At 38.5% G+C, this 60,948-nt stretch overlaps 6 protein-coding genes across 10 annotated transcripts in view; 3 read left to right on the forward strand and 3 right to left on the reverse strand.

Annotated features, from left to right (window-relative positions):
- rab6a (RAB6A, member RAS oncogene family) overlaps positions 1 to 8,892 on the reverse strand; it is a 9,361-nt gene extending 469 nt beyond the window's left edge. The window contains exons 1-9 of one of the 5 annotated variants that reach the window (XM_079862109.1): positions 8,832 to 8,892; positions 8,617 to 8,747; positions 7,283 to 7,341; positions 7,089 to 7,142; positions 4,134 to 4,239; positions 2,630 to 2,741; positions 2,199 to 2,292; positions 1,099 to 1,165; positions 1 to 941 (exon numbers count right to left, since the gene is read on the reverse strand). The exon at positions 1 to 941 is cut by the window's left edge and continues 469 nt beyond it. In XM_079862109.1, coding sequence (XP_079718235.1) covers positions 877 to 941; positions 1,099 to 1,165; positions 2,199 to 2,292; positions 2,630 to 2,741; positions 4,134 to 4,239; positions 7,089 to 7,142; positions 7,283 to 7,341; positions 8,617 to 8,686 — 627 coding nt within the window. In that variant the 5' untranslated portion in view covers positions 8,687 to 8,747; positions 8,832 to 8,892 and the 3' untranslated portion in view covers positions 1 to 876. The other 4 variants (XM_079862106.1, XM_079862107.1, XM_079862108.1 and 1 more) reach the window with 4 other exon arrangements.
- A 771-nt stretch (positions 8,893 to 9,663) lies between these two features.
- On the forward strand, positions 9,664 to 12,080 carry mrpl48 (mitochondrial ribosomal protein L48). The gene is made up of 8 exons (XM_079861693.1): positions 9,664 to 9,800; positions 10,000 to 10,052; positions 10,131 to 10,162; positions 10,936 to 11,018; positions 11,100 to 11,269; positions 11,459 to 11,561; positions 11,680 to 11,769; positions 11,900 to 12,080. Exons 1-8 carry the CDS (start codon positions 9,780 to 9,782, stop codon positions 11,975 to 11,977), a joined length of 630 nt encoding a protein of 209 aa, XP_079717819.1. The 5' UTR covers positions 9,664 to 9,779; the 3' UTR covers positions 11,978 to 12,080.
- An 11,728-nt stretch (positions 12,081 to 23,808) lies between these two features.
- On the forward strand, positions 23,809 to 26,394 carry dnajb13 (DnaJ heat shock protein family (Hsp40) member B13). The gene is made up of 8 exons (XM_079861945.1): positions 23,809 to 24,087; positions 24,236 to 24,339; positions 24,838 to 24,999; positions 25,156 to 25,313; positions 25,387 to 25,500; positions 25,592 to 25,705; positions 25,951 to 26,027; positions 26,138 to 26,394. The coding sequence occupies exons 1-8, from the start codon at positions 24,020 to 24,022 to the stop codon at positions 26,307 to 26,309; spliced, it is 969 nt and encodes a 322-aa protein (XP_079718071.1). The 5' UTR covers positions 23,809 to 24,019; the 3' UTR covers positions 26,310 to 26,394.
- A 25-nt stretch (positions 26,395 to 26,419) lies between these two features.
- Positions 26,420 to 29,654, reverse strand: ucp2 (uncoupling protein 2). The gene is made up of 8 exons (XM_079861946.1): positions 29,511 to 29,654; positions 29,250 to 29,384; positions 28,613 to 28,846; positions 28,042 to 28,255; positions 27,721 to 27,915; positions 26,997 to 27,098; positions 26,736 to 26,916; positions 26,420 to 26,652 (listed from the first exon to the last, which is right to left on the reverse strand). The coding sequence occupies exons 3-8, from the start codon at positions 28,736 to 28,738 to the stop codon at positions 26,538 to 26,540; spliced, it is 933 nt and encodes a 310-aa protein (XP_079718072.1). The 5' UTR covers positions 28,739 to 28,846; positions 29,250 to 29,384; positions 29,511 to 29,654; the 3' UTR covers positions 26,420 to 26,537.
- Positions 29,655 to 31,076: 1,422 nt separating this feature from the next.
- ucp3 (uncoupling protein 3) lies at positions 31,077 to 34,474 on the reverse strand. Its single transcript, XM_079860332.1, has 8 exons — positions 34,106 to 34,474; positions 33,805 to 33,934; positions 33,513 to 33,706; positions 32,947 to 33,154; positions 32,672 to 32,869; positions 31,902 to 32,003; positions 31,645 to 31,825; positions 31,077 to 31,562 (listed from the first exon to the last, which is right to left on the reverse strand). Exons 3-8 carry the CDS (start codon positions 33,636 to 33,638, stop codon positions 31,448 to 31,450), a joined length of 930 nt encoding a protein of 309 aa, XP_079716458.1. The 5' UTR covers positions 33,639 to 33,706; positions 33,805 to 33,934; positions 34,106 to 34,474; the 3' UTR covers positions 31,077 to 31,447.
- A 6,002-nt stretch (positions 34,475 to 40,476) lies between these two features.
- Positions 40,477 to 56,887, forward strand: rsf1b.1 (remodeling and spacing factor 1b, tandem duplicate 1). The gene is made up of 16 exons (XM_079860333.1): positions 40,477 to 40,861; positions 42,279 to 42,370; positions 42,599 to 42,691; positions 42,834 to 43,039; positions 43,227 to 43,372; positions 46,375 to 48,980; positions 50,560 to 50,835; positions 50,920 to 51,024; positions 51,110 to 51,189; positions 51,394 to 51,448; positions 53,197 to 53,306; positions 53,427 to 53,494; positions 53,615 to 53,822; positions 53,903 to 54,138; positions 54,537 to 54,716; positions 56,078 to 56,887. The coding sequence occupies exons 1-16, from the start codon at positions 40,531 to 40,533 to the stop codon at positions 56,608 to 56,610; spliced, it is 5,325 nt and encodes a 1,774-aa protein (XP_079716459.1). The 5' UTR covers positions 40,477 to 40,530; the 3' UTR covers positions 56,611 to 56,887.
- Positions 56,888 to 60,948: the final 4,061 nt, after the last annotated feature.

The raw sequence follows: 60,948 nt of genomic DNA on the forward strand, positions 1-60,948 counted from the left end.
CTAGCGTGTCATTATTAAAATAAATCAAACTTTACAATGCTAATAAAAAAAAACAAAAAAAAAACAGTAGAAGCTCAATAAAACAAACCATTGAAGGCAACGGCTGCATATGATCTGTTAAATCGGATCTGATACTTCCCTTAATATACATATTTCTTTACAATAACTGTATCTCTCTTTGACTAAGCTATTGGCTTTCTAATGCTCAAAATAAGATGGAAGAAAACCAAATAAAATGACATCTAAGCAGAAAAAAGCGCAATGCTTGAGGAGCAACAGAGCTAAAGCAGCACTTGTTCCTCACAAAACTCCAAAAACATTTGTTTTTACACTTTCCTTTCTTCCTTCTGAAGAAGAGACATCAACAGCGTCACAGACTCAACACGCTGTAGCCACATATGATGAAACCTAGACACTCTGTAAACCTTTCGTCCATCTCTGCACCGCTAACGACATTTAGAGAATCATCGCACATTCAAATCTGGATATCCTTCTCCTAATAGTTTTTTCATTTATTTATCTTGTTTTGCTCCTATTCATGTCGTGATTACAGTAATATAAGTGTTATTTCACATAAAACGAAACATGGACAAAAAAACAACACTTTATAAAGCGTTTTGAAAGTGAAAAAAAAAAAAAAAAAAACACACCACAAAAGGTGTACGATTAACGGAAACAATTAATAGAAAAGCAACATCATACACAACCACGTTGTGCTTTCCAAGTCATTTGAGTGGGTGAGTGGTGACGAGGGTGATGGGTAGTGTTCTACTTCCTCCGCTTCTGCAGAATATCCAGAGAGACGCTGTGAGTGCAACTAAGAGCGTTTGAAAGAACGACAATAAGAGACACGGCACAGAAATGACGACTGAAGCCTCAGCATGAACATCCGCCTTCGTTGACCGGCTGCTCTGGCGGCTTTTCCAATTTTATGTCGATCACTGAAGGAAAAGGGAGTTAAGGAAAAACATGATGCTTTTGTGGTGTGTTTTGTGCGGATTTACACAGCAACACTTATTCAGATGGACAATAAAGTACTAAAGCGACTGCAAATGTGAAAAGCCCGATCACATAAATATGCATATTTGTGTAGGATACTGTCCTCTCTGCTCTTGTCTTGTGTGCTCTCCATACCAGGAAGAGCCGCTGCTACACGCCGGAAAAGCTGGAAGAGACAAGCACAACACTGGGATCAGGAAAAACAGGGTGTGTTTGAGATGGTTTGCATTCAGAAAAGTTGGATATTTAAAGGGTTAGTTCACCCAAAAATGAAAATTCTGTCAGTAATTACTCACCCTCATGTTGTTCCAACCCCGTAAGACCTTCGTTCATCTTCGGAACACAAATTAAGATATTTTTGATGAAATCTGAGAGCTGGATCACTCCTCCATAGGCTTCTAAGTGATTGAAACTTGCTGGCCCGGAAAAGTTATTAAAGAGGTCGTTAATATAGTCCAAGTGTCTCCAGTGGCTCAATCTTAAGTTTATTAAGCGACGAGAATACTTTTTGTGCGCAAAAACAAACAAAAATAACGACTTTATTCTACTATTCATTTCCTTCTCTCTGAGCCTCGAGTTAGTTTACGTAGTGTTTTTGCGTAGCGCGTCTGCAGTCACCACGTAGGCTCACTATTGGTCGACGCTTGTCATGTGTGTGATGCGTGATGACGTACAACACAGACGCGCTACTCAAAAACACTACGAGGCCCAGAGAGAAGGAAATGAATAGTAGAATAAAGTCGTTATTTTTGTTTGTTTTTGCGCACAAAAAGTATTCTCGCCGCTTGATAAACTTAAGATTAAGCCACTGTAGTCACTTGGACTATATTAACGATCTCTTTAATAACTTTTCTGGGCCAGCAAGTTTCGGTCACCTAGCAGCCTATGGAGGAGTGATCAGCTCTCAGATTTCATCAAAAATATCTTAATTTGTGTTCTGAAGATGAACGAAGGTCTTACGGGGTTGGAACAACATGAGGGTGAGTAATTACTGACAGAATTTTAATTTTTGGGTGAACTAACCCTTTAATCATCTGGATGCTTCTGAAGACACTGCTATGAGAGAAATGTACAGTAATGCTCTTTTTGAATAATCATGCAAATATCATTTAATAAAGTTTGTGATTCAGAGTTTGATTCTCAATCATTAAAGCACGTATTTCTACTTTTGATTCAAGTCCGATCTCAGTCACACTCACCTGTTTGACGTTGTATCCGGCTTTAGCACTAGTTTCAATAAACATTACATTCAGTTCTTTGGCTTTCCTTTCTCCTTCCTCGATAGAAACTTGCCTGAAATGAGCACAAAAACACATGGAATCATAACTATTTGCCCATAGATTTCTTTAATACTTGATAAAACAGCCAGACTGACTAATCGACAGATATTTAGCCAAAATTAAGCATTAAGTTTTAGTTTGTGCAAATGTTTTTGAAAGTCACTTATCCTCACCAAGGCTGCATTTATTATGATCCTTCAGAAATCATTCTAATAGGCTGGTTTGTTTATTTATTTATAACAATATCAGTTGGAAACTGTTAGGCTGCTTAATATATTTGCGCAAACTCAAATAAAATTTTACAAACTACATCATAATGTTCCTAAAAGGTTGCAACCATTTAAACGAACCGTTTATCTGCAAGATCTGTTTTGTTTCCCACCAGCATGATTATGACATCACTTCCCCTTTCTGTTCGGACATCATCGATCCATTTGGTGGTCTGCTGGAACGAGTTGACATCTGTCGAGGGGATTTCAGAGACACTGGGTTAATACTTAAGATGAGCCTTAAGGGGTCTATAGAGGGAATCACAGGATCACAGACAGGGAGAGACAAAACTCGCAGGTAGGTAGAAAAAAACACAAGGATAAAATAAGAGGAAAGAAAGAAAGGAAGTTCTAAAGCTGGAAGCGACTCTGTGCTCATGAATGCGTCACAGGAACTCGGTCTGCAGAAAAAAAAAGACAAATCATCTTTCATCTACATTTTAGTCTGTAAAATGAATTAATGCATATTTTATTTTTTTTGAAATAATTAAAATTATTTTATTATATGAACAAAAAATATATATATAAATATATCCTGCGAATATAAAAATTTACTGTAGTAAATAAAAATGTATCATTCTTTTATGTGAATGTTATTCGTAGGAACTTAATTTTAGCCTGTTATCCTTTAATTGCAAAGATATGCATGTAGTCCAAAACAAAGGTTTCTACCCAGTTTTAAGCACTTAATTGCAATTGCAAAGCAAAAAACAAGTTACAAATGTGACCCTGGATCACAAAACCAGTCACAAGTCGCACGGGTATATTTGTGGCAATAGCCAACAATACATTGTATGGGTCAAAATTATCCAATTTTCTTTTATACTAAAAATCATTAGGATATTAAGTAAAGATCATGTTCCATGAAGATATTTTGTTAATTTCCTACCGTAAATATATAAAACATTTATTTTTGTGTGTGAATGCAGCACAATCGCGAACATAAATGGACAACTTTAAAGGCATTTTCTCAATGTTTCGATTTTTTTGCACCCTCAGATTCCAGATTTTCAAATTGTTGTATCACGACCAAATATTGTCCTAGCCAAACAAACCATACATCAATGGACAGCTTATTTATTCAACTTTCAGGTGATGTATAAATCTCAATTAAAAAAAATTGACCCATGTGACTGGTTTTGTGATCCAGGGTCACAAATAAGAAAGAAGACAAAAAGAATGAAATCACAGAAAACTCAAAGGATGTGAAACAAAACAAAAGAAGAGACTGCGTTGAGATGACAGACATCTTTCCTCTTCCTTAAGTTCTCCTGCCGAGGATCCACACTCACTTGTGATGTCAAAGACTACCACGGCAACCGTAGAGTCCCGGATGTAGCTGGGAATCAGACTGCGGAAGCGCTCCTGTCCTGCTGTGTCCCACAGCTGCAGCCGCACCTGACCAAATATTTTAGCACCAGAGTTCCAGCAGAGAGAGAGAGAGAGAGAGAGAGAGAGAGAGAGAGAGAGAGAGAGAGAGAGAGAGAGAGAGAGAGAGAGAGAGAGAGAGAGAGTGGGGGAGAAAGGGGAAGAGGAAGAGGTAAGAGGAGGGGAACTGGACGTGGAGCGGGTCTCAGATACCTACTTGTGATGTCGTAAACTACAACAGCAGCAGCAGAGTCTCTGATGTAACTGGGAATGAGGCTACGGAAACGCTCCTGTCCTGCTGTGTCCCAAAGCTGCAGCCTGATCTGTGTGAATGGAGAAAAAAAAACAAAAGAAAAAGAGGGGAATATAGGAAAAAAAGAGGGGAAATTAAAAGTTCAAAGGGGGGAAAAAGGTAAAAAAAAAAAAAAAAAAAAGGCGTGGAATGAAATGTAAGAAATAAGAAAAAGCAAAGTGGATCGAAAAGATTTCTCAAGCTCAGGGTTAGGGAACGGCTTAAGGTCTTTAGATGGACTCACGGTAGTAGATTTGTAGGGCCCTATGATTTACACAATGCGAAAACCAGTAAAACCAGTTATAAAAATAGAATTTACTGTATATCGTGGAATGTCATGGAATTTGGCAGGCTTTGGATGAATATACCCTTGTGGTCAGAATTAATGGCACCCCTGGTAAATATGATCAAAAATGTCTGTTAAAAATAAATCTGCATTGTTTATCCCTTTGATCTGCCATTCAAAAAAATTGGCAAAAATCTAAACTTTCATTTAAGTAAAAGAAAATGGGGGGGCTAAATGGCTAAAATCCCCATTTTGACCATCAGGGCAATAATTAAGAAGTTATAATCAACTAAAGATGTTACGAATCTGCCAGGAAGAGGACGTGTGTCTATATTGTCTTAATGCACGGTGAGGAGGAAAGTTTGAGTGGCCAAAGACTCTTCAAGGATCACAGATGAAGCACTGCAGAGATTAGTTGAGTCTTGGAGGTCAGAAAGCCTAAAAAATATATCAAACAACCCCTACATCGCCACATGTTGTTTGGGAGGGTTTCAATAAAAATCCTCCTCGCTCATCCAAAAACAAACTCCAGCATATTCAGTGGTCAGACACGACTGAGAACAAACGGCACAGGGTTCTGTGGTAAGATGAAACAAACAAAAAAGGGCTTTTTGGCAGCAAACCCACCAGATGTGTTTGGTGCAAACAGGGATGAAGAGTACCCCTTGCCCTCAGTTAAATATACTGCTGGATCTTATATGTTGTGGGTCTATTTTCTGCTGGTGGTCCTGGACATCTTGTTCAGATACATGGTATTATGGATTTAAATAGCAAATACCAACAGATAAAAAAATCAAAACCTGACTGTCTCTGCTAGAAATCTTATAATGGGCCGTGGTTGGATCTTCCATCAGGACAACGGTCCAAAACAAACATCAAAATCAACACAAAAATGGGTAACTGAACACAAAATGAAGCTTCAGCCATGACCGTCCCAGTTCCCTGAACTGAACCCTATAGAAAATGAGTGGGTTGAACTGAAGAGAAGAAGCACCAACATGGATCTGGGAATCTGAAGGATCTGGAGAGATTCTGTATGGAGGAATGGTCTCTGATCTCTTGTCAGTTATTCTCCAAACTCATCAGGCATAATAGGAGAAGACTCAGAGCAGTTATCTTGGCAAAAGGAGCTTGCAAGAAGTATTTAATAAAAGGGTGCCAATATTTGTGGCCAACGTGTTTTGAAGAAAAACATTTATTTCATAATGTGATTTCCCCCGCACTTTCAATTCTTTTACTTCAATATAAGGGTAGATTTTTGCAACAAAAAAAAAAAAAAAAGTCCGAAAGATCAGAAGGATAAACAATGCAGATTTATTTTTTACAGCCATTTTTTATCATATTTACCAGTGGTGCCATTAATTCTGACCACAACTGTGTCAAAAGTAGTGCTGTCAAATTACTATATGGACTAGTGTCAGTGAATAACCGCATAAAGACTAATAATAATAACAACAAAATGATTAATTTAAAACTTAAATTAACACAATTATTAAACATTTTTAAAAGATTAAATAAATTGTTAATCTTTTATGACTTCATTTGATTACCAATGTTTTTGATAATAAATTTGTATTAAATCATAAATACAGAAAACACAAAACATAATTTGTTAAAAAATGTTGTTATATTTTTGTAAATTCAATTGATATATACATGCTTTTTGATTAACACAATTTAATTAAACCATTAAAATAGAATTTAGAAAACTCAAATCTATTTGAACTAAGTACTACTTTTAATTGTTGCTGAATTCAAGCTTCAATGATTTTAATTAATTAGACATGCTTTTTGATTACATTTCATTTATCCAATAAATCAAGAGTCCAGAAAAATTAAAATTGAGGATGAAAAAAAAAAGAACGGAATCTAAAAATGTAAAAATTAAGTTGAAATTAATCATTAAATGGAATTAAATGGCCCTAGGGTTATGGTATGGGTTATGTTATCAGGACTGCAGATCTTCAGAGTGAAACATTCCCACTCAAATCCAATCAAGAAGAACTATTCTTCACAGAAAGAAACATACAAATGTGAACAAATTACTAGAGAGAGAGAGCAAGAGAGAGAAAGGGGCTGAAGCAATAGACACACCAGGTGGAGAGAAGCACTGGATTTTCTCATGGTGCTGTATATTGGGCTCTTACAGACAACATCTCACTAAAAGTTCGAATCAACATTCAACAAAGCAAATAAAAATATTAGGGCTGCACAATATGGAGAGAAAAATCTGAGTTGTAGACATTAAAATATCATAATAAGAATTTCCATAAAGAAAGAAAATGAACAATTTTACAATATGGATCTTACAACACTAAAAAGAAATTGCAATTACATTAAAATCATTATATCAACTACAATAAATTCACCTGCAATGTTTTCAAAAACGACACACTGTACAGCAATAAAGCCAATATAAGCTATAAAAAAATCCAATCAAATCCCTCAGTCATTAATCAAAAGTACCCCATACGTTTGTGTCATTTAAACACTGGTAAAATCATTTTACAGCATTTATATTTTCATGCATTTCATTCCTTCAAATCATTGAAAGTGACGTGCATTTATTGGTAGAAAAAAAAAAATGTACTTACTGTTCTGTCCTCAAGATACATTGTTTTTGACAAGAAATCGATTCCTATTGTCGCCTGAAAATGAAAAGCAACAAAACAAAACTAAGGAAAAGGACACTTATCCATGCAAGTCATCAGAAACAACCAAAATAGAAACCAAACAAATCAGAACACTGTTTAAACTTAGCCAATGAGTCAGAAAAAGATTCACTTACCTGGTAGGTATTATCAAAACTGTCATACATAAATCTGGTAATCAGTGATGTCTTTCCCACTGCAAAAGCAAATGAAAAATGAAATGGTTACTATCAAAACATTACATATCTCTGAACAAAAGCTGGCATAAAGATCACAACTTCACAAAGGGCATTTATGCATCACTTTCAAAGCCAATACATTTTCCTTGAATGCAGAAGGAAAAGATCCAATCAATTACACAATTAAATCTATTTCATGTGTGTCCATCTATCAGGTGACACTGACATGCTAACATTAGATTTCACAAAGTCATTCCAAAAGCATAACTTAAAAAAAAAAACTTCATTAAAGTGCATGAACGCATAAACATGTGCACATACATTTCTGATTCAGGTCAGATGAAACATGCAGGGCAATTGCAATATATTAATCTAAAAACAGTGAATGAAATGAACACATGCATAGATAGCCATGCATGTCTATGTAAATATATGCAAATAGTTTGAACATTTGCTATGTTTATTTTCCTACTAAATCTTTTAGAAATCCAAGAAAAGGCCAAACTGTCGTACACAGGTATAGTCTTACTAATGCTTACAAAATAATGTCACATGACCCTTGTTTATGCTTTATACTGATTTGCACATAATTTGCAAAGCACCAGGCCTGGCCTGCTGTTGAATTCTGGGAGCAGTGATTTATTTGTATTTTTTTTGGAGATTGACAGACCACTTGTGTCAAGGCCAGATATTTCAGAAAGAGGAATGGATCTTCATACTGAGACTTTAGGCAGTGCTGGTGTTTAATATATTATGAACACATGCAAGTTATCCTAAGCTTAGAAATATGGGTGTTCAATAACTAGAAGATTCAGAAAATCCCATCATGTCAGCAAAACATGATATTCTCATGTTTACACGGGAGACAGACAAAAATATACTGAGAAATGAATATGAAATGCAGGTCCAGACAAGACAGCCGAATTTAATGATGGCATCTCATGAATGTTGTATGTTTTATTTGGCGGTGATGAAATTTCCTAAGACTTTAACCCTCAAAACCAAACCCTCACAAAACTGTTGATATTAAAAGATTAACTTACAAGAAAAACCCGTTTTGGCTGATGTGATTAAGTTACATTTGAAGCAATCACTATCATACATGTTGTTCTTTGACATCTTTTACTGGATTTGTGAGCATATAACAAGGTATAACTAAGACAAATTTCAGCACTCATACATGTATTTATACATTTTCCATTTAGATATCTATCTAGCATCCAAACTCAAAAACACACACATAAAGAAAGACAGACAGGACCAGAGTATGATCGGTTCGGTTCGGAACTCACCGCTCTGTTCTCCCAGAAACACTAGCTTGAATTTGCGAAGCGGGTTCCCGAAATCTCCTGCTGCAGACATGCTGCCGGTTCCGCTGGGTCTACTGTGGGTTTTAATGTGTTGCTATAACTTTCAGATTGCTCTAAACAAGAAAATAAAGCGGTTATTCGGTTCAGTTTGAGACTCTCAGCCGCCTATTCAGGCCCCGTTCTGCGCCGCAACCTACCATGATACTCACAGAGACGTGATTGACAGCTGAGCTCAGCCTATAGAGTTAGAGAGAATACAATAGCATGCGTCACAGGGTTCTGTCAAATTGATGATGACATAGTAGTATAATAAATTAGGTCAAGTATTCAAATCTCAATATCAATATCATTTAATATATAATGTAGATCATTTGAGTATTGCATTTCCTGCGACGTCTTTTCATAATTAAATATAAATTAAGCAGGCTTCATTCGCATCAATATTCAAATATGAACAATTATGTTTAAACGTTTTTTTTTTTTACTAGTGGAAAATGTAATAGTGATTGAGCAAACGAGCGGTATCCGGAATGTTGTCTGTAGAAACAAGGCGGGACTCCAAACAAGTTAGATTGAGCTCTGCAAGCAAGCGCCACCGGCGCCACGTCACATTCCCCCTGCATCATCGCATTCCGTTAACCCTTGAACTGTGAACAGGGAGACTCTTCCAGAATTAAATATTCTAATACTTTATACAATGATATTTAAATGGAGGTATATTACAGTAATGCTTACTTTCTGTGCCAGTGGTTATTTATGATTATTTCAATAGGTAGTGTAGAACAGTTTTGTGAATGCTGTCTTTCAAAGTAATATTTTTTTTATATTTATTATTTTCAAATTAATATTTTATAATGTTTTCTAAGCCTAATGATAACTTCTGAATGCTAAACTAAATAAATCAGGCTGATGTTAACCTTTCATTTGCATGTGACCATAGACCCAGCATCAAACTGAAAACTAGTCCCATGTGTGAGGCTTTTGCTCCAGCAGGGGCAGCAATGTGCCGAACGAGCGTAAAGTCATCCTGCTGGAATCCGTGAAGAAGATCGGGCGCAGTACATGCGCTTACCTGATTGATATTTTACGCGTTTGACTGCTTGTTTCAAAACGTTATTACTGGATTAATATATCAACGTGAAACAATGAACAATTTCCTGAATAAGGTGTACTATTTAGAGAATGGCATCTTAATTGTCAGTTTGTTGCAGTAATGTATGTATGTATGTTGTTGACATGCCAAGGTCGTAGAGGAAAAGCAGAACTGAGTTCTATACATTTACATGAATGATTTCAGTATTTTCCAAACATAATTTTTTATTGAAACATATGTTTCATAATGTTTGTGTCATTCTTTTGCATCAGGTTTTTCTTCTTCAGAACACACGGGCGCTGGTGTGTGCAGCATCATCGGTCCAGTAAGCGACACACACACACACTATATATTAGTGGTATATTATTAAAACTGATCATTGACTTTTCTCTTAATGTCACAGAAGTCAAGTGTTAACTACACAGATGCCTTTGGGTAAGAGCAATAAATCTGTTGTTCTCTGTTTAATTTTCATTTATGTATGTATGTTTGATGCAGTCATGGATAAAAATATTTTATTTATAAGTAAAGAATAAAATGAATAATTAAAACAATGAATGGTTAAATAAATGTGTAAGTAATAATCAGCTTTTAGTAGTAAAGACAAAGTAACAATAAACCAGTCTGAGATTTTATATATGTTCAGATCAGATAAGGAATGGGTACACATTAATCATGTCAAAAATATCCTTTCTAAGAATCAGCTCTGGCCTCGTGGTATTACATTCTGCAAGAGTAACTAACTAAACATTGTGGTTTTAACACTCTAAAAGCTGAAAGAGGCAAATAAGCATTTTCATCATGACTAGTCCTTATGATAATACTCGCTGTACTTTAATTCCAAGTAAGAAAACGAACTCATGCTACATTTGATATAAGACAGGATTTCAGACTTTGCAGACGGAAGGGGATAAAATAGCATGTCTCAACTTTTGGAGAAGTGGCAACAAAATTTAGACGTACGTACATTTTCAGAGCGGAGTTGAACTCAATTTCTGAATAGAATAGATAAATATGAGTATATGACATGAAAAGATATAATGGATAATTTAGATTCATAAATTGATTGATAAGTGGAAAATATTTTTGAAAAGAGTAATCATAGACCATAAAAAGTAATCATAAGCATTCTTTTTTTTTTATTACACACCAGTGTTCAAATATAATTGTTAACTGATAGTAATCAAATGTTTTTTTTGTCTAACCAGGTGTTTTGCTGACTAACAGACAGTATAGATCAATGCCCACACATGGTATCGGAAGATACAGACATCTTCTTCCAAAAGCATCGGTAAGACCTAGTTTTGTACATCATCAGTATAAAAAGTTTTCACTGCCAGTTAATAGAATATGCTAAATTATTTTCATTCAGCCAAAGAAGAAGAAGGACAAAATTCAGGCAAAGCAGATCAAAGCAGCGACAGCCACGGAGTTTGGCGTGCTTAATGTGTGTGTTTCCGGTTATGACATGACTCTAGTGGAACATTATTCCCAGTACATCCACAATCTCTGCAGTCACTTGGACATCAAAGTCGATGAATGGTGGGAAAGAGAGAGATATTTTATTATATATTATACTGTTATGTTTAAAAATCACTTTGCACACAAACCAAGACATAGGCTATTCTCAAAATCATGTTGTTTTTAATATAAAATGTGTCACGATTAACAATACATCATTTAACATTCTGTGAACAGTGAAAATAATTCTCTCTTATTTGTGTTTTAAAGCTTTGCCCTGCCTACGAAAAGCACAGAGGTCATGGTGATGCAGGAGCAAGGCACAAAGATGTATGTAGATGGAGTCCTGAAAACCCATGAGCGTGTTGTTCAGGTAGAGTGAATGCAACATGTGATTGGTTGTATGAATAAATTATCTACTTTTATGATCGCATGTAATTATGATAGGTGTCCTGTAGCCTATAACTGATTTATTGGTGATGTGCATTTAGATCAGTGAAATGAAGGCAACACTTTTTCCCATTCTTGCGGAAGTTCTTCTGAAGAACCAGCCTGAGGGAGTGCAACTCTGTGTAAAGCAGGTTAGAAAATTACACTTCATAATCATTGACATTGATACTGCTCTTATATTAATATGTCTGGCTGCATTTATGAAACTATTATTATCAACTGTTATGGGCTTCATTTGTGTTTTTTTCTTTTTTTTTTCAGCACAGCGAAGCAGATTATCAAGCCCGGTTCAAAACAAGACCTGAGCTTGAGGGGCTTATTGCAAAAATTAATAATTAATATATTATTTAAAAATGTTTTTCAAATGAAATAGTGTGTTTTTCCATGACAGACATTTTCTACCTGGTGTGTGCTGTGATGAATAAATTATCTCATGATTGTTTTCCATATAGTCATTTTTGTCTTGCCCTGTCTTTAAAAGTTGATGTGAATGCACTGGAGTATGAGGAGAGTTGAAATTCATCCTCAATGTGACTGCTGTAATGTTGTTGACAGTATCATCATATTTTTAATTTCTGGGATTAAATAATTCAGCAGCTGTTTAATGAAAAGACGGCATTACCACTGATCTATACAATGACATAAACTGACATACATTAGTGGATTGAAAGAGCCAGGCATTAAAGGACGACTCCTTGTTGAAACGGGCAAGAAAAATGCATTCCTTGGCTTCCTAGTGGCAATAAAAAGTTTTAAACACTTATATGACATGTATGTGAGACCACCGACATCGCAGTTACAATATCTGCTGACCTACAAATTTAGCCAGGACCACCTTGAGCTGTTTTTTGCTGCCATTCGCTCAGCTAATGGATGCAACAACAATCCCACAGCGAGGCAGTTCAAGTCTAGCCTGGTAATAACAGACTCTGCTACTTCGCTTTGCTTCGTAGAGAGACTCTGGAAGGGCATAATTGAAAAGTGTTTTCTTTACTGCCTGGGGGCGCTAGTCTGAAGCTTAAAATCATTGGTTACCCGTAAGCCAATCACATAACGTTTGGTTATGGCGTGTGTTATGCGCATGCTCAGCGGCATCTAACTTCCACTGTAAACACATGTATGATGCGAAAACAAAACCATCGAGCGAAATACCGGAGTGAATATGGCTGTGAACGACTTTTGCAGATTATGTGAAGTAAATCTACGCATCCACGGTACAATCAGCGTCTACGTCACGTCTACCTCAGCCCGCCCTCTGTTCGTTGATTGGCCCGGCTGTTTTCAGGCCGGAGGAAAACTGAGAGATAGGTCGCTATCTCAGACTGAGTACAGGAGCGAAATGAAATAGAGCGGAAGTACGAAGTCTGACGAAGTCAGGCTAGTTCAAGTCAGCATTCAAAAGAATGGTAGTGAGACATGCCATCAAAGCCAGTGGCAACTGCTCTCCACTGGACAGCACAGTGGTACTGGAGGCAACACCTTCTGATAGGTTTTCATTTCGGCAAAGGCGACATGCAACCTGAAGCAGAAGAGAACACAGAAACAAATTTCACTGCAAGCCTTCCCAGTCTGTCCATGTTTAAAGAGGCTGTGATCGGATACATAGCTGGCTTCGCAGTCAGAACAGCTACAAAGAAGATTCACTGCCCTACCTGTCTATCAGGACTCAGTGTAGAGAGCTCTTTCCAAGATGAGTTTGGACACACCCTCATCGACATGAAGTCCCGAGGTGGACTTATCAGACAGTGTCCTAAAAATCTGCAAAACAGCTGAGAGGTGTATTCAACAGCACTTACTCACAAGGCACATCTCAGAGTTGGACAGCAAATTTAAAACCAGGCTTATCCACACAGGTTCTGGAACTCCATGGTGGCTCTGCATTTAAGGCACTTGAGGCACACGTTCAACCTAGAACCATACAACAATCATATTTTCCTTCTCATTAAGTAGGCTACATTGCAGACAGCTACACCAACATCAGGCTCCACTCCTTTGCACAGGAAACATCTGCTGCAACACACTGCAAACGGCTGCGCAAAACTCTGGGCAAGCTTGTTCTGCACAAAAATCAATAAGATAAAGAACCGTTTCAATTGCATGAATTCACTTTAGATTAAAAACAATTAAACCTCTAATTTTAAACTTTGACCATGTCTCTCTCTCTCTCTTTTTCTATTTTAAATATAATTATATCCATTTAAAATAATCTATTTTTAAAAGGTTAAAAATAATTTTTTGCATCAAATATCAATACAATAGAAAGCACTGCAGTTTTACAACCAGTCTACTGTAATGTTAGGAAAAGTATCTGGATTGCCATTGTTTTTCCTGATAGAGCTGGTGTCATGCCATCATTTTAATAACGATATATTATTACGACGACTTATTTGTTAGGCTGCCTCGTTTTAATAAATCGTGGACACGTTGAACTAATTCCCTCCCTCATTTTGATTTAATGAATTACAACGTGGCCACAATATAGTAAAACGAGGGAACAAATTAGTAAAACGTGCTGAGGTATTATTAATTCGTGGCCACGAAACAATATTCACCTGAATATCCACCAAATCGCAAAAATATAACTTTAGCATTCACTACTTAATCAATAGTATCAAACTGTTTTTCTTGTCTGTGAAGATAGCTCTTCAGTGACGGCCGACTTGTGTTCTCGTACAGCCTTTTATCCCTTTTGCAAAGAAATTGCCGTTTTAGTCTTTTATTAAATAGGTCTATTATATTTTAACGCGTTTTTTAACGAGGAGTTAAGCAGCTTCTTCTTCAGTCAAAGGGAAAATAACTAAACAAAAAACTCTTTATTAAGCTTCATACCCAGTATCAAACCATTTTAAATAAGCAGGAACAATTTCCGACTTTAAACAAATACCCATTTAAATGCTTAGGGTGTTTGCGTTGTAAAAATGTACAGGGAAACTTTAGATTTTAAAACGGTGTCTCTTTAGGCAATGTTTTCTCAGTCAAATCATAAAATTTCCTATTGATTCAATAGAACGCGTGAGCTCACTAGGGAATACCAATATGGCGGCGCGGTGGCTTCACTGTTTATGACGTCATGAGCTAGATCAGGCATTACCATAGACTGTAAAAAAATATGGACGTAGTGTCCGTGACGTCACCCGTAGATTTCTGAAGACCGTTTTTGAAGCCTAAAGTGGGCGGAGCCGGCCGTCGCCATCTTGGCCTCGCGTCACTCCCGGATAACAGAAAATGGGCAAAGAGGCGGGGCGTGAGTGGAGCTCAGGAGCCTGGCTATCTGAAATCACGCCCGCCTAGCTCGACGTGATCGAGTTAGCTCATATACTGTCTCTGGTTAGCTCAGGCTGGGGAGGTAATGCTATAACGTTATGCTACTTACAGTACCAAGTCTGCGACTGCACAGGGCCTCGCGCTAAAGTGACAGTTGATGATGTAAAGCCAATTAAAAGTTCCTATTTTTGCCCTTCGAAATATTATAATAGTTAAAAGACATGGCTACAAGTGAGACTGTGTATCGTGATTCTGTACTATTCTGCTAGTTGAAAATGTATTATGCAGTAACTTAATATTACTCTTGAGTGTGTGTGTGTGACAGTGATTTGTGCATACATGTCAGTCACTCTTCCGTCAGTGTAGTACCTCTGAAGAAGAAGTACAAAAAGATTAAAGAAGAATAAAGAAGAAAATAAAAGAGAGCGCTGCAGTGATTGCTTCTTTAACAGTATATTGATTCTGAATGGAGCGTATCACGGGCGCGCGCCACATACCGAAGTGTGCGATGACGTCATCACGCTGGTATGCCAAATGAAAATAATTAAATGGATTAATGCACATAACGCTCTTACTCATTTCGTTTACCTAAAGCACAAATAAGCATTTAAACAATATTAGTAATATTAAGAAAATAACATTGAACAATTCTATAATGCATTTGAAGAAATTAATGAACATAAACATCTGAAGAAATTAATAACCATAAAAATCACTATATCACACTCTCCCCCACAGGATAAGATGTCGTCCCGACATCTACCAATGCCCTTATAACTTTCTATTTCTATTCATACCCATGACATATAACATCTTTTTTTTTTCACATCATGTTTTCTCTATAATGACACTTTAAGTTCACATTTGCCCACAGTCCTTGTCAACCGATTATTTTTTTTTAAAATGTAATAGATCATACCCCATCTCAAAATAAATTCAAGTTCAGGGATTTCATCCAGTGTCCAAAAGGAGAAAAAAAAACACAAAAGTCCATTTCAGCGCACAAAAATACTTTAAAGTCTGTGCAAAAATGTTTCAAAAACTTTTTTCAAAGTGTTCACTCAATGTTTTTATAGGCCTTGCAAAACAGTCCATGTCCCTGTGGCCTAGAAACAGTCCCGTTTATGTGTACGTGCATATGTGTGCAACAGTTCTTTGTTTTTCAAAAGTTCTTTCACAGTCCATATGAACAATTAGTGTGTGTACTAGTCAGTAAGAACAATTAGTGTGTGTTCTCAATTTCTGTTTCAGTTTCAGTTCAAGTTTAATACACAGATGGTGGTCCCGGGTAGGGAAACGCCGTTGGCACCCAAGGCGTAAATGTAGGTGTCCACATGTTAGGAAAGTGTGGATCATACCCAAAACCAGTTGCTTGCACTTTGTAACAGGTAGGTGTCCCTAAACTATCATAGGTGAACTTCTTTGGTGGACGTCGTTGCCTCCCTGAGTACTGGTATCCTCTTTGCACCTCAACAGGTCTGTCACTTGACTCAATTTTCTCTGGTTCTTTCGCAGGTAAATTTTCATGTGCACTTGCTGGCTCATTTTCAATTTGTCTTCCAAGCAGTTCAAATCTGTTCTCTTTCACAGGTACATGAGCAGGTGTGGGAACATCTTGTTCCGCGTCAGCTGTAGGTAACAGTTCTAGTTCAAGCTGATTCAGTGGAGAACTATCTGATGCACTCTGATGAGCAGGTAACTCAGGAGGTGAAAACTGTATTAGCGCTTCCTCTTGTCTCTGATCATTACCACTAGGCTGCTTTCTCAACTGGCAAGGCTCAACTGGTGTATAATACTCAGAGTCACTTTCACTTTCCAACTCACTTTCTTCCATTCGGTTTACAGGTATGCTGGAGTTCCCCTGTGGCTGTCTCCGCTGTGATTTGGGTTTCGGCGTTGGATCGACTTCAAGAGGTAAGTAATCGCATGGCATCAGCAAGTTTCTGTGTAATACTCGTGACCTCCCTTTTCCTCGTTCAGGTTTTATCTCATAAATCGGCACATCCTCAGCAACTCGGCGTACAACCACATGAACTTGCTCTTCCCAATAGTTCCGAAGTTTACCTGGTCCTCCCCTCGGAGTCAGATTTCTTACAAGGACTCGACTTCCTGAATCAAGGTCTGTGTATCTCACTTTTTGATCATAATTTCTTTTATTACGCTCGCTTGCCTTTTTTGCATGTTCTCTAGCGATCTCTTGTGCTTCTTGCATCCCTTGTTTCCAAGTCTCCAGGTACTCACTTTTGTTTGTGGGCAGGCTGTCTGCATTAAGCCCGAAGAGAACATCAATGGGCAGTCTCGGGGAACGACCAAACAAGAGGTGAAACGGGGAGAAACCAGTCACTTCACTTTTTGTGCAATTGTAGGCATAGATCAACTTGTTCAATGAGTCTTTCCAACTTGATTTCTGTTTTTCAGTGAGAGTTTTCAACATTTGCAACAACGTCCGATTAAATCTCTCAACTTGCCCATTTCCTTGGGGGTGGTAGGGAGTAGTTCTTGATCCAGTGATCCCACTATACTTTTGCAATTGCCCAAACAGCTGATTTTCAAATTCTCCCCCCTGATCATGGTGTATCCTCAACGGGAACCCAAACTTGAGAGCGAAATCATTAAAGAGTCTGTCTGCCACAGTCTTGCCAGATTTTGACGTTGTTGCATATGCCTGTGCGAATCGTGTGAAATGATCGACGATGACAAGGATATATTCATATCCTCCTCTGCATTTTTCTAAGTGAAGGAAGTCCACTGACACAAGTTCAAATGGGCAAGTCGTCGTGATTGATTTAAGGGGTGCTCTTATTTCTCTGCACGGTTTCTTTTGCTTAATACAGGAGCAGGTCCTCAACACATAATGCTCAATGTCACGCTGCATGTGGGGCCAAAAGAAGCGTTCTCTCATTAAACTTGTGGTCCGATCGACGCCTTGATGTCCCATTTTGTCATGCAATTCCTCCAGTGCAATTTTCCTGTATCCCGTTGGCAATACAAGCTGAGTTCTCTGTGCTGTTTTTCTTTGCAGAATGCCATCCTCATCCAGCATCAACTTATCCCACCCTCTCATCAAACTTTTCGCTGCTGAACCCGCAGACCTCCACTGCTTAGAAGAAGGCTTTACTCCTGACTGTAAGTAACGAATTACCAACTCTATTTCGTTGTCTTCCCTCTGAGCTCTTCTGATCTCTTCTTTTGACAGGGGTCCTGCTGATGTTGTACTGGTCTCTGCACATGTTGGTGAACTCTGGCAAGCTATAGCAAAGGACCATGGTATCCCTGATTCAGACTGAACTTCCACCGCCTGTATCATGGCTCCTATTGAATCTGATGAGAGCTCCTCTGTGTATTCTGGGACATTTTTTTCCGAGAGTGTTGTCAACCTGGATAATGCGTCAGCATCAATGCTTTCCTTTCCAGGCCGATACCGGATAGTGAAGTGGAAATCAGCAAGCTCTGCGACCCATCGGCATCCCGTTGCGTTCAACTTGGCGGACGTCAAAACGTAGGTGAGGGGATTATTGTCACTGTACGCTGTAAATGTGGGCGCATAGTAAAGATAATCTCTGAATTTTTCAGTGATAGCCCATTTGAGAGCCAAGAACTCCAATTTACCACTGTGCAAATGGTAATTCTGTTCTGCTGTTGTTAATGTCCTCGATCCATAAGCAATCACTCTTAATTTCTCTTCCTGGTGTTGATACAGGACAGCTCCCAGTCCCTGATTTGACGCATCGGTGTGCAGTACAAACGGCTTTGTAAAGTCTGGGAACCCCAGCACAGGCGGCTTAACTAGACAATCAATAAGGTTTTCGAGTGTTTCCTGATGTTGCTCCGTCCATTCAACCAACTGACTTGATGGAACCACATGACTCTTGAGGTAAGTCCCTCTTTTCCCTTTACCTTTTGTTTGTACCTTGTTATTGTCACTTTTCAGCAGGCCATACAGGGGGCAAGCAATCCTCGAGAAGTCTTTAATGTAAGGCCGGTAGTAACTTAACAATCCTAAAACCTTCCTCAATTCTCCAACTGTGGTGGGTCTCTTTTCCTTCAGGGCTGTCACTGCTACAGTATCTGCTGGATCCATCCTGCTCCCTTCTTTTGAAACTATCCTTCCCAAGTTGCGGACCTCATCTTTGAACAACTCACATTTCTTTGGCTTCAATTTCACCCCATGCGACCGCAGCCGCTGTAAGACTTTTCTTACCGCCTCAACGTGCTCATCAAAGGATTTAGTGAAGACTAAGATGTCGTCGAGGTAAGGTACACAAATGTCATCTCGTAGTCCTTCCAGGCATCCTTCCATGAACTGCTGGAATGCAGCAGGAGCATTCATGAGCCCGAAGGGAATACGGACCCATTCAAATAACCCCCACGGTGTACAAAAGGCCGTCAACGGTCTACTTTCTGGTGCCATAAAACCTTGATGGTACGCCTTTCCTTGGTCCAGTAAAGAGAAACACCTATTTCCTCCCAAGCCATCCAGTATGTCCTGTACTCTGGGAATCGGTTGACGGTCAGGCACTGTTTTCCGGTTGAGGTCCCTGTAATCAATACACAACCTCAGGCTGCCATCTTTTTTTCTGACACACACAATTGGAGATGAATAAGGCGAATGAGATTTTTCAATCCACCCCTGGGCGATCAAATCATGAAGATAGTCTTTCATTTCTTGGTACAACGGTTTTGGAACAGACGTATACATTCGCACAACAGGTGTCTGATCTGTTAAACTGATGCTCAATTGTAGGTCTTTGACACACCCGATGTCCTCATCTGATTTTGAGAAGGAATCACATTCCTCTCGCAGCATTTGTCTGACTTTCTGTTGCTGCTCCAGAGACAAATAACTGTTAGACAGGATGACACTGTTGTTGGTAACACTGACTTTATTGTTTGTACTGTCCCAAGCTCAGTCTTTCCTACCAGAAGGATATCGTGTTCGGTCACATTCTGGACACTGATTTGGATCACAGGTCGGCTCCCCTTTTTCAGAGTCAAGAGTGTTTCAATGGGTTCCAGTCCATCAGGGTACTGTAGATTGACAGATGGTTCAAACAACATGACACTATCCTGCTTCATACATGGCGCTTTTACTTGACACTTGACCTGCATGATAGCATGTTTTGGCACAGTCACATGGTCTCTTGTCGTCTTAACTAAATACTCACTTGACCTTTCAGCTGTCACAAGGTTAATGAATGTTTGGACTTTACTTCTCCTCAAACTCGGAAAGGCACATCTAACAGTCTTATTCAACAGTCCTTTGCTCACATCACACTGCCCACTCGCTTCACTCTGTTTCATGACCTGCTCAATTACATTGTAACCAATGATTGGCTTGGACAACTGCTGGCCTCTTAAGACGAGTACAGGGATGACTAATTCTTTCATTTTGTTTGCAGGGGGAGCCAAGTTGAACGTGATTTCTACCCATCCTTCATAGGGCATGATGGAACCATTGGCTGCGACAAGATTCAAGTTGTCTGTGGCCTCTGTCGCTTCGGAAACTTCTCGTATTTTTACTCCAGGTATGTACTGATCCTTCCACTGTCGATCTACAATGCACACTTGGGATCCTGTGTCCCACAATGCCTCTGTTTTGTGTCCATTCAGATAACATGTCACTAAGCACTGCTTACCAACCAGGGAAGTCACAGGCGAATGTTTGTTGACTTGACACTCAGAAATTAGATTGCACTCATAAGGGATGATCTCTGGCTCCAATCCCACTCTTTCCACTTGCTGCTTTGGATACGAAGGGGACAATTTCACTTGATGGGTCACTCCCTGTCCCGCGGTGGTAACCCGTCCTCGTTTAACTGAACTCTACGCTGTGTTCGGGTACCTCTCTCTTTGCAGCCCGCCAGGAAATGTTCATTGCTGCCACAGCGGTAACAATGGGTGCACAGTTCCATCGATCTCGCTTGCTGACAATGAAAACACTGTCTTGGCCTCGAGGGGCGTGACTGTCGGTACGGCTGGAAATACTGTGATTGTGGTGTTGCGACGTATGACTGTGACTCTGCGTGAAACTGCTGTGGATTGAACCCTTGAGCTGCATACTGAGATGAACGAGTTGGTTGGAAATACTGCACTGGCATTGGACTCATCTGCCGTTGATATGGTTGTGGTGTGAAATGAGAAACTTGAAATGGGTACTGCTGTTGTTGCTCACCTCCGTTTTGACTCTGCCTCCAGGCCTGGCTCCGCGGCACCTGATTCTCCTCTGAGATGGATTGATGGACTGTTCTTAAAGTTGAGACATTGTTGACAGTGCAGCATTGTTGCGGCAGAGGTGAGGGTTGCTGCATCGATTCCTTGATCTGCTTAACTTCTTCACTTAAACTTTTCAACTGTAACATCAAATCAGATTTTGGCTGCTTTTGTTTGCTTTTTAAATGCAGAGTTGGTTCACTTAACTGAGTAACATTCACAGTGGCGCTGCGTTCACTTTTCCATTTACTCTGTCTCTCAGCCTCGTGGGAGCATGCAACATTCACCTTTTCCAGCAGTGTCTCGTCTGTGACTGTGGTGTCTGTCAGGTACGGTTGGAGATCACTCTGGATACGGTCGTTTTGTAGACCTGTTAACACAGTGTGAAGAAACATATTCTGCACAAGTGCTGGGTCGTATTTCAACCCCGACTCGTCTTCTTGTGACGCAAAGAGAATTTTCTGCCTCAAGTCAAGCACACGTATGAGGAAACTATGGGGTGTTTCTTTTGCACGTTGTGATTCTGCAGTAAGTTGCTTGTACAATTCAGTGGCATTTTTCTCTTGGTAATGGGACCGAAGAATTCGTCTCAACATTGGTAAGGTCAAATCAGTTTTCCCTTCTAAGTAGCTACGTAATTGAAGGCCTGGTGTAATGGCTCGAATAACTGAATCAACAATCTCGTGTTCTGGGTAGCCCTTATTTAGTCCGCTTTCAATTTGACGTGCCAAACTCGAAAAGGTTAATCTGTCTCTTTGGCCAGGCTCTCCGATAAAACCAGAAATCTTAAACTCCCTGTGCCACACAGCCGGTATCATTTGTCCCTGAGGGAGCAGCGAAGAGTTAACTGCTACACTGTCTGCTGATGCTGGCCTCAGCCTTGTGCTCTGTGAAACGGTTGGATGTGTTTGTACAGCAGGAAGCAGATCAGTTGTGTGCTTAATTTCTCCTGGTTGTCTTTGTACCTCATTTTCTCTTTCCTCTACCTGTCCCGGCTCTGGGCTTGGTTCACTCACGTTTACATCAGTTAACATTATTTCGCTCAATTTATCATTTATGCTTAACAGTTCAGCCATGCCTCCATCCTCAAGTTCCTCCAACTCACTTCGTAGCAGATGATTACTGAGAAGACTAACGAGAGAAAGGCGTGTGACATTTGCTTCTAAATGAATTTCAAGGAACTGACTCAGTTCAATTAATTTTCCTCTTGGCAATGTACACAGTCTCTCACCGATTTCTTCCTGAATACTTTGCAAGTCATCCATTGCTGCCGTGTTTCGCAGTGTTTCACAGTGTCGTACGTGAACTTTGACTTATCTGATTTAACTCAGCTGCCTCTGTACCTCCAGTGCATGCTCCGTTCAATCAGTTCTGACTTGTCACTTTACTCAACTGATATACATCTGGGTAGTTAAAGGATGAATGTCGCTAGGCGGTTCCCTGCCGATCGAGGTGGATAAACCGTCTGACATCTATCCCAGCGGTGCCTCCAAAATTGTAGTACCTCTGAAGAAGAAGTACAAAAAGATTAAAGAAGAATAAAGAAGAAAATAAAAGAGAGCGCTGCAGTGATTGCTTCTTTAACAGTATATTGATTCTGAATGGAGCGTATCACGGGCGCGCGCCACATACCGAAGTGTGCGATGACGTCATCACGCTGGTATGCCAAATGAAAATAATTAAATGGATTAATGCACATAACGCTCTTACTCATTTCGTTTACCTAAAGCACAAATAAGCATTTAAACAATATTAGTAATATTAAGAAAATAACATTGAACAATTCTATAATGCATTTGAAGAAATTAATGAACATAAACATCTGAAGAAATTAATAACCATAAAAATCACTATATCACATCAGCGCGGCATCGCTCGTCAAGTTCGTAGAGAGCTTATTCAGTACATTTTAAATTCTGATTTTGGCCGCCTCTCAAATGGGTTAAATCATAGATATACTGCCTATGAAGATCAAGTAAATGCTCTAGTCTAGAAAATCCGCGCTCATTCAAGGATGTGCATTTATAGCATGGACGGAGAAAGCGCCGACGCCTGCATGATTTCATCTGACGGTACATAAGCATATTATAATCTATCTGTTCCGTGAGAGCAGAACGAACGAGCCTTTATTGACGTTTTTAAATCTGAAAACTTCAAAAAGCAACGAAATTGTCAGACATCTATTCACAGAGGAAAACAACTGAAATACAGCGCTGGTTGTTCTCTCGAACGATACTCGACGACAACGACCGAATCCTAAGCCGTGGGCGAAGTAATGGGTGTATTAAATTGTATGAAATAATCCCGAAAAAAAGCACAAACACTGCAGAGATGGCAAGTTCAGCAGCTAAAATTTGCTGAGGTGAAGTGACGGCTAACAGCAGACAAACGGCTAGCATTGACGTCAGCGGCAATCCACCTGTCACTCAAGTGGCCATGCCACACCCTTAATTATGCAGAACTCTAAATATTAATCAACTAAACGGATGAGTTATAAAAAAATTCACCCCCCTCACAGTTGTCATGAAGGGCAAACTTAGCTGTATAGACCAAAGCCACATACAGACACCAGGCTGTAAATACGTTTTTTTCTGCTGTAAAATTTGGCATTTTAACATGGGGGAGATACAGATTTGACTCCCTTTTGACAACAGCCTCAAGCGGCTAGTCAATGAATTGCAGTTTAACTCACTTCCGTGTTGGTTTCAAGAGAGAGACGGGGAGGTTGCCGCTTGGGCATTGCATTACCTAGAATTCCGTTCTCTGTTTCCATAACAACCTCCTTTGACAACAGTAAACTAACGTTCATTCCTACTGACTAAATCCCGGTTTGCATTTGTGCCCTGATACGTTTAAAGTGTAAATATTAGAAACGTACATTAGGAAAGTTAGATAAACAGTTGGGCGATGGGCAGAGACTATTACGCTCTTTTGGAGATAAACCGCAACGCCACTGATGCTGACATAAAGAAGGCGTAAGTTACGTTTTGTTTAATTTCTAAGTAGTTTTGTTAATATATATAAATTCAATTAAAAGCAGATAAACTAGTCAATAATGTGGTTTACGTTCATCTTGAGGAATCATTTGCTAGCAGCAGATTGTTTTTATTCCGGTATAATCAGGTATCGGCGGCTCGCGCTGAAGCATCATCCGCGCAGCAGCAGCCACGCGCGCGACGCCGAGCGCTTCACTGTGCTCGCGGAGGCGTTTGACGTGCTGAGCGACCGTGAGTTCACTAGACAAACTCATATACATCCACAAAATACAAAAAACACCTTGCAACAGCACTTGAATATTCGACATAACGTTATTAAACGTTTTTTATATTATATTACTATTTTGCGACGTGTTTCCCAGCTGTATTTTAAGTTTTTGGTTCCCAGAAAGTTCTGGCAGGCTAGTTTATATTTATAAGAATACAACCTAAAAATAACCTTTAGAGAACGTCGTGTATCACATAAAAACGTAAATGTTTGTTTGTTATTTAAAAAAGAAAAAAGAAAAAACGTTCATACAACGTTAAGCTTTGGCTCCCAAACATAACCAAAATGGAACCATACACTAACGTGTGGGGCATGTTCTGCTTTTGCTGTGCTGTACACTACTTCATATTACTATGCTCCTGCCACTGTATTGTGTAAGGAAAACAGCACATAGTACACAGTTCAGGCCTCAATTTGTTGTTTCCTGGTAAGTTGGTGATGGCTTTTCTCATGCAATGCAGCTCGTAAAAAGGCCACTTATGATAAGTTTGGAGAGGAGGGTTTAAAAGGAGGAATCCCATCTGAGCTGGGAGCGAATGGCGCCTGGTCATCAGGATACGTCTACCATGGAAATGCAGATGAAACATTCCGACAGTTTTTCGGAGGAGATAATCCTTTTGCAGGTAATTTTTATAGTATGATTTTATTTTATTTTATTTTTTGTATGGTTTTAATTGACATTTTAAAAGACAAGCTCGTTCAATCTATGTTCATAATGCCATGGTGTTTTGAAGAACCCAAGCTTTGATTAGTAATATCTGCTAACTCATTCTCCGTAGATTTCTTCACTGGTGATGGCAGTGAGGTCAACACAGCTTTTCAGAGCTTGCGTGGGCAAAAAGAAAAGTTACAGGATCCACCAATAGAGAGAGACCTTTATCTTGCATTGGAGGACCTTTATTATGGATGCACTAAAAAAATTAAGATATCCCGTAGGGTAAGTTCTGCAGACAAGGGTAAGGATAAAATCATATGGACTCATGAGAAATTAATTTCATAAATTGATACAGGTCATGAATGAGGATGGACACACATCCAGCATAAGAGACAAAATTTTAACCTTCACTGTAAAAGCAGGATGGAACGAAGGGACACAGATCACGTTTCCAAAAGAGGGAGACCAGGCATGACAGAACACATTTTTATCACAATTTTGTTTTGTCGTGGTTGTAAATAAATCTTGGTCATAACAGAATTGAATCTTTTTCTCCACAGGGACCAAACAACATCCCAGCAGATATTGTGTTCATCATACGCCAAAAGCATCACCCACGCTTTGTCCGCCAAAATGATTATCTGTACTACACAGCAAATATTTCTCTTGAGAAGGTGAGAATGTTTTAGCATATTTCAGCAGATTTAAATATACATGTTTTCACACTCTAATAGATCATGTCCAGAGAGGCGTTCCATCTTTTCCGTCTAGTTTTCATGCTGAATATGTGATGGGGTCTCAATTGGACCAACATGTTAAAAATGAATAGTTCCACTCTAAATGTAAAATTTTTAAATTGAATTGTCAGTTTAAGTTTCGTAAATCCAACTTTGTCTTTGAATATATGGTAACTCTACAGGCTTTGACTGGTTTCTCAGTAGAAGTTGAGACACTAGATGGCAGGCTTCTCAACATCCCCATTAATGACATTGTGCAGTGAGTAAAACATTGATCTTTTTTTAACAAGCACATTTATACGTTAGTCGGCAGAACTTCTGAACAAAGTTCATATTTAAGAGTTTCATTTTAATTTCTTTGCACTACAGCCCTCAGTACACCAACGTCGTGACCGGGGAGGGAATGCCACTAGCCAACAACCCATCCAAGAGAGGCGACCTGATCATTCGCTTCGTTACACATTTCCCAGAGAAGCTCTCGGCTGAAAAGAAACAGCTTCTAAAACGAGCCCTTTCCTCAAAACTAATCCAGACTTCTTAAAGTCCATTCAGTCATTAGAAATGTTGATTCTGAGGATTAAACACAAAGAGATTTAAACAGGTGTTTTTTTAATAGCCTAATTTTATTTCACAGATTCTGAAAGACAGAAGAACCATGTAAAAGCCAAAGATCAAGTTTAATAGACATGTAAACAATTCACACAGAAAATCTAAAGTCAAGAGAAAGTTAGAACCACATCAGCAAAGCTCAACTAAGCATTCTATGCTCTTAAAGAGGAGTGACCCAGTTATGGCGAGCTGCCATCAGGGCCCGTTTCAGCTGTTCATAGGTGACAAACATAACCACGTTCCAGGAGCCCAGCCTCAGAAACGATGGCATGAATCTAAAAAGAAAACAAACAGATGTCAATTATACATTCATCCTCCAATCATTACAGTAAAGCTGTAGTTGGTCAAGAAAACCGACCCCTTGTAAAAAGCCTTTGGTCCCTCTTTAGCGAACATGGCTACAGCACAGTTGAGGGCGCTGCTGTACTGGCCCTGGGCGGAGTTCATGTATCTTGTCTTCACAACATCAACAGGAGAAGCAATAACTGTGGTGCAGAAACCAGCTCCAAATGCAGATGTGAAGTGGCAGGGAAGATCATCTGTGAAGAAGAGCAGCTATAAATGTTTCTGTTTTAGTCTTACTCAAGTTTGCAATACTTTTTTTGCAGCCTCATCTTACCAGTCATCAGCATTGATTTTATAAGTGCATCTTTGATGAGGTCATAGGTCACCAGCTCAGTGCAGTTTACAATGGCATTGCGGGTGATGTTTGGGCCAGTTCCTTTAAAAGGATAGAAAGGGTAGTATAAATTAGAAGGGAGAGAATAAGTTAACAACAACAACAAATGTATAACAATAAATTACACAATATATTTAATGCACTTTAGGTACATATATTTTGTTCATTACTTACAAAAAAAAATTGAAGTTATAAACGCAACTAATAAACTTAGTTATTTTATTACATACTATTAGTAGTAATTAAAAAAAAAACTGCATTAAAATAATTTGTATATTTAAAAAGTATTATTAGTAGTGGTAATAGTATAATAAAATTAAAATATTTTTAGAAGTATTATGAAATAAATGTAATTAATGAAATAATGTTTATTAAATTTAACAAATAAAAATTTAGTTATATTATTAATAAAATAAGTTACTTTATTTACATTAGTAAAATAAACTATGCATTAAAATAAATGTTGTAGTAATAAATTTAAATGTATAATTTTTTTAAAAACTTAAATGTTTATTAATTACACTTAATACGAATGTAGTTGTAACTACTTTTGTTAAATTTATATAAAAAGAATTAATAAACATTTAAAAATGTATAACAAGTTGTATATATGCATGTATAAAAAAAAAAACACAACATTGACATAATTGGGCCCCACGCTCACCTTTCCACAAACCACGAAACCCTTCTTCCTTTGCAATGGTCCGATATGCATCCATCGTGCCTTGGTAACGTTTATTGGCCCCGGCGCTGATCTGAGCCTGAAACCGTACCTTCACCACATCTGTGGGTTGGGCCAAAGCCACTGCCATGGCTCCAGTCGTACAGCCGGCCATCAACCTACTGCCAATCCCGACGTCTAATAAAGGAAAATGCATTGAAATGGGGTTAATATGAGAGGTCTTGCATTAAAAAAAAAAAAAAAAATTATAATAATTTCCTATTATCTCTGCATACAAGTGTAGAGCACATGGAATGAACTTACGATCTGAGCCTTTGGTGTAGAACTGCTTGACTGAATCATAGAGGCCAATGCGTACAGAGGCAAAGCTCATCTGACGCTGCAGTCCCGCAACCAACCCGTTGTAGAGACTTCGTGGCCCCTCAACACGCACCATGGTGCTGATCGTGCCAAACACTCCACGATATTGCACCGGACCATGGCCTGTGTTCGCAGGACCTTTGGTCTCCCCTTGAATCTGTACAGAACAAAAGGTGGATGGAGAAACTTTACAGAATCACAGGGGAGGGAAGCAGCATCTTCAGGTTAAAAAGGGTCCACAGTGATCCTGGGGCAGCAAGGACAATCATCAAGGCCTGGACCTGCTTACGTTGCTAGTGTAAAAAGAGTCAAAAGAAATATAGAGCTGACATCAGTATGGGTGTGACTTTAAACAATCCAACTGAAAGAAAAGATTAGTTTGTTTTTGTTGCTGCAAATTGACCTGGATTGAGTCATCACACGTGTCTGTTGTCTCCAGACTCAACCGCTGACTCAACCTGTCACTCAAGCAAAGTTTTGTCATTTAAACAAGTTCCACACAACAAAGACTCACCTGAAGTCTAACTTTTGCTGTGTCCAATGGAAACGTGAAAAGGTCTGCAATGCAGGCTGCGGTTCCCGCACCAATAAACTTTACAGTGGCTGTAGGAGGCACATCACCAGCTCTGAATCCAACCATGTTTAATTGAAGTCAGAATCACGGGAAGTCAGGAATGTAAAAGATGAAATGGAATGTGTTGTTGAAAACCAATGAAGTGAACACAAGATAGGTGGACTCCACCCTAACCTGGATAAGGAAGACACATAATATTATTCACTCTTTGTAAAGCTTATGGCATTCATGGAATGTTTTTTTTAATAAGGGTTATTATGCAAACTTAAGCCATTTTTAATTAGCTTAGTTTTAGATATTTTTAAGCCATTTGGAGTGGGACAACACATGTACTCGGTCAACAGACAAAAACAGGAACATCATGTTCTTTCTGACATGCTAATCTATAAGCTGACGTCATCATCCTGTTTGCATCTGCGTGGGGGTTTTGTTGACTTTCTATCACACAAAGGAACTTCAACAAAGGAATTGCAGATACGCACAAAGTGCGAGATTATATAATGGTTACGCGATATTAAATCAACGATATCAACTATATTGGTTAAAACAAAAGAATAAACGCTTTTGGGAAACTTACCGGTTTGGATGAGAACTTCAAGATTCTCTAAAAGCATCTCTTTGGTTGAAATTACTTTCAACTTGAATTTTGTTGCCGTGTTCTTCCATAAAGAAACGTTTATCCCCCGTACAAATAAAAAACATACTCCAAAGTCTGAAAGACAAAAACTCCGTATTACATAACGTTACAGCTCAGCATCACTTCAAATAAACAGAAAATACTTTAGCTAGTAGAGGAGAAAGTCTGTTCGTAGTATGTATGTAAGTTCAAAATACTCACCTTGAACAAAAATGTATAAAGTATCTATGAATAAAAGTGTTTAATGAAGAAGAAGAAAAAAATAACCTCCTTCGGAAAGTTAACAGTTAAAAACCACAGGTGCTCTGCTCTGCTCCGAACGCGGTAGCGACCCTTTTTAACTCCTTCGAGGAAGCCACGTGACACATGTGACGCGTCATTCGGCGCATAGTAGTTAACGCCTCTTCTGGTTTTACTGATAAACACCTATTTCCAACGCTCATCTTTCATTGTTTTCGATGTAGGTTATTAAACCAGAAACCTATGTGTTATTTGAAGAAGTTTATCAGCATACGAAATATGAACAATGTTTTAAATGCCAGGTAAATTCTGCTAAACGTTCACTTAAAAAAAACACGACGGACAGGCGTCACGCTACTTTTAAATACACCGGGGTTTGTTGTCACAAGGGCTTTATCTCAGTAACTGAGCCGTCGAGTCAAAATACCAGTATGCAGTTGTGCATTTGCTCTAGTTTAAATGTGTTGAATGTTAGTTTAATAGATGTTGGTGTTTCATCGTAATTGTTTTGTGTTTCGGAATTGTAAACTTGGTCCAGTGACAACATGGCAATATTTTAAAGTATGCTTATACACATGAAATTGACTTGCAAAAACAAATATATCCTGAGAAATATTCCTTAAGAATTAAAGTGTGACAACTAGCCCCAGACTCCCCATGTGAATGAAACGCTGAGTCATTCTGAATCATTATGCGATGTAGTTATACATATGTTTTTCATAAAAGTGGGCTTTCAGTTCTCCCTTTTTTCAAGACACATCCCCTGGATTTGCTTTTTCACATTGGTATTATTTGGTATTAAGTTAATTTTTATGAATTATCAGTTTCATGTAAATAATTCATCTTAATATCCTCATAGCCTATAACCAAAAGCATCTTAACTACATACTTTATTACATACTGAACTCCCTCTCACCATTATAGAAGAAAATGCTGCTGGTTAAGTTTCATGGAGGTATGTTATTGTGGAACTATGTTGGAGAAAGTTCAACTTCATGCAAAACAAAATAATTATGTTCACCTGAGACATGGGTTAAAACCTGCAGTGACACGTGCTTCATGAACTGCACACTGTTGCTTATTATTGTGTGACCATCAGGCCTGATCTCAGGTCAATTCAAGGGTCACATTCAGAGAGTCTTCAGAGAGCATCAGGCATCTCTTCTGTCACACGTCCTTGTCTTCCTTTTTTGTCACCCACTTCACAGATTTGCATTTGTCTTCTGATTGTTAATTGGGCAAATGCACTTCCTCTTTCCCTCAAGTGAACTTCACAGCTCCGTTCTAATGAAGATTTTGTTTGTCTGTCTTTTATAGGTCAGCACGAGAGCTCGGAAAAGCAGTTTGAAGACACTTTCTGATCCTTTGTCATGTGAAAGCCATTTGTGATGTGCTCTCTGTTGATTTGATCATTGAACCTGATTAAATGACTTGGGTTCAGAGTCAAATGCATGTGATCTAAATGAGTTGCATGTTCATGGTTTGATACTTAAAACAGTTTAGACCTTTTATCAAAAGAAATAGGTATATCATAAAAAAAACCTTTATTTTCCAATAATGTACAGTTTACAGTTTATAGTATAAATATTCATTCAGTTATTAAAGCTATGGACCCGTTTTCATGACATTTTAAAAGCGCATACATAAACAGTGAACTCTAATGCAAATACCACCTCTCTCAGTGTACCATGACACTGAAACTAAGACAAAATATGCACATTCTGCTTTATCAGCCCTGCATCTCATGATATTTGGTGACTCATCTCTTTCATTTTTGATGAGCTTGACCTTTGGCCTTTAAAAGTTGCAGCATTTTTTCAGTGATAAGACTTAACCGTGAATCCCTCTGTTCTCTGCTCTCTCTTCAATCAAAATCAGAAGATACTGACAATGTCCATTCAGAAAGGTGACTCCCATGAGTGCTGCATTTTAGTCATACATCTCTTGATTTGCTCGTAGGAGACGAACATCACAATGTTCCAGGATCCCAGGCGCAGGAAGGAGGGCACGAAGCTGTTGGGGAAGATGAAGATGTCACATTCATGGTACTGAAAATAAGAATGTGTGCATTGGTTTACAGCATGATTTTTCTTACCCCTTATAGAAAGCTTTTGGTCCCTCTTTGGTTAGCATAGTGAGGGCACAGTTAAGTGCACTGCGGTACTGGCCTGTAGATGAGTTCATGAAGCGGGTCTTTACCACATCTACTGGAGACGCCACAATCGTGGTGCAGAAGCCAGCGCCGAATGCAGCAGTAAAGTGGCACGGTAGGTTATCTAAACAGGGCACACATGTTAGACAACAAGTACAGAAAAATAACCATAATGAAAGCATATTCGTATGGTAGCATACCTGTCATGAGGTCGTATTGTAATATGAGTTCCTTGATGATGTCATAAGTAACCAGCTCTGAGCAGTTCACGATCGCGTTCCTTGTGATGTTTGGCATGCAGCCTAAAATAGAGAAAAACATGCATGTTTATCTCCACTAGAACACATCCACTTAGAATGGCATGTGAAAGCTGAAGTTAAAGGGAGAGTGCATTGAAAAATTACAATTGTGTCATAATTTACTCACCCTTATGTCGTTTCAAGCCTGTATGACTTTATTTCTTCTGCAGGACCAAAAAGAAGATATTTTGTCTCAGTGTATTTTTATCCATACAATGAAATTCAGTGGCGCCCAATGTTTTATACAGTGCAATTTTAGTATTATTTTAGTATTTATTAATATTTTGAATTGGCTTTTATTTTTTTACATTTTCAGATTTCATTTTGATTTAGTATGTGCTTTTGTCAATTGTATTACTTTTTAAATTTAATTAGCTTTAATTTATTTTTATTTCAGTTTTAGCTTTTGTAATTTTTAGTACTTTTTAAGTGTAAGTTTTTCATCTAATATTTATATTTTATTTTATTTCACTTACAGATTTTTATTAGTATTTTTAGCTATAGGTAACAATAACAACACTGGCTTGGACCCCATAAACTTACATTGTGTGGAGAAAAACAATGGAAGCATTCTTCAGAATATCTTCTTTGTTCCCAATAAATTCAAACAGGTTTGGAATGAAACGAGGGTGAGTAAATGATGATAGGATTTTTTGGGGTCTTTTGCTCACCTTTCCATAGCCCTCGAATACCCTCATCGCGGGCGATAGTCCGATATGCATCCATTGTGCCGTTGTATCTTTTTAATCCATCAGACTGACGCACTTGAGCCTGAAAACGCACTTTTACGACATCTGTGGGCTGTGCAAAAGTGACAGCCATGGCCCCGGTGGTGCAGCCAGCCAGCAGGCGAGTCACTATGCTCGCATCTGAGAAGAAAAGAGCAGAGTGTTAGTCTGTCTATAATCATTTCTGTCTCTATTTAAACAAACAGTCTGATACTCACTCTCAGATCCTCTGGAGTAGAATTGCTTCATTGAGTCGTAAAGGCCGATACGAACAGATGCGAAGCTCATCTGACGTTGGAGTCCTGCCACCAGGCCGTTGTACAGACTCCTTGCGCCCTCTGTGCGCACCATAGTGGTGATGGTGCCAAATACTCCACGGTATTTCACCACGGCTGATCCTGATGTAGCTATAGACTCTCCCTGGATCTGAAATAAGATGTACTGATGAAAGCCATGACAGATGGATCAAAATGCTTTTTTTTTTTGTTATTTGATTGTTACTGCAACTCTTACCCCCAGTTTCACAGACTAAAATGCATGTTTGAGCTGTTTTAACTGAAAGCAACTGGCATATCTTAAAATATGTCAGTCCCATTGTTTTGTCTCAAGATTCACATCAGTAATGTTTTTTTCTAAGGCATGTTTATAAAAGCTACTTAACTGTTTAAATTACCTAATTGATCTAAGTTCTAATTCTGGCTTAATCTAAGCCCTGTTTATGAAACCGGGCCTTAATGTATAAAAAATGATATACTTTATGCAATGCTTTTTAATAAGTCCTCACCTGAAGTCTCACTTTTGCTGTGTCCAGGGGGAAAGTGATCAGGTCAGCAAAACATGCTGCCGTACCGGCTCCAAAAAACTTCACAGTGGCAGTTGGTGGCAGATCGGTAGGTTTTATTCCAACCATTTTTCTGTGCTTCTGATAGCAGCAAGAGAATGTTACTCTTTTTTACAGAACTACTTGTGTTTCCCTACCTGAGGGAGAATAAGAAGCAGACCAAAAGTAGTTAAGATTCATCACCTCAAATGAATGTTGATTCAGATTAAGAATTCTAAATAAACATTTAATTTACCTCAGCTGATTCACGATCAAGTTTCTTCCAAAAGGATAACTCTCTTGCCTTTTGTTTTAAATGTTTCAACACATTTGGCCATAAAAAATTGTGGCTCAATGTCCCAAAGCAGCATTCCAGCAGCACAAAACTACAGAGAAACATTTAGGATCAATACCCATCATATGTTGATTGGTTGTTATAGAAAAAGCCTGACTGTAAACTCAATATCTCTCATTACTTCAGCTCTGGGTACCCAGAAACATATAAATTAGCATACAATATTGTGTGAAATATAAGAAAATACAGTGTGCTCACCAACCTTGCGGTAATATGAAATTGTTAGTCCAAATTGTACTGACAGAAAGCAGAATAATTATTTCCATCTGGGGGTTAATCCATCGAGTGTGTTTTCCACCTGAGTATGATGGAAACGGTCTGTCAAACTCTGAATTTATAGGCGCATGTGCCGGTTGCAGCCAGTCCCATGTATTCCTTTCATCACACGACTCTAATTTTAACTTTGTGTGGTGGGACAGTGTACACTTGTTTACTAGTTAGTAGTTTACCGATAGGGTTGTTGTCTGTTCTCCATACTAAAGGTACACACATATCAGTAAAAAAAGACATATTGTCTTTTTTTGTTCAGTGCCCGTGAAAAACAAAAAGATATATGTGTGTGTGTGTGTGTGTGTGTGTCTGTGTGTATGTGTATATATTTATGTATCAAATTATATAAATTGCACGTAATATTATTCAATTTTGAGAATTGCAGATTGTTATTAATTTTATTATAATTTTATATATATTTTTATTTTTATAAATAACACAAGCAAAATATCATTTTGGAAATATTTTCTTGTGCATGTCCATTTAAAATGATTCATTTATTTTTTATTGTTTTTAATTGTTTATTGTTTTCTACAAAGATAGATGACATGGGCCTCAGTCATGTGTTGCTGTACCATCGCTTTGTCACCTTTCCCCCACTTCCCAAAACACCTCTGGGGGAATTTTTGCACTGTAATCTGAGTGCGATCTCATTGGCTGCTGAGATTGCCATGGTTCATCCTATCAGAGAGGGGCTTGTCAATTTGACTTAAGCACTTAGGGATAATTTTCATTTCTGCTCTTTACAGAAAAGGGATCAGTGTTTCAAGTAATGTTGCCATCAGTTTATTAAAAACACAATGGTTTTTCCATCCATTTTTTCTTTGCTGGATAAAGAGAGAGCAGCGCCTTTACGTAAATATGCCTGACACCCGTGCCAGAGGAAAACAATATGTACCATGATGCTGCTCCGCCCCAAACTTGTTAAAGTTGTATAAGCTGTTCGGGGAACGCCACTCTATACAGCCAATCTGTGCATGTCTCTGGGAGGGAGTGAATGTGTGCATCTGCTAACAGTAAATCAGGAACCTCTGTAGTCTGGATGAATGCAGCCATTTTAAGGACATTACACTGAAAAAAACTTTATCATATGTTCATAGATTTTATATATTTATATAATACTGTGATCTAAGAGGAATAAGTTAGCAAAAGACTACCCTAAAAAAATATTTTGAAACTGAGCTTAAAATAGTCTATGATTACATGATAATAATTTATTATCATTTGGCTGCTATGTAAATGGAGTGACGTGACAGTGGCATTATCATGTTTCAGTAAATGCTGGGAAATATTTGCTGTCTTGACCTGCCGTCTGAAAGCTGCAGTAGGTGGAAGATCGGAGGAAAGATAAAGGCAAAACATCCATCACAACCCTGTTTGTTTGAGTGCATGAGATCAGGACATTCAAAGTGCTGCGTTATGATATTTGAAAATGAAATCTGAACTGCCACAACCTGCTGCTGTTTGCTACCAGCATTCCCAGGAATGTGTGACAAATGAGCTCAATGGGTTTGCATCACTGGCTAAGACACATGTGATTTGCATCTTTGTAAACCTTGATCACTGGCTAAACAACCTTGTTATATTCTTACCTTCTGTATTTTCAAGATTTGTTTGTGTGTGTGGTTTTCTACTCTTGAGTCACTTGCACCCTTTTCTGCATTGTTTGGTCTGTAATCTGATGCCCTATCTCTGCTGTCTGCATCCAGCTAGAACCAGTTTCTTCAACGTACCCTGTGATCTTTCAGCTTCTGAAAGAGGTAAACAAACCCCTGTGTCCTACCAGACACTCAGAACGCCCACTACTGAAAGCAGATACATCCTCGACTGACGCAGACGCAGACATGAATTCATGCCTACCATAGACAGCTGCCACCGAGACCTGCCTTGAGTATAAATACATATTTCCTCTGAAAGGAACAGGCACATCTATATATATCCTCCCGGCATTAAAACAAAAGTCAGTAGGTCACACTATGGAAACACAAGTATCTCGTCAAAACTCCATGTTTGGTCATTTATCAGTGGCCCACAAAAAGTATTTGGACTCTTAAAATGTCTTAATGGTAGATAAAATATCAAATCAAGTTGCATCAAGCTAGATCTTTTCTACTAATTGAATTTGCAATGACTTTAACCATCGATTTCCAACATTTGACAACCATAAAATATCCAAATACATTTATTTTCTTGATTTTGAACTGTGTATTTATTGTTTCATGCACAAGCAATTAAATTGTTTTTTCTTTAAATGGCACTTGGTTTTGCTATTGAATGCAAAGGCATTCATAACATTTTAAGCATGCTAATCACAAGGACAAAGCTTTAGACAGTTAACACAATTAAGATTTAATGCACAGGAAAATTTCAGGTATGTTTTTACATTACAGGAATTTTAATTTTGTAGCTCTAGTGATTTTCTTGACCTCCTGAAGGTCCTAAAAGGTGCATTTATAATCCTGAAGCATGTGTGTGCACATTAACGTCACTGCTGACTTCACTGCTGGATTGTTTTCTTTTCCTCGCGTCATTCTTAATATGGCTGTCCCATCATGTCACATCATATCACCTGTCCCATCATGCCACATCATTCTCTGCATGCTATTGCTGTGTCAGCTGGCAGAGTACATGGAAATCCATGGCACTCTAGTCATTTGTGCCCTCTTCTTTATACATAACTAATTTACTATATAAAACTATATATATATTATAATATATTATAACTATATAATATATAATTTATAAAATTACTTCCACAGAGAATTGCAACAATTCAGTACAATGTAGCTGCTGTCCAAAAGACATTGCTGAATTGTTTGTTGTTCTACTTGTCCACATAGTTTCATTTTGCGTTTTTACCTTATTTTCAGCAAAAATCAATCATGAGATGGTTTAAAATCACAGATAATTTCATATCAGTACATGTATCTTTCTTAATGAGTGAAATACAAGGAAATATTTATATTTGCAGTAAATGATCAGTATTAATTATAAGTGTCATTCAAATATGAATAACAAAACAAATGTGTATTTCTCTAAGTCCAAGTTCCTGCAAGTGTGTGCTGGTGTGGGTAACACTTTACAATAAGGTTCCATTTGTCAACATTAGTAAGCTTCCTTATCACCCAATCCAATTGGTTGTTTGGGATGGCAAGGAACATTTTGCATGTGTCAAAGGAATGAAGAAAAAGAATGACCAGGGATGAAGAGAAATTAGCAATTGCCTGGAGTTTTGAATGGGAGATCTGGCTTATCTGGTCTAAAAAATAGACAGATAAAAATAATATCATTTTTTCATGTTTCATGCATATGCAATGAAAAAAAGAATACTAAAGTTTTTAAACAACAGAAGGAGATATGACCATGTTTCACTGGACATTCAAAGCAACCAAAATGTTACAGGATTATAATTTTCAGATTGCTTGCCTATCATAAACTTTCCTAATACGCCCTGTCATGACTTTCAGCAGATTTTATGATGTGGTAATTCACCTAAATAGCTGCAATTTTAGTCAGTCCACAATTCTTGATAAAAAAAGACTGTACATCTGCTTTTATTATTTAAATGACTTACAAACCTACATGTCAAGCTCATAAACTTATGTAATACTGGCTCTAAATGGCACACAGCATCTGGAATGATTTTGGCTCCAGCCAATAGGCTTTTTTAAACACACTCTGCCCTCCTCATTATCCAAACTTCATTGAAAGGAAAAAGACCACCTCAGTACACAACACATAAATAGGTCCACTTTAATAGCTGGTGCTTTTTTCTTAGAACTTCACAATCTGAATATATACAGTACAGCTCCTTTATGAATGCACAATATATGCATGAAATTATCACTAGCATATTCAGACACAAGGGGTCAGTGTGTTTCTACTCTGAAGACACTATTTCTACCAACCTGATCTCATGAGAAAACAACTTTATTTATCAGAGCGATTTCGTATAAATTTATACAATGTGACTCTTATGGAAATGTATAATTTTTTAGGAAAATAGCATGAAGCACTCCTAAACCTAACCATCAATGGGGCACTGAACAAAAAGTGTGTGCACTAAATGAAACTCCCCAGGACTGAATGTACTCTACACACATACACTTTCTGTCCTCCTGTCTGATTACATTAATTATGGCCTCAAATTGTACTGACCATAAATATACATATATTCTCAAATAAAATACTAAGCCAAAAGAAAATTGGAGTGATGATTCACACAAACTTTGTGCTTGCTGAGAGTTTACCAGTAAAAGTACTTTGCCTATCTTCTTTATACTTGAACTAGACGTGACAAGAGTTCCGGACTAGAAAAGTATGGATGTTACGTCCATTAATGTTGCCTCAATGGGGAGTTTTCACTGGCCCAAAGGGACTGTTATTTTTTTCATTTCAAGATGGGAGAAACCTGGAGGATTATGTGGAGGTTTGTCAGCGTCAGCCATCTGAGATGACATGATACTGATGGAGGGGTTCATGAGTGGTCTGGATGAGAAGATTCGGATGGTAATGTAATGCTGAAGGGGGATTCCTGTTGGACCCTGGGGGAATATAGCAATTTAGCGTTGTGGGTAGACGGATCCTCTTTTACTGTGGGCGAAGTTGAAGAGGATTCTGTCCCAAGCGTCCAGCCCCATACCGCCACCACTTCAGCCCCAGATCCCACAGCGGATAAGGAGCCTGAGCCCACAGCAGGCCGAGAGACCCAGCAAATGCCCGATACGGACCCTGTGCCTGAGCCAATGCCCGTTACAGAGCCAGCAGCTTCGTCCGTCCCGGAGGAAAAGCCTGAGGTCCCATCTGACCAGGTGTGTGAGGCGGTCACATTACATCCGTGTAATGAAGAGGAGGGGCAGATCGACTGGGAAGTGGAGGAACAGCTTCCCCCCCTAATTCCCGGCCACAAACCTCTTCTGCCTCTGGTCCAGCACAGACTTCTTCATCGCCACTGGTTACGTTCAACACAGAGTTGTCTTTGTCGCAACTGGTCCAGTCCAACACCAAGCCTGTTTCCTCACCCTGCACCAGTTCTATGGCACTGATGTCCACACTCAGCCTTCCTCTCCTGCCTGCTCCACCAAAAGCCAGCCATTCCTTTGGCCCCGTCTCCACTGGCTTCCTTCAGCCTATAGGCTCCGCCATGCAACCCGAATTCGCCTTGGGGCTTCCAGTCACCAGCTCTGCCATGGTGTTGGGATTCCCTGGCTCCGCCTCACCCCTCTGCTCCACCTCGGCCCATCAACCAATCAGTTCCGCTCTGGCTCCTCGGCCCAACCTGAGACCATCGTCCTTCCGGCTTCACCGTGCTCTCTCATCCCACCGGCTCCACCTTGGTCAGTAGTCGCTCTACCGTTGCCACGGACGGACTTACGGGCTTTCAGGTGCGCCTCATCCCTCCACTCCTACGGCTCTGTCTGGCTCCTGCTTCCCTTTGGTTCCACCTCTGTCCTCACTCACACCTTCGTCGCCCTGGTCCCCTTGCTCCACTTCGGCCACTCTGCACCACGTCTCTGCCTTGTTATTTATCCTGGTTCATCAGACTTCGTCTGGGCCTCCACATCTCCCGGCATCACCGCTGTCGGTTGGGCTAAAACTCCACTATGGCTCCTTCCTCCATCAGTTCCTCCATGGGTCACCTTCCTCCTGGTTTGGCGCCTCCATTGTTTCTCCTGCCAACGTTCCTTCCCGGTTCCTGTTTTTTATACTTCTAAAAGGTGTATTTTATCATATAGCAGTATTTTACTGTAAAATATATACTGTATATAACAGGTTTTTACTGTAGCATTATTTACAGTCTTTTACAGTTAAAATTACAATATTTGTTATGAAACAAAAGTAGAACGAATTTAATCTTTAAAAATGTGTAAATTGTCCATTCAATGGATTTATAAAAGATTTGTATGAATTTGTATGAATTCTCAGTATGAATTTGAGTGTGTGTGCGCACGCGAAGTATCATAAGTATAGTTAACTGACAGCGCCCTCTGCTGGTAACCTATGACATTGCTAACGCTTCATTAAATCACCTGTCCTATGAATGCATAATGAGATCTGTCATACCCATGAGTTAATTTTGTTAGTGAACTTATTCACGACAACATTTTTTTAAAATATAGTTTTTTTGGAGGTTTCCAAATAACAGGAGAGATCATGTCACCAGTGTCTGGATTTCTCTCACTCTTTCTTTTATGTTCACTGTTGTCTCTTTCTTCCAATTCTTCTCTCTCTCTCACTTTCAAAGAGAAAGAGTCCCTAAAAAGTGCAGCTTACGGCAGTGACAGAATTAATTATTTATAATTTTGGTCTCGTATTTGCTTCTAGTCTGGATTTGTGTGCCATTTGAGGTTTTGGTTTATGGGCCTTTGTTTCTTTTCCTCTCGAGTTCTCCCGCTTTCTGTCTCTCTGCTGCTGCTGCTGGTTTGTTTACATCAGTTCAGTGTCTCTGGCGCAAGGGGTTCTGGGCCATGTGTCTGCCATAGTCGCGGTGCATTGTGGGGAGGTTGTGGTCCTCCAGTGGCTCGGTTCGGAATAATGTCTGCCTCGGAGGCAGCGGACGGTTCTTCCACGGGATTATGCCCGAGCTTCGCCGTGATCTGCTCGTTTCTGGAGCGGTATGGAGCTCTGCTGGACCTGCCGGAGGTGTCGTTCCCGATGCTGGAGCGCAGTCTGCAGGAGAGCAGCGCGGGTGAGCCGCTCCTCCATTGTTGCTCTTTAGCCGCTTTACATGCGTTTAAACGAACTGCTCAGTAATCCAGCAGCGAGTGTTGGTGTTTTTGTCGCTGTTTGCGTCTTTAATGTGCCGTTTCTGCTGTTGAATTCGGCGTTTTGAAGGACGGGAGGTTTTATTCCGCTTTATTTGCTCATCACAGCACACAGAAACACATTGCTGCTTTATTTCCGTTTAAATGCGAGCTTTTGCACTGGGAAATCACTAGTATTTGCATATAACAACGCACTTGTTGCGATGAACGAAATATTCGTGTTTATTCATAGTTAAATAATAATTTGGCATGAATTGGTGCGATGCGAGCAGCGCGCATGCGCAGAATGTGTAAACTTCCTGCTCCCGCTGCTGGGAGGGAGAAATTACAATATGGGATTATTTTGAGTGTCAAACTTTAGTGAAAGTTGTCAATAAGCCTTTTTATTTTTATCTATGATGGTTTTGCAGCATTATAAATGTATTAGGTATGCAAGCTGAAGTGACTCGATGAATTTTTCCGAAAATTGTTATATCCATACATTTCCTTACAAATGTGTACATGGTAACCATAGTTTCTCCCTAAAATGCTGCAGTTGTAGTTATTGTTACTACACTAAAACTGTAATAAATGATTACAGGTTTTTGATTAAACAGTGTAAAAACCCTTCTGAATAGTTTGTTGTTGTTTTGTTGACAGCATTGTGTAATATTAAACTCAGAAATTAAATTAAAATCTCACGTTCTTCTAACCTGTATAAAGTACTAGTTTTGTTGTGGTAATAATAAATATAGTTGTTATTGTATTTTGGCAGAAACTATCACTGTTATGGTACATTTACTGTAGAGACAGACAGATTCTTTCACTCATAAACATATTTAAATGAATACATTGATTTATTGAAGCATGATAATAAACTTGGCAGGTACAAGAACAGCAGCAATATTAAATGTACAGTAATGTATAACACTGTGTTGTTGCTTTAAATTGCCAATTTAATGTGCATACATTAATAGTACAGTGTACAATACAATAGTAATAATGTGCAGACCAGACTGATAATCTTTCCTAATGAACATTATCGATCCTACTTTTGCTGGCTTGGACCAAGCACTTACATAAACTGCTGTGTTACTGTCAATGTATTTTACTAAATGAACAGAAACACTATTATATTAAAACAGTCAGTTAATGCCTGGTTATGAATTTATTAATCAGTCACTTCATTCAATGCTGGTGCTCTTTGTCATTTTGTAATGTGTAATTTGTAATTATTTAGTTAGTTAGTAGTAGTTTGAGAACCACTCCCCTAAAACGTACGAAAACATGCATGCGTCAAACATGGCTGTGTAATTGTGCTGTGCACTTTGCTTAAATATTGAAATACTTTTATGTCCCCAGTACCCAAACTCCTCGTGGACCTTCACGTGAAGTTGCTGAGGAAAATTGGCAAGTCTGTGTCTGCAGACAGATGGGAGAAGAATCTCATTAAGGTAAGTCAATCAGTGTTAACAATGAATTTATGCATTGAATGACTTGTCATATGTCACACATTCTGCTTTTAACAATCCAATTTAAACAGCTGTGTGAATTATGGATTATTTCAGCAGTGATAAATATGTAAATGGCTGTGAGCACAAAAATCCATTGACCGTGTTAAGTCAATATTGGTCTCATCAGTGTTTAATTTTTGATGGCTTTATTCTGATCTGATGCTGTAGATCTGTCAGGATTTTAACACCACATGGGCATGGGAGCTGGAAAAGAAGGGTTATCGAGAGATGACAGTGGAGTGTAAGACTGGAATACTGAAGGTAAGATGGGAAAATCTGTTTAATGCCTAACCACTGGATTAAGTTGCATTGGGACCTCACATCCATCCATGAAAATTGTTGTGTTTTTAACACATTTCTGTTTTACACAGTTTAACCTAACAATGTTTTGTTTTTCAAACAGTACTTGTGTGAATGCCAGTTTGATGACAATGTCAAGTTTAAGACCGCTATCAATGAAGAGGACCCGGATAAAATGCGTCTTCAGCCAATCGGCAAAGACAAAGATGGCCTCATGTACTGGTTTCAGCTAGACCAAGACCATAATGTGAGGATTTATGTGGAAGAACAGGATGATCTTGATGGGTCATCCTGGAAGTGTATAGTAAGGTAGGCATCCCGTGATCAGTTTCCAGTGGAATTAAATCCACTTCTTCATAACATGCATAACAGATTTTTTCCTTCCTTCACTGGATGGCTGTTAAATTGTGATTAAAACATTGATGCCAAATGGCAATAAGAGATAACATTCACTTGCACAATTTTGTGGGGGAAAATCCATTATTTTCCATTGCAGAAATAGAAACGACCTGGCTCAGATCCTTGGTCTGTTGAAGACTCAGATTGATCCAGCGCTCCTAGTAAAGAAGGATCAGGAGGGCTCGTCTAGTAACAGTCCCAACCCAGACGATGAGGAGAACAAGAAGAAAGAGGGAGCTGAAGGTATGTAAATATTGAGTATTGACTAGGGCTGTGATGGTGTTTTTTTTTTTTACTACCGCGGTTGTATAATGGACCAACTACCGCCAGTGGTTGGGGGGGAGGGGGGTTGTTTATAGTATCAGTGCCATGCAGTGGTGTTCTGAAGTCCTCACAGGTTTATATATATATATATATATATATATATATATAATGTAAATTCATGTCCCAGTTACACTTAATGTTGACAAATATTTCTGGTTAAATAAACAGTACATTACATAAATTTTATTTTATTAATATTCTATTTATTAAACCAAGGATAAATATAATCAAGTTAGTGTTTTTAAGCATTTTTACATTTATTACAAAATAATAACTAAATGCAGTAATAATTTAAACCATATATTTTATTTGTAAATTGATGTTCAGCTGTTCTTTTTAATAATCAACTTATTTTCGGATCATCATTCATCAATCATTGGTAAAACACTGGTCACAAACACTTAAATTTCACCAAGCTGATTGCTCACTAAAACCCCCATAGTCATCATGTTTTCAGAGCATTTCAATTCTGGTTTTGACTTGACATAAAGCGGTGTTATCAAAACAAATGACTTTTTAATTAGTCTTCCCATTAACAGCATCATTTTCTGAAAACATACTGATTTGTGAACAGGAAACTCGTGAAATCAAGAGGCAGGATTTCTCACATGAACCAATCATATCCAATCCAGTCATAGCGCCATAGAGGCATTGCCTCCTTTTATGTGACTTTCACCCATTCACTCTGAATTACCCCCACCAAACCCATTGCATGCTTTTGGGGGTCTGTTAAAACTCAATGTGCTCAGCGGAGGCAAGAGAGACGTGGACTCCTGCTGTGACTTTACTGCTGGTGTCAATGTTGGACAGTGTTACGCCCGTTTCACACATACTCCGTGTGCAGTGCGTATGCGGTGCGTGTTGCAGTGCGTATGCAGTGCAGAAGCAGCACATGCAATAGTGCTTTCACATATGCTGCGTTTGCAGTGCGTAACTGATCCGCTGCTGTAGGCTATACCACAAATACATACTCACTATTTGTATTTCAAATCCAGAAGTTATCAGCAACTTTTATTTAAAAAAAGTTTTTTGTCAGCATTGCGATTCTCTTTGTACACATATACACTATTTAATAGACGTATTCACGTTTAAACACAATTTAAACAACATATTATTAAATGCATTACTTCTATATAATTATATATTAAGTTGCTCAAGCAAGTGGTAAAATATTTAACCATGTAGGTTACTTATATTAAAATCGCATAGCCTACATTTTAAATTAAAACTTAAAATTGACAAAAACAGCAGACTCATACCCTTACTTTTGCATAATTTAAATCTTCAATAAATCTTGCATGTCACAAAGAACTTGTTTTTCCACCTCCACGAATGAGAGAGTGTTGTTCATATGGCTTGTTTAAGTACATTATTTTCCCTTGATTTACCCCGGTCTTAACGTCTCAGCATTGCGATTCTCTTTGTACCCATATACACTCTTTAATAGACGTATGCACGTTTAAACACAATTTAAACAACGTCAGCCTATTATTCAATGCATTACTTCTACTTATATTAAGTTGCTCAAGCAAGTGGTCAAATATTTAACCATGTACTTATGGTTTACCAAAAACGTAGTATTTAATTAAATACATTTATGGTGAGATTTACTACATTTTATTTAATTAATCACATTTATGGTGAAATTACTACATTTTCAGGTCAATCTGTGTACATTTTGACCACGAAACATGCGCTGTCACTTTAATTCAGCGTTTGCAGCACAGCAGAAATAGACTCGGTGCGTAAACGATCTCTGCACTGCTGTACCTGGAACGGATCGACGGACTGCAAACGCGTGCAGTGTGAAAGCTCTAACCTGTTAACATGGGTACGGAAAAAAATACGCACCGCATACGCACTGCAAACGGAGTATGTGTGAAACGGGCGTTACTTTAGAAAACCCAGTGATTTATACACTTTTTAATGTCCAGAGACCATCTTTTTAAAAATTTAAGATTTTTGCTTTTGGCATTTTTACCTTTATTATGACAGTTGATAGTTGATAGGAAACGAAGTTGGAGAGAGAGAGGGGGACGGGATCAGGAAAGGTCCACGAGCCGGGACTCGAACTCGGAACACCCGTAAGCACAACTACGCTATATATCGGCGCGCTGCCCATGAGGCTATTGGCGCCGACGACTGATACCATCTTGTCTAATATCTTCATGTCTTCTTCTGGTGTTCCAAAGTGACTTGTTGTAAAAGGTCTGAAGAGCAAATTAAATTTTTCGTAGGGGAAAGACATTTAGGCTATATTTGATGTTGTGCTGCTAGAGGAAGTGAAACAAAATTACCGCCGTGTGAATTGCGCTATTTAAACTTGACATCTCTTATCAAGTCTAACAAGCACAAAATAAAATTTGATCTGCGAGTAAAAAGGTATCTGTCCTACTGCGTTTTTTTTTTTACTGATCCACTGTAAAGAATGTGAATGTGAATATAGAAATTAAAAGTGAGAGAAAGGAAGAAACGTGTATAATTCCATGTGAAAATGTGTGAGTCAGGACTGGAGTGAAGATCTGGGAAAAGAAACAAGACATTCCATGTCCAAAATAATAATGGATTACAAGGGTGACCAGATCGCAAAACAGTATACAAAGCCGACAAATGGGTTAAATGTATGGGCTCATCTACCTCTTTCATTTGGCAGGAATCCAAATGTTTCCATGGTTCGATGTAACATTTAATTGCTAACCTATTATTTATTTTGTAAACAAAGCTTTGTGCTTCACTTGTGCCATAATATTCACGTAAAACAGCATTTACATACCAAAAATGTTTTGGTGAACCACTGCCGGTGCTACTTGGCCACCGTATTGCCCTCAATATGCCCTAGTATTGACTGAACACAGATTGAATTAGGTATGAATGTTTTTTGATTGGTTTTCATTGTTTTTCCTGTGTTTTTTGGCTTCTAGAGGAGATCGGAGATGAGAAGTCACAAGATGACTTATCGACTTCTGAAAATAAGGAAAACATCTTGGAGAAAGAAAATGCAAAGCAAGAAGATCCAGAGGCCACAGATGCTTTATCGGAAAAGGGTTTGAAGGTGAAGGAAGAGTTGCAGAAACATTCGGAGACATCAAATTGCACTGGTGTTATTGCTGGATCTATCAAAGAAGAGCCACAGGATGAGGAGGAGAAAGTCAAGGACTTGTCAACACCTTCACATAATGCAGAACAGATCGATGACGTGAAGAGAAAAACCTTAGAAGAGACTCAGAGAACTTTGAAAAATGACCATCAAGCTAAAATCCCTCTAAAAAAGCGAGAGATGAAACTAACCGAAGACTTCGACAGCAACAGTGCAGGAGTACGAAATGCACCTGTCGCTTCGGTGAAAGAATCACGAACATGTTTTGATGACAACAGATTGAGTGCTGAAAAGATCAACGGCCACGTCCCTCACCTTAAACCATCTGAAAGTGAAACGCAAAAAGGTTCAGAGAGTTTTCAAAATGAAAGAACAGAGAATGATTCAGAAAATATCCCATGTGTCTCAGATGAGTCCAATGAGAGAAAAAAGCATACTAAGGATGACCAAACGGAAGATAAGATGGACACGAATGAAACCAGATTGTGTGCTGAAGAGCAGATGGAAGTGGAGAAGCCTGGGAAATCTTGTGAAGCCACCGCAGAGGAGAACAAAGTAAAATCTGAAACTCCTCAACCTCACGAAAAGATCCCTGGGGAAGAAAAAATCTCAACAGTAAGTGAGCAGTCAGAAAAGACACCTGGTTCTGAAGAAGTACCTGAAAATAAAAAATCCCCCATTAGTGAAAATATGGAAACTACAGAAGCAAATACATCAACACTGCCTGAAGAGTCAACAAAAGATCTCTCAAAAGAAGAATCAATGAAAGATCTCCCAAACAAAGAGTCAATGCAAGATCTCTCAAAAAAGGAAGCAACAAAGGATCTCTCAAAAGAAGAAGCAAAAAAAGATCACTTAAAAGAAGCAACGAAAGGTCTGTCAAAACAACAAGCAGTGAAAGATCTCCCTAACAAAGAATCATCAAAAGATCTCACAAGAGAAGAGTCATTGGAAAATCTTCCAAAAGATCTGGCGAAAGAACAGTCAATGAAAGATCTCACAAAAGAAGGGTCATCAAAAGAAGAGACAATAAATAATCTCCCAAATGAAGAATCAAAAAAAGATCTCGCAGACGAAGAGTCACAGAAAGTTCTCGCAGAAGAAAGTCAAAAATCTCCCAAAGACTCAGACAACTCCAAAAAACAAGATCCAACTGCTTCCACAGCAATGGAAACAGAACCATTCCAGTCATCTAAAATGGAGGAGTCCTCTTCCCGTGAAGTAATCAAACTGCATTCTGGCACAGAAAAGCCAGAGAATGCTGACGAAACAAAAACTCATCACAGTTCTGCAGACACCACCATAGAAAAAGAGTATGCTGCTCCTGTCTCAAAAACTGAAGAACAGTATATGTCTGAAGCAGACAAATTCTCAACCAATGGAGAAAGGCAGTCCATTGCCTCTAAACCTTCTGAAGATACAGGTGGCCCTCAAGCCAAAGCACAAGAGCAGTCTGCCTCCCCCAAGTCGGCATCAAGGGATCTTGAAAAATCATCTGTTTCTGATTCAACAAAGAAGCCAAGTATGCCAAAAACCACAGAGAAAGTTGATGGTGAGGACAAATGTGACACAGCTGAAAGGGATAAAAATGAGAATTCAGAAATGACAAAAGAAAATGATGTAAAAGGTGAAGCTGCAAACAGCTCTGAAGAATCTTCAGTGAAAAAATTGGTTGAAAAAGTTAAAGCTACAGAAAAACCCAATGAATCCAACAGTTCTGATAAACGTTCTGAGAAACGTTCTGAAAAAGAACATGAAAAGGAACCAGATTCAGAGGAAGGGAACAAAGAGAAGCAAATGGAAGTTGATTCAGAGATCACTAAAGCTGATGAAGTACAGTCGGCGGTTGAGGAGGTATGTAAGACTTCAAGAGCAAGTAAGAAGGAAACTGATGTTCCTGTGGATCAAAGCACCACCTCAAGCAAACAATCTGAGCAAGACACAACTTCTGAACAACGTGAGGCTTCCGGTGATGTTCAAGAAAAGAGCAACGCAGCTGTGAAAAACAGTAAAAGACTTGGACGGCCTCCAAGGAAGTCTCAGGAGAGTCAGGATGAGGATAAAACGGGAGAAGAACAAGAAGAAAAGACCAACTTGCGACAGGAAGGGATTCGTCTGAAGATCAAAATCCCAGCTCACAGACGGAAGGCCAAACTCCAGAAAGAAGAGGTCAAGGGAGATTCAGAGTCTGAGACGACTGAGGGCAGATGCTTGAGGAGATCTCCAAGAATCTGCAGGCCCACTGCTAAAGTTGTGGAGATCCAAGATAGGAGGGCAGAACGGAAGCAGGCGACTCCAGTGTCGGAGAAAGAAAAGGATGACGATGAGGAAAAAGAGGATGAAGAAAAGGAGGATGATGAAAAAGAGGATGAGGAATCTGTACAGAGGAAACCGAAGAAAGCTGAGCCAGATGGCCAAACGAAACCAAAGGTACCTGTCAACATTAAAATACATTAAACTATATAATTTAATTTAGTGGTTTCAGTCAGGATATTTACAGTGGTCTCCACAAATATTGGCACCCAAAACTGACTGTGAAAATTTGTTTTTGCAATTTCGCTTCTTAGTCTTTCATTCAAAATATTAACATACATCTAACCTTTGAAGTCAAATAGTTGAAAGAAAAAATCTTATCATAAAACTTCTGAAATGTATGATAAATGTATTCCACAATTATTAGCACCTCTTCATTTAATAATTTGTGTAACCCCCCTTTACCAAGATAACATCTCTGGATCTTCTCCTATAATGTGTAATAAGGTTGATGAACATATGGCAAGATATCTGAGGCCATTCCTCCATACAGAATCTCTCCAGATCCTTCAGATTCAGAGGTCCATGCTTGTGTACTCTTTTCTTCAGCTCATCCCACAGGTTTTTTTATGGGGTTTGGGTCAGGGGACTGCTATGTTCATGGCAAAACATTAATTCTGTGGTTAGTGAACTATTCTGTTGTTTATTTTGAGATGTGCTTTGGATCATTGCATGCCGGAAGATCCAACCACAGCCCAGTTTAAGCTTCTTGACAGGTTTATGATACCGGCTGTATACTAGTTGTCCAGGTTCTTTAGAAGATTAAAGATACACCACCATACTTCACAGTGGGGATGTAGTACTTTTCTGCATGTCTATTTTTCTGTCTATGTGAAACCCACCTTTGGTGTTTTTCCAAAAAGCTTTATTTTGGAGACTTTCTAACACCAAGACCCAAACTAGCATCTGCAGTTCTCCAACTTTGATCCTTACAGTTTCCTTGGCAGCTCAAACCATCCTTCTTAGTGCATGACATGTGGGGCCAATATATACACTTATCCTCTTCCAGGTAGATTGTTACCATCTCCAAATGATTTAAACTTCTTAATTATTGCCCAGATAGTGAAGTAAAGTATTATCTTATAGTCATTTTATTATTTGTGCAGCTCAACAACCTTTTGTCTCACGTTACTGTATTGTCAGGTCTTTTCCATAGTGATGGTTGACTATAGGAATTTGGCCTGTCTGTCACTTTATATTTAGAGCCCAGTGAAACAGGAAGTCTTGACTTATCACTTGAGTGTTCCTGATCACTAAGGGGAATTTAAAAACATACCATATGAATGGGAATATACTTAAGTTAAAATTTGACTCGTTAGAATTTGTAGGTGTGCCTAATTTATTCCTGTGATGGCAAAGCTGAATTTTCAGCAGCCATTGCTCCAGTCTTCAGTGTCACATGATCCTTCAGAAATCATACTAATATTCTAATTTGATGTCCCTGAAACTTTTCTTCTTTTTATCAATGCTGAAAACAGTTCAGTTGCTTTATATTTTTTAGGAAACTGATGCATTCTTTGATGAAAGTTCAAAAGAACAGCATTTATTTCAAATAAAAATCTTTTGTACCATCATAAATGTCTTTACTGTTTGCTTAATTTAAAGTGTCTTGGTTGCATGAAATCAAAAATCTTACTGAGCCCAAACTTTTGAACGATAGTGAAAGTCATTTACAGTGTAACACATTTTTCGCCAGGTTGGGAGACGTCGAAAACGACAACCATGGTCTCGCACGAGACGTAAAAAGAAATGTTCTGAAGATGACGATGATGAGGAGGAGAGCGAGAGTGAGTTCGAGGAGACGGAGGAGGATGACAGCGATGAAGACTATAAGGTGGAGAAGTCCAAGAAGAGAAGGAGAAACCGAAACCGAGAGCGGAACAGCTCGGACTCCTCTACCTCTTCATCAGACGATGATGTACCCAATGACGACCCCTGCAAACACTGTGGCCTTCCCAATCATCCCGAGCTGGTGCGACACTTTTCTGCAAAGCATCTTCATCTTCAACTCACAGTCAAAAGTTCTGCATCTAACCTCTCATTTCTGTTCACCTAGATACTCCTGTGTGATTCCTGTGACAGCGGCTACCACACTGCCTGTCTGCGTCCTCCGCTCATGATCATTCCAGATGGGGAATGGTTCTGTCCCCCCTGCCAGCATGTGAGTCAATTCAGATTTCATGAGTCTCTTTACAGAAATACAGTCCTGGCTATTCAGATGCTGATCCTCTTTATTTCTCTTGCAGAAACAACTTTGCGACAGGCTCGAAGAGCAGTTGCTGAATTTGGATGCCGCCCTCAAAAAGAAAGAACGTGCAGAACGAAGGTGAATAAAGAGAAATTCAGACCAGCTCAAGTGAATTAGTTTGAAGCTGTCGCAGTAAAGTTCCTGAATTATTCACAACTATTCCATCAATTTGCACTATTTATGCTGCTGCATGATATCTGCCTGTAGGTTATAGCTGTTCAGTCCATATGAGGAATTATTTTCAGGCCTGAAACATTGTCTTTTTTGTTTTTTTCCTCACAGAAAAGAGCGACTGGTGTATGTTGGCATCAGTTTGGAGAACATCATCACACCCTCTGTAAGTGCCTGCAATAGTAGTGTAAATGTAATTGGTTTCTGTACTTCAGTATCTTTTTGGCTACTTTGTAGTTTTACTGAGTATCAAAGATATTAACAACTTTTACTCTCTACTCAACTACATTTTTGAAAAAGTATATGTACTCTTTACTCCAATTAATTTGTGATGAGTAATACAATTACTCATTACATTTTGCATGGCACCTAACTTTTTCTGCAGCAGTTTATTTCTGCTACAAAAGAAGCGATATCGGCATCTACAGGGCATTAAAGGTACTATATCATGTGTGATTTGCCCTTACTCACTCAAACTTGTCAACATAGCTACTTTACGTGAATGCGAGCGCATTAGCAGGTGTTTTATAGATGAGGCCATGAAAGCAGCTGGTGATGAGGCTGAAACCAGCACGTCCAGTGCAAGTAGCCTTTGACTATTTATTTTTACTTAACATTATTTTATTTATCATTATATAGAAGAGACCTTTTTGAAGGATGTTGGTTTACTTATGCTCTTTTTGAGCCCTTGAGCTTGACTGTTTTTAGATGTTTAAGAGGCTGTTGTGTCGACCTTGATTTTTGCAATTTTGGGGTGTTCAGTTTTATTTTTATTTTTATTTTATTTTTATTTTTGAAAATTAAAGTGATCGCTCTCTTCACAAATCAACTGTTTCATGTTTTTCACTGGCATGTCTCTCAGGTGTTGAGGACTAGTGCATCTTTGAGCCTGCATTCAGTACTAGTAAAATACTTCAAATCTTTTCGACTCAAGTCGTATTGGAATTGGTGACTTGTAACTTGCAATCGAGTCATTTTTGCTGTAAAGTACCGGTATCTGTTCTTTTGCTTAAGTATGGTTTTCAGGTACTCTTTACACCTCTGGCCTGCAATGTTTGTTGAAATTTGTAAATTCTTAATATGGATATTTATTTAATTTTAAAATGAATATTAATATTCCAGAAGAACCATATTAAACAAGTGAATGAAATAATGCTTTTAGATCCCAAAACTTGATCCGACTTTTACACCAGAACAGGTGGCTGAAAAAAACCCAGTTTAATAGTGTGAAAAGTAATCTAATCTGCTATCATAAAGCTGAACAATTTGTTTTAAGATTGTAGAATAGACTTGAAAAAATTATTAATCACATGAGAAGTTAGTTTTTTCCTTTTAAGCTTAATTAGAAGTAATATTTGGAGTTTTTTCTTTTAATTGTCATCACATTTAACTTTTACATTTAATCATTTAGCAGACGCTTTTATCCTAAGCGACTTACAAATGAGGAATCTCATCATAATCATATTTTTTAATAATTTGTAATCATAATTTACAATGATTTTAAAGTTTTTTTTTTAATTATTATTATTAAAAGAAGTCTTTTATTAAAATCACCCAAGGCTGCATTTATTTGATTCAAAACTGTAATATTGGGAAAAAATATTTAAATTTAAAATAACTGTTTTCTGTTGTTATACATTTTTAAGTGTAAATTATTCCTGTGATGAAAAAGCTGAATCAAGAAGTTTTTTTGTGGAAACTGTAATACATTTTTACAGGATTTTTTGATGAATAGAAAGTTTGTAAAAATTTGTAAAATTATAAATGTCTTTACTGTCACTTTTAAGGTCACTTTTAATCAGTTGAATGTGTCCTTGCTGAATTAAAGAAGAAAGAAAAACTCACTGACCCCAAACTTTTGAATAGTGGAGTACTCTGTAGTAAAAGTAAAAAATATTTTTTTTTTTGGTGAAGGTTGAAGTAGAAGAAGAAAAGGAAGAGGTGGTGGTGAAAGAGAAGGAGATGAAGAAGAGCAAAAGTTGGGGACGTAGATCAACCAGGGCGAAGAAATACATAAGCTACAGGTATGTCAATCTGTCCGCTAGGTTTACATAATCTTATGTACATAAGATTTTTACTTTTTCATTATCTTATGCTCTTTTTACATGATCTTTATTCATTTTTTATTGTTAAATTTTTGTCAGATTTGATGAGTTTGATGAAGCGATCGAAGAGGCAATTGAGGAAGACATCAAAGAGGCAGAAGGAGGAGGTAGGGGAGCATTCCCTTCAAGTGCTTGTGCTGCAGTTGTCATTACATCTCGCTAGGGTTTATCATGTTGATATTTGAGCTTGAACGTATGAGTTTAGACTGATCAAACGTGACCAACAGGAGCAGGCCGGGGGAAGGACATGGCGAACATCACAGGCCACAGAGGGAAGGACATATCCACCATTCTACAGGAGGAAGGGAAGGAGAACGGCCGGCCGCAGAGACCCAGTGTAGCTCAGAAGAAGAAGCGGCGGCGTCTCAACGATCTGGACAGCGACAGCACTGTGGACGAGGAAGAGAGCGAAGACGAGTTCCGTCTTAGCGACAGGTTCTGTTCAACAGCATTTCATTTTAGATCACAGAATCCTGTGGTGAAATGACACTCACTCTGCTCTGATTGGTCTGCAGTTCAGAAGAGGAGTTTGTGGCTTCTGATAACGAGGCGGAGAGTGAAGCAGAAGCCCGGTCCTTGGAGGACAGTGACTTCGGGAGTGATGCGGGCGGCCCGCGGATAAGACCTTCAAACAGAAAGGCGGCAAGCCGGTGTCGAAACAGAAGGCAGCCGCCACGCAGGAGACGCAGACCCAGAGGATACTCTGATGAAGAGGAGGAGGAAAGTGATGAAGAGGAGGAGGAAGAGATGGGTGAGGCATTTAGTTTCTTAGTATTGACTGCATTGGTCAAGCTCAAGAAAAATGGTTAAATAAACATAAATGTTTATAGTTTATGTAAATGTTTAGTTTATCAATATCTACAAGCCAACATAGGAGTTGTTTAATTGAGGTATTCTGTTATGTATTCTGCCAACTTTTATTTATATTATCGAAATGTTATTTTTCATTTAATGTTCATTTCTTATGTTTATTTAATTGCTAGAAAAAACATAGACCTGCTGAGGTAGACAAAAAAAAAACGTTTTTGTTGAAAAAGATAAAAAATGTGAGTTTTAAGCCATAATTTGCACCATACTTGTGGTTTACACTCTATTCACTGATATACTTCTCTGTTTGACTTCCCATTGTGTGTGGTTGTTTGCATGCAGTGACAGAAGGCTCTAGTGAATACAGTGACAGCGATCTGGACATCCGCTTTCGACGGTCCCATCGGAGCCGTAAGCAGCAGGTGAATTACTGTGAAAGTTCAGATTCTGATGGCTCACAGGCCAGCACCAACAAAGACAAAAAGAAGAAACGCAGACGTCTTTCCAGCTCTGACAGTGAAGGTCAGTGCCATTTACATCCATGCATATTCACAGCATAAGCCTGAATCATTAACTTTGACCTCTAGACAGTATATAACTGTAATGTCACTATAATCTTAAATAATATTGCTAGAATTATTCAGGGTTGAGTGATATAAGCACAAAGATAGTGAACCAGGTATGTGTGTGTGTTTACTCAAAAGTTTGGGATCAGATGGGTTTAATTGTTAAAAAAATTATTACTTTTATTTAAAGGGGTTGTATAATGCCCTTTTCACAAGATGTACAATAAGTCCCCAGAGTGTGTATGTGAAGTTTTAGCTCAAAATACCCCACAGATATTTTTATATAGCATGTTAAAATTGTCGCTTTTTGAGGGTGAGCAAAAACGCACCATTTTTCTGTGTGTTCCTTTAAATGCAAATGAGCTGCTGCTCCCGGCACAGAGGGCGGAGCCTCAACAGCTTGTGTCATTTTACCTCACACAGACATGCACTGAAAATTTCAAAAACTTTTAGCCTTTTATGTTCAAACAGGAGTCAGACAATGATGGAGAGACCCAGGAAGAGGTGACAACATGTAGAATGCAACAGGACATTTCTGAATGATTAGTTGATGAATATGTAGCTTATGTGTAGTCATGATAATCTATAAATCGTGTTCCCGGGGGCGGGGTTTATGTAAATTCTAGGGTTGGTGATGTCACTAACCCGGGAGGAATGTCGTTTAGTCCCTACCAGCCGTTTGTTGTAGTCCTTAAAAATACATTTCTTTAAAAGCAAATATTTCCCTTTGCTTTGAACTTTGAGCATTGTAACTTTGCAGATGTTGTTTATGCTCAAACAGCAACATTACACACTAACTAAAGTTAAAAAAGTGAAATCATAATCAACCAGCCCTTTAACAAGGATGCATTAAACTGTGTCTGTAAAGACATTTATAATGTTACAAAAGAAAATAAATGCTTTTCTTTTGAACTTTCTTTTTCACAGTGTCCTCAAAAATATGAACTGTTTTTAACATTGATGAAAACTTAACTAAAGTATTAAAATACTTAATATATATTCAAATACTTCACAATATTATTGCTTTTACTGTAAGTTTGATCAAATTAAGCCAGGCTTGGTGAGCAAAAGACTTCTTTTAAAAACAAAACATCTTACCAACCCCAAACTTTAATTATTAAACATAGTATTATACAGTATGTTCTTATATACACATAGTATATTATTATATGTTCAGTACATATAAAATCGGCCTGGTCGATATATCAAACTGTAGCCAATAATGCTGTGAGTTTAACTTGAATTGTTCAGACTGATTTGATGCGTACTGTTGTCATGATTTAACTGTCTCCTCCGTGTGTTAACTTGCTCCTCCAGTTAGTTACCAGTCAGCTGAATCTGATGAAGAAGACAGGAAGCCCAAAAAGCTAAGGGCGGACTCGTCCGAGGAAGAATCCAGGAAACGGCGCAGACGCTTGTCCCTTAAACGCCGGAGGGAGTCAGAGGATGATGACGAAGACGACGACGATTCAGACGAATCCGAGGAAGAGGAACGGCCCGTCCGGAAGCGTGTGAACCGCATCGACTCTGACGACAGTGAAAGTGAAGTAGAGGAGGTGAAGAAGAGCCCACAGGAGAAAGAGTCAGAGGAGACCGTTGTCAAAGGGCCCAGTCCACTAGACTACAACTTGGTGGAGCTTCCTCCCACTAACGGACAAAGCCCAATGAAGGGTTTAGAGGGCCTCATCCCACGACCCGAGGTGGGAGTTACACCTAAAAATGGCAACGCCCCATCGGCTGTATCCTCAGCGCCGAATGGCCTGGAGATCCCTGCGCAGGACGAAGATGAAGACGACCTTTTGGGCGTCACAGACCTCGTAGACTATGTCTGCAACAGTGAACAGCTATAACTTGGTATTCTTGTTCTTTCTTTTTTACATTTTTTTTTTCCTTTTTTCCCCGACCCTCATCCTGTTTTCAGCACCGTCAGCACGGATCATGTCAACAGTCCCTGTTAAATGTGCCAGCGGAGCAGATCAGGGACAGCTCGGCATCGGTGGCACATTAATAATAGCTGTAAATATTTTACTGAGCAAGAAGTATCAAGGGAAGGAAAACGCAATCCTTCCGAGAGACTCCCCGAGATATTCCTTTTAAAGTATTGTTTTTGTTCGATAAGAGTGATCGCTCTCAAACAAACCCTCTCTGGAAACAACCTCTAAAACCTCTTTTTACACTAATCACACAGCCATGCTCACGCTCACCCGTCTGACATAGAGACATTTGTCCAGTTTACATGCGTTTTGATCTCCACTGCTGTCAGTTGCACATTTCAGAGAGAACCGGAAGTGGGTGGAGTCAGTACAAAAGGGGAGGGGCCAGAGACAAACCAGATTTCAATGAAATTCCACACATTGCTAACTACCTTAGCGTTCGGTTCCACTCAGATGCCATTTTTAAACGTTCATATTTTATAATCTAATTGGAGTGGAAGTTGAATTTCTAGCGATTGGTTTCATAGTGTCATTTGGTGGGGAAATGTTTTTATTAAGTGATGTCATTATAAGCTTTGTTTTGTTATACTATTTATTACGGAAATTGTCATTTGTACCTGAAATTATCGCTTGGTCGTAGAGCTGCTCGCACCATTAGAGCAAAAGATTCCTGGAAGTTTCTAAGAAATGTCTAATAGTGAAAAATTGCTCATTTTCTTATGCCAACATACTAACAACGCATCAAATCCTGTAGCTTTGGACTGTTTTAGCACCATGTTTTAATTTGAAGTCAAACACTATTTACTCTGGCAGCTTTTCAATGCGTCAAATGCCAAATCTTCCTCTCAAAGTTGATCAAATGCTGAGGACTCTCACCCGCACCGGTGTGTTTCTCTGAGGGATTCCTTGACGTTTAGTGCTGTTCATCTCATTTTAGTGCAGATATTCCATCAAAGGGATCCTATTTTGCCCATCATGTCCTGCTTATGTCTGTGTTTCGGTGCACTATATTAATTTTCTTTATATAAATATATGAATATACTCATTGTAATGTTTTCCTTTTTTAAAAACATACTAATGATGTATGACATTAATGTTTTTTTTGTTTTTCATCAATTACAAGCAATACATTTTTCTTACAAGACATACAGGAAGAGATTCATCATCTCCTGGTTTCGTCTATTTTTAAAGATCGAAAATTCATGACATTAAAATGATTTCCGACCCTTCCGAGAGCAGCGTGATGTGAGACGCCCCTCTGAGATGTATGAACACGTCTGAGAAACATGGTATAGTCTTGCATTATCCTGGTGTGTATATCTGTAGTTTTTGCTGTAACATATTAGAAGCATTTTAAAATCATTTAAAGTATACATAGCAGTCCTTTTATGATTGCATCTGTTTATAATTTGTTTTGTAGGTACATTTGTACCACTTCAGAGTGGGTGCGTCTGTCTCATTTTCATCAGTGCATTCTTTTTGTTTTTGTCTTTTCTTTGAGGGTTTTCAGTCTCTCTGTCCCATTTCCACTGATTGCTAAAACATTTTCAAGAATGATCTGTTCTCAGAGGGAAAAGCATTCGATAAAAAAAGCCCAACAGACAGTATAATTGTTTTGATGTCAGCATTGATAGACAAAGGCGGTGTAAAAATGTCTTGTACATTAATGTTTTTTGCTTGGCATGCACATATCTTCTAGTCTGATTCATTTGCTCTTGCAGCATTAGGGCATCAGATTTTGAGAATAAAACTTCCCTTATTTTTTACAAATATAATTTGACATGCTGAGATCAAGAGCATCATTAGGTACTAGACCACAGTGCATTTTTGTCTATTAACAGTATTGGTTTCTTGTGTAATATAAAAATCAATGGTACAGACATCGATTTAAAATTGAGGCCCAGCCTATAATGACACAGTATATATTTGTATTTCACATAAAAAATAAATAAATCTGATATTCTGTTATGAGGGATGTCGACACCAGTGTTTGAAGACAATTGGCTGATGTAGTTTGACAGCAGATGGACAGATGCCGTCTGGTTTTAGCTTTTAGAAACGTCCTTTGTGTTCGTCTGTTCTTTTTGATGTTTTTGTTAACTGTATTGTAATTTCTTTCATATGATTTACTATCTTGTACATTTGTCATAATAAAAATGAAATGAAACCTGTTTAATGACGGTGTAATGCTTTTATATGTGCCCGCTGAGATTCGCTACCTTTTCAATTTAGCTAAATGACGTTGACCTCGTGGCAGGCTTGATGTACTTTTGACGACGATGTTTTTGGGAAAAAGGGTTCATACTAACTAAGAGCTAGCCATTTTCAGCTAGCCGGCGTTATATTTGACCCGTCGATATATTTTTCTAGTTTCTTCTAGATATCAACAATAGACCCAGAAGAAGAGAGGGGAACAATTAAAGGGATAGTTCAGCCAAAAATGAAAGTTTTGTCATCATTTACTCACCCTCAAGTTGTATGAGTCCAAAACCTGTATGAGTTTCTTTCTTCTGTTGAATACAAAAAGAAAAAAAAGAATGAATGAATGAGTGAAGAATGTAACCAACAAACTGTTGTCAGTAGTAGCCGTTGACTTCCATAGTAGAAAAATAATAATAATATGGAAGTCAGTGGCTACCGTCAACTGTTTGATTACCAACAGTAATTGTGTTCCGCAGAAGAAATAAACTCATACAGGTTTGGAACAACATGAGGGTGAGTAAATGATGATGGAATTTTAATTTTTTGGTGAACTATCTCTTTAACTCGATGTGGAATTTGAACTGTTGAGGTCAATCTGACACTATTCTCATTGTGACCACATGGTGGCGTCAAATTTGTGAAAATAGAAGAAAACAGACATTTATTTTAGACTTCGGTCTACTCTGTAGTTTTATTCCTAATTTGTGCTGCATGTTATTGCCAACGAAATGAAATGAGTTTAGCTAAACAAATAGAGGTTTAGCAAAAACAATATTACATCACAAGTGTCAGTCACCATATGTTGGTATTGATTGATATTTTTTATATTGATATTTTTTATTTTTACACAATATATTTTCATAAAAACAGTGTTCAGTTTTTTTTTTTTTTTTTTTTCATTTTCATTTCGTATTTTTTTGTTGTTTTTGTCATTTTATTAGTTTTTTATCCTTCTTCAACTTCAACTTAAACTAAATAGAGAAATGTTGCCTTGGCAACTAGCTGAAATAAAATAAGTTTAAAAAAATATTTATTAATTTATTTCAAGTAGGCTAATGGTTTTGTTCTATTCTAGTTTAAGTTAAAGCCCAATCTATGCTGGATTTAGAGGTTTTTTTTTTTTTTGCACTTTTCATCTGGAATACCATCAGCTAAGACCAGCAAATGGCTTAAGCAGGGAGAGAGAAGTCTCAGTGTGCTGCTTTCCTCTTCCTCATGTTTTATTCTTTCTGAGTTTCTGGCATTCACTTCAAAACTCTCTGCAGGAATTCCTGTTAGTTGGAGACTTTTCCCTAAACCGTCCTGTGTCTCTCATTAACTTTACCCATCTGATCCCAAATTGCAAGTGGCATCACCATGACAACACCAAAACTAGAAACAGACAGCACTTTTTGCGTTGTCGCATTTCTCGCATCTTCCTCTCAGAATCTCCGTTTGGATGAGACGGAGAGTTTTTGTTTAGCATATTATTATGAGTTCTGCTAACATGGAGACCAGCTGTGAAAGAGGGTTTACTCGTTCTGAGCTCATTACCGCAGAGGCTGAGCTGAATACTAATGCTGCTCCTCTCTGCATGTTAACAGTCCTCTCATATTCAAACTTTCAAGTTTGTATAGAAGAATGAGTGTTAGGGATGGAGAATAGAGCATGAGGGTGATGGGAGGGAACAGATATAATGCCTCGGGTGAGAACCCTCTGAATTTGGCCCCTTCAAAAAAGCCCACTTGTTTTGGTGAAATACTCTAGCTTGATGATTAAATATAAATTTCACAGTCTTTTCTTTTTGGAGACGATAACCCCCATTTCATTTTAAATGTTTTTATTTTTTAAATTACAGCTTTAATATAGCCTAACTTTTAAGAGCTTAATGTAAAGTTACATTTTAAAGTAACTTTTCACATCAACCAAATTATTGCATACTCTAAATCTAAACAACAGAGATGAACAAGTGGTTTTGCAAAGGGATTTTGAGATAGTTTTTTTTATACAATAATAGAAAATCTCTTAAAGGGATAGTAATTTTGTTGTTCCAAACCTGTATGAGTTTCTTTC

This window comes from Squalius cephalus, assembly GCF_949319135.1.
Source record: "Squalius cephalus genome assembly, chromosome: 24".
Taxonomy (NCBI): Eukaryota; Metazoa; Chordata; class Actinopteri; order Cypriniformes; family Leuciscidae; genus Squalius; species Squalius cephalus.

Bases quoted from the DNA above. Each gene is read 5' to 3' on its own strand.
- ucp2 (XM_079861946.1), bottom strand. From the start codon at position 28,738: ATGGTTGGATTCAGAGCTGGTGATGTGCCTCCTACAGCCACTGTAAAG. The intron at 27,916-28,041 runs GTAAGTTCATTC...TTCCTTTATTAG, and splicing joins CTACACCAAAGGCTCAGATC to ACGTCGGGATTGGCAGTAGG. The intron at 27,099-27,720 runs GTGAGCGTGGGG...ATCCTTTTAAAG, and splicing joins GTTTCGTGGTTTGTGGAAAG to GAACTGGCCCAAACATCACC.
- ucp3 (XM_079860332.1), bottom strand. From the start codon at position 33,638: ATGGTTGGAATAAAACCTACCGATCTGCCACCAACTGCCACTGTGAAG. The intron at 33,155-33,512 runs GTGAGGACTTAT...ATCTTATTTCAG, and splicing joins CAGCAAAAGTGAGACTTCAG to ATCCAGGGAGAGTCTATAGC. The intron at 32,004-32,671 runs GTGAGCAAAAGA...TCTCTATTTTAG, and splicing joins TATTCGAGGGCTATGGAAAG to GCTGCATGCCAAACATCACA.
- mrpl48 (XM_079861693.1), top strand. From the start codon at position 9,780: ATGAACAATTTCCTGAATAAG. The intron at 10,053-10,130 runs GTAAGCGACACA...TTAATGTCACAG, and splicing joins TGTGCAGCATCATCGGTCCA to AAGTCAAGTGTTAACTACAC. The intron at 11,770-11,899 runs GTTAGAAAATTA...TTTTTTTTTCAG, and splicing joins TGCAACTCTGTGTAAAGCAG to CACAGCGAAGCAGATTATCA.
- rsf1b.1 (XM_079860333.1), top strand. From the start codon at position 40,531: ATGGGCCTTTGTTTCTTTTCCTCTCGAGTTCTCCCGCTTTCTGTCTCT. The intron at 42,371-42,598 runs GTAAGTCAATCA...CTGATGCTGTAG, and splicing joins GGGAGAAGAATCTCATTAAG to ATCTGTCAGGATTTTAACAC. The intron at 51,449-53,196 runs GTAAGTGCCTGC...TTTTTGGTGAAG, and splicing joins AGAACATCATCACACCCTCT to GTTGAAGTAGAAGAAGAAAA.
- dnajb13 (XM_079861945.1), top strand. From the start codon at position 24,020: ATGGGCAGAGACTATTACGCTCTTTTGGAGATAAACCGCAACGCCACT. The intron at 24,088-24,235 runs GTAAGTTACGTT...CGGTATAATCAG, and splicing joins GATGCTGACATAAAGAAGGC to GTATCGGCGGCTCGCGCTGA. The intron at 25,706-25,950 runs GTGAGAATGTTT...GTAACTCTACAG, and splicing joins CAAATATTTCTCTTGAGAAG to GCTTTGACTGGTTTCTCAGT.